The 72,089-nt window shown below is 34.1% G+C and overlaps 1 long non-coding RNA gene across 1 annotated transcript; it reads left to right on the forward strand.

Annotated features, from left to right (window-relative positions):
* The first annotated feature begins 25,165 nt into the window (after window positions 1–25,165).
* On the forward strand, window positions 25,166–39,809 carry LOC124887969. Its single transcript, XR_007045650.1, has 3 exons — window positions 25,166–25,331; window positions 26,746–26,803; window positions 37,466–39,809. It is a non-coding gene; the product is annotated as an uncharacterized LOC124887969 (long non-coding RNA).
* The last annotated feature ends 32,280 nt before the right edge of the window (window positions 39,810–72,089 follow it).

The raw sequence follows: 72,089 nt of genomic DNA on the forward strand, positions 1-72,089 counted from the left end.
GCATTGCACCATGCCTTCAAATGCCATTTCCTATCAAAATCTAGTCAATTGCGGAATTCAATTATTTAGTGAAAATTTGTGAAATACACCCTCACCGCGATGCGCCACTATCGTGGTGAGCCACTGGATTTAGACAATTGTGAAATATCCTTCCTCCACGATGCACTAAAATTCTACGTCGTACAAATTGATAATTAAGACTGCACCACAATGCGGTGGTATCGCGAACCTATACTGGAAAGTGACATCTGTTACTTCCTTCTTCTCCGCGATGCGCCATAATCACGAACCTTTACTGGATTTTGACCAGTGTCATTTTGTTGGTTGGTGCAATGCGGAATCTCTCCAAATGAGAATTCCTGACTTCCAGCTTGCCTTTTTTGAGCTATATTTTAATACCTTGTATTCCTTCCATCATTCCATATCATTACTTCATCTAATTGCATCTAATTCTTTAAGATTTTAGCCTGAAAGCACTAATTATATCCATTAGGCACGAAACAGAATTAAAGCTAAAATATACTTAAGAATTTATACAAAAGTTCTCAAAGCAAGTTTAAATCTGGGTGCATATTGGTGCTTTGAGCATATAAATATGCCCAAGATCAGTTAAGTATAGTTATTTGAAATGTAAAGTAGTTACTTGAAAATTTTAAGTATAGTGACTTGAGCAACAACAACATACTCAGAGTATTCCTATATAGTGGGGTCTGGGAGGGTAAAGTGTATACAGACCATACCACTACAAGTATAATGACTTGAAATGTGAATTAATTATTTGAAAATGGTTAAGTGTAGTGAGTTAAAATGTGTACTAGTGACTTAAAAATGGTTAAACGTAGTGACTTGAAATGTGAATTAGTTACTTGAAAATGGTCAAGTGTAGTGACTTGAAATGTGTACTTGTGAATTGAAAATGGTTAAGTGTAGTTACTTGAAAATGATTAAGTATAGTGACTTGAAATGTCAATTAGCTATTTGAAAATGGTTTGAGTGTAGTGACTTGAAATGTGTACTAGGGACTTGAAATGTGAGTAAGTTATTTGAAAATTATTAAGTGTAGTGACTTGAAAATGATTAAGTGTAGTTACTTGAAATTGCGAACTTGTGACTTGAAAATGGTTAAGTGTAGTTACTTGAAATTGTGAATTTGTGACTTGAAAATGGTTAAGTATAGTCACTTGAAATGTGTACTAATAACTTGAAAATAATAAAGTATAGTTACAAAATAAATATGTTTGGTTATATGAAAATACTCTGCTTTGAGAATTTTCTATTGAGTAAATCTTCTTCTATAATCCATTACAACATACCTTGATAATGTATAATCCATTGGAGTGTACCTTGTATAATCCATTTGACCGGGTACAAAGTTTTAAAAAATAAGAAAAGAGTTTTCTTCCCATTAAGTGTTAAATACGTGGCACCACTTGAACCCTTCCTCTTGTTCTCTTATTCTTCTAATTTAATCCTCCGTTATCTTAATAGAATACGTCATAACAATAGTCATAATAATCTGGAAAATCAACTTTGAGTTTATGATGTTTTATATGCTAATATATACATGTTTATATTTGTTGGTTGTTATGATTTTATTTGATACTATAATGTCAAATTTATCAAAAAAAATTAATGAGATGATTAAACCCCAGGTTGATGCTTCAAATGTTGATTTGTATACTCAGTTACCGAACGAGTGACACAAAAATAAAAGGATGAGAAAAGAATTGTACTCATTGATGAAAAATGTATACAAGAAATCATCTTCAAATTATGAACACCATCTCAAGAAGACAACCAACCTCATGAGGATGAAAGTGATGATGACTTTGACGACGTAAAGAAAGTGATTCTAATCCTGATAACATGGGTGAAAGTGATTCTGACCTAGATGGTTGGTAGTTTTATTGAGGATTTAAGTTTGGAATATTTTGTTTTGAACTATTTAAGAATCATACATTATTGATGTGGATGTTATAAATTATATTTTTTTGTTAGCTGTAATGATTTACATTAAACTTGTATTGAATGATGTTTTTGAGAATTATTGGAGGTTTTGAATTGAGTTTTTACTAATTGTGAAATGTTTCTAGTAATTTATGTGTGAATTATTACTTAGGAATTTCGATGGGGATGTACATGCTAAATATTCATAAAAAATTTCTTGAGAAAATTTGTTCCTGCGGATTTACTTGGGGCATTTCATACGAATTTTCTTGCGAAATAGTTTCATAAATATCCATAAAAAATTTTCTTTTTTTAATTATGAATTTTCACCTCTAAACTTCCTTTGAATTTACTTGGAAATCTTTGTGGGGCATAATTTGTGAAAATCCGTAGGTAAAATCCTTTTTTATGAAATTTTATGAAATAATTTATGAAAAATTTTGATAGTTAATCGCAAATAAATCTGTAAATAATGTACCTGCGGATTTATTTTTGCATTTAAATATACCTGCAGATTTATTTTCGCAGCTAAATCTACCTGCAAATTTATATCCGCAACTAAATTACCTAGAGATTTATAAATCCATAGGTAATAATTACCTACGAAGGTATTTCCTTTGGTTTCTAATTGGTAAGAAAATCCATAGGTAATTAAATTACTTGGGGATTTTACCACATTATTCCTATAAAAATCCTTAAGTAATAAGCACTTTTCTTGTAGTGCAGGGCATTGGTCAACCCAAATGACATAAAAAAAACTCAAAATGAATATACCAGGTACGGAATGCAGTCTTACGGATATCCACTACCCTAATCTTTAACTGATGATACCCGGATCAAAGATCAATCTTAGAGAAAAACTTAGCACCCTACAACTGATCAAATGAATCATCTATCCTTGGAAGAGGATACTTATTCTTTACCGTTACCTTGTTCAACTACCAATAATTTATACACATTTAAAGGAAACCATCCTTATTACGCATGAATAACATCGGTGCTCCCCGAGGAGACACATTCGTATGGATGAAACCTTTTTATAAGAGATCCTTGAGTTGTCTTTTAGTTCCATCAATTCATCTGAAGCCATTGTATACAAAAGAATAGAAATTGGGCAAGTGTCCGGAACAAGATCAATCCAAAACACAATGTCCTTATAAGAAGGAACACTAGGAAGGTCCTCAGGGAAGATCTTAGGAAATTCATTCACCATCGATACAGAATGCATAGAAGGACCCTCTAAGAGTTAGAATTTTTAACCTAGACTAGATAATAGAGACATCCTTTGGAGATTAATCTTTAAGCTCTAAGATAAGATATGAACTTCCCCTTAGGAGCTAGGGAACCATCCTCCACTCAATAACTGGCTCATTAGTGAATTGTAATACCCATAATATTCTAAACTCGATTTAGATCTTTGTTGTATACTTAAGGGGTCCAAATCTTGAAAAATTCACTAATTGTTAAGGACTTAGTTATTTTTAAGACCCCTAAACTTCAATGATTTCTATTTTGGTCTTCCCAACCTCGAGAAGTTGATTTTTGAGTTGGATCACGTTCGGAGGCATTAAAGGTATGTCTCGAGGAAGTTTTGGAATTTTTGGACGGGCGTAGGGCATTTTTGGAAAATAAAACTAGTGAGGCCATCGGGATAGGCCCGCATCATGGGGGATAGTCTGCTGGGATAAGGCTTATGTCGCCTGGGCTAGTCCACTAGGATAAGGCCCGTGTCGCCTGGTCCATTCCATCGAGATAGAGACTGCGTTGCCCGATATGTGTATGTTCAGTTTTTTAATTTAAATGTCCAAGGGTCATTTGAGTAATTTCCGTCAACCCCTATCTATCCTTAACACGATTTAGGGATCCTAAAAGGGAATTATTTTCTTTTTTCACTCAAATTTATCCCAAGAAAACCCATCTCCTTTCCCAAGAACAAATTCAAGCTCTTTTCTCAAGAAACCAGGAGTTCAAGCTTCCAATCTAAGAAATTAGTTATCAAGGTATATGGGATGTTCATCCATGGGTCCTTTTTACCCATGGAGTCCAAAAACCCTTTTTTGATTTAATTTATGAGTTTATACATGTTCACAATGAAATAAATCCATGAATCTCTTGTTAATTCAATGTCATGTAACGGTTACAAGTATTTTCAAGTGGAATGAGTCATATTATGTTTTAAGTGTTGCAATTCCTATGTTATGTTCAATTGATTACAAAATAAATTCCCAAATTATGAAGTTAACTATGTAATCATATTGTTCCTTATGCTTAAGATATTCTTATGTTCAAATTTATAATCCTCATATATTTGATGAAATGTCTATACTTTGAGTCTTTGAATCATGATTTCATACTACAGTGTTAAGCTTTAATATTGTATTTCATTATCATTCAGTGCTGGTGGGTTATGAACACCCGATACCTACGTGTTTTATATGCTTTTAGATCTTTCAAGGAATAACTCAGTAAAACCACAAGTCTTGTTATTTTCTCAGATATTTATGATCATGATGAGCACTCTTAGTTATTAGAAATAATGTTCAGTTAAACTTAGTAGAGTTCAGTACCAGTGTCAGTTCAATTGGGAGTAGGATTTAACACCAAGCAGATGCAGGGATGATGGCTTCCCTATTAGTTAGGCAGAGTCGTTAGTAACAGTCTCTGTATTCCAAACCTATATAGCCAGGATAGGATATGAGGGGTTACTCATCAGTTTAGGCTTGACTTTCTCTCAGGGGTCACCCATCAGTTTAGGCTTGACACCCTGGTCCTTCAGAATATCAGATTAGTGGATCCACAAAACCAATATTAGTAATTGTGGCATGGTACTGATACCCTTCCAACTGGGGTTACAGGCTAGACATTGATTAGATTAGATTGGAGTATGTCAGTTACATAATACCACTCATAATCTCAGTACAGTAATCAGTGTATTCAGTTCAGGTTTGCTTGACTAAGTGTACATATTTTTAGTTATTCAATTAAACAACTTTAAGTCTTTTAGATTACAGGATCTCAAAAACATATTTATACTTGGTCTTGCATTCTCATATATTATATGTTCATGCATTTATGCTCAGTTACTTCATGCATATTAGCTAATCCTCATCTCATATACCAATATATTCAAAGTACTTACTGCATACTTTTCTTTGTGCTACGTTGTCTTATAACATAGGTTCGAGCGTATAGTTTCCCGACTGCTCTTAGACAACTCAGTGTTACTTAGAAGAAATAGTAGCGAGTCATCATCCATAGAGGACATGATATTTTTATTTTAATTACTTTAGAATCTTCATATATTCAGCCAGTTGGAGTTAGTTGGGGGTCTATCCCATCGAATCTTTATGATGTTTAGAGGCTTTTAAACAATCAGTTAGTCAAGCGGTCGATCATTTTAAAGTTACTAGTTGTTATTAGATATTTCATACATATTTGGATTTGTATATCAGTATCTAGTTTTATAGTATCTTATAAGATTGCCTTCCATGCATGTATTATATAACAATCTTATTCAATGCTCACAATAGGTTCCGTCTCATGGGTTAGCTTATGGCCACTTGTAGTGGTAAGCACCATTGTCGTAATAGGGGTAGTCTCGGGTCATGACAAAACTTGGTATCAGATCCTAAGGTTTTCAAGTATCCTAGGGATTCTGAAAGTCAGGTTGAGTAGAGTCATGTACATGGGTTTGAAGTATGCCACACTTATGGACAAGAAGCTATGAAATATTTTAGGAAAGTTTCCCTTTCTTCAGTGTTCATGTCATATGAAAGAGCATAAGATCTATTTAAGATCTCTTTCTAACTCTTTCTTTATTTCATTTATAGACAATACCTCCTAAAAGAAATAATGGAAGAAGGAATGGGGATCAGCCCACACCACCACCTATTCAGGAAGATCCCCTGAATGAGAATATTTCTCATACCAAAATTTAGGGCCACTTTTTCAACCCTGGCCTATTTAGTAGCTGGTTAGAATAACCAGCATGTTGTTGCCCCAGTTAATCCAATGGCAAATACAGTTGTAGTTAGGATTCAAGATTTCACTCGAATGAATCCCCCTTTATTTTTGGGATCCAAGTCAGAGGAGGATCCATAAAAGTTTCTGGATATGGTGTGGAAAGTGATTGATATCATGGGTGTCATTTTGAGAGAGAGTGTAGAGTTAGATGTATATCAGTTGCAGGATGTACTTCACACTTGGTTTAAGTAGTTGAAGGATGATGTGGTGTTGATGAAGGGTCTATAGAGTGGGAGGAGTTTGCCATAAATTTCTTAGAAAGTTTATTTCTGTTAGAGTTGAGAGAAGCAAAGGTTTAGGATTTTATCAATTTAAGCAGGGTAATATGAGCATAAGGGAGTACCCACTTAAGTTCACTCAATTGGCAAGGTATGTTTCTTCTATGATGGAGGATAATAGGTCTAGAAGTAGTAAGTTTATGTTTGGTTTATCTAACAATATGGTTAAGGAGTGTAGGACTACCATATTGATTAAGGAGATGGACCTATCTAGGCTCATGGTTCACGCTCTGCAGATTAAGGAAGAGAAACATAAAAAGAGAGAGAGAGAGAGAGAATAATAAGGGCAAAATAGGTAGTTTTAAATTTTCTCAGCCAAGGTCAGAAGGTGGTAACCGTTTTCAGTTTCGTTAAAAGTTTTCAGCCCCAGCTCTATCTTCAACTAGTGTGCCAGTGCCTAAGTTCAGGCAAGATAGTCGGGATAGAGCACCAGGCTCTAAGTCCTAGGGTAGTATGAACAGTGGTCATACTAATCTGCTCTATAAGAAATACGGTAGAAATCATCAGAATGAGTGTAAGGCTGGTAGTGATGTGTGTTTTAGTTGTGTCAAGCCAAGCCACAAGGTTTGATAGTGTATGGTAGTCAATCAGAAGGGCAGAAGTGATCTCTAATAGGGCCAGTCTAATTTGTCATTAGCTCCAGTAAATCGCTCAACTCAGCAAAGGGCTATATCTAGTACAACCAGTGCACAGCGTCAGAACAGGTTATATGCACTCCAGGCTTAGCATGATAAGAAAAATTCTCCTGGTGTGGTTACAAGTATGTTATAGGTTTTTCATCATTGTGTTTATGCATTTTTAGATCCAAGAGCTTCACTTTCTTTTTAGACTCCTTATATAGCCATCAATTTTAGAGTCAGTCTTGAAACATTAGCAGAGCCTTTCTCAGTATCTACCCCAGTGGGTAAATTTATTACAACCAGATTGGTATACAAAAATTGCCCAATCATAGTATCTTAGAAAATTACCTCAGTTAATCTTGTAGAGTTAGAGATGATCAATTTCAATGTCATTCCCAACATGGATTGGCTCCACTCATTCTATGCCTTAGTTGATTACAAAAATAGAATTGTTCAATTTCAGTTTCCCAATGAACCGGTTATTGAATGGAAAGGTAGTAATTCAGTGCTTAGGGTTTAAATTATTTCATATCTTAGAGCAAGAAAGATGATATCTAAAGGGTGTGTTTACCATTTTGTCCAAGTCAAAGACTCAACTATTGAGACTTAGAGTCTTGAGTCAGTTCCTATAGTAAATGAATTTTGAGATATATTCCCTAAAGATCTTCCTGGAGTCCCTCCCAAGAGGGAATTTAGAATAGATCTTCTTTTAGATACCCAGCCTATCTCTATTCTACCTTACCGAATGGCTCTATATGAGCTTAAGGAATTAAAAGAACAATTAAGAGATATCTTAGCTAATGGTTTTATTAGGCCCAGTATTTCTCCATGGGGCACTCCAGTCTTATTCATATGTAAGAAAGACGGTTCTCTCAAAATATGGATTGACTATCATCAGTTGAACAAAGTTACAATCAAGAATAAGTATCCACTCCCCAAAATTTATGACTTGTTCAATCAACTTCAGGGTGTTAGTTATTTCTCTAAGATAGACCTTAGATCTGTCTATCATCAGCTTAGAGTCAGAGAGTGTGAAATTCTGAGGACAACCTTCAAAACTCGGTGTGGTCACTTTGAATTCCTAGTTATATATTTTGGACTAGCGAATACCCCTGAAGCTTTCATGGACTTGATGAACAGGGTGTTCAAATAGTAGTTGGACATGTTCTTCATAGTCTTCATTGATGATATCCTTGTCTATTTCCATAGTGAGAATGATCATGCAGACCCTTTGAGAATTATGTTGCAGACCCTTAGAGCTCATCAGTTGTTTTCCAAATTTAGTAATTACAAATTTTGGCTGAGGTCAGTAGCTTTTCTTAGCCATATTATTTCCAGTGATGGCATTATAGTCGACCCTCAAAAGACCGAAGTAGTGAAAAACTGGCCCAGACCCATCTCTCCATTAGATATCAGGAGTTTCTTAGGTTTGGTTGGCTACTATAGATGGTTTGTTGAAGGGTTTTCTTATATTTCATCCCCTATGTCTTGATTGACTAAAAATAAAGTCAAATTTTAGTGGTCAGATTCTTGTGAGAAGAGTTTTCAGGAGTTGAAGACTCAACTCACTTCTGCTCCAGTTTTGACTTTGCCAAATGATTCAGATGGGTTTGTAGTTACTGTAATACTTCCAGAGTTGGTCTTGGTTGTGTTTTTATGCAGAGAGGTAAGGACATAGCCTATGCCTCTAGACAACTTAAACCCTATGAAAAGAATTATCTTACTCATGATCTTGAGTTGGCAGCTATTGTTTTTTCCTTAAAAATTTGGAGACATTATCTTTATGGAGTCTATGTTGATGTGCTTACTGATCATAAGAGTTTACAACACATGTTCACGTAGAAATATCTAAATCTTCATCAGAGAAGGTGGCTTGAGTTGTTAAAAGATTATGATATAAGTGTGTTGTACCATCTGGGCAAGGCCAATATAGTGGTAGGTTATCTATGGGTAGTGTCTCTCATGTTGAGGGAGATATGAAGAAGTTAGTTAATGAGGTACAATATCTTTCTAGATTAGGTATTCGGTTGGTTGGTTCAGCTAAGGGTAGTATATGGGCTTAGAGTTATTCTGAATCTTCATTGGTTTGTTGAAGTGAAAGAAAAGCATAACAAGATCGTAGTTTTGTTAAGTTGAAGGAGGCAGCTACAGATAAGAAGGTAGAGGTTTTCTCCTAAGGGGGAGATAGTGTGCTTCGTTGTTAGGGTAGATTATGTGTTTTGTGTGTCGATGGTTTGAAGTAGTGGCTCTTAGTAGAAGTGCATGGTGCGTGGTATTCCGTCCACCCAGGAGGAACTATGATGTACCATGATTTGCGGCAAATCTATTAGTGGAGTGGTATGAATAAGGATATTGCAGGGTTCTTAACTAAGTGTCCAAATTGTCAGTAGGCCAAAGTTGAGCACCAAAGGCCTAATGGTACATTTCAAGAGTTTAACATCCCCACTTGGAAGTGGGAAGTGGTGAACATGGATTTTGGACAAGGTTTCCTTTTACGCGTCATCAACATGATTCAATATGGGTTATTTTCGATAGCATGACCAAATCAGCTCATTTTTTTGCCAATTCATACTTCGTAATCAGCTAAGGATTATGCTAGGATTTATATTTGGGATTTGGTTAAGTTACATGGGATTCTGTTGTCAATCTTATCAAATAGAGGTACTCAGTTTAACTCTCACTTTTAGAAGGCTTTTCAGAAGGGTCTTGGTACCTAAGTTTATCTCAGTACATCTTTTCATTCTCAGATAGATAGTCAGGTAGAGAGGACCATTCAGACTTTAGAGGTTATGCTGAGGGCATGAGTTATTGACTTTAAAGGTAGTTGGGATGACCACTTACCTTTGATTGAGTTTGCCTATAACAATAGTTATCAGTACAGTATTCAGATGGCTCCACTTGAGGCTCTTTATGGAAGGAGATATAGATCTCCTATTGGCTGGTTTGAGGTAGGTAAAGCTTCTTTGAAAGGGCCAGATTCAGTATTTGAAGCAATAGAGATAGTTCACTTGATATAGGAGAGGCTGAAGATAACCCAAAGTTGTCAGAAATCTTATGCAAATGTGAGAAGAAGGGATCTTGAGTTCAAGGTTGGTGATTTGATCTATTTAAAAATTTTTCCTATGAAGGGAGTAAAGAAATTTGGAAAAAAGGGGAAACTCAAACCCTACTATGTTAGCTCATATTGAATCTTGACTCATTTTGGGAAAGTATCTTATGAGCTAGAGATGCCTGTAGATTTGGCATCAGTACATTCGTTATTTTATGTTTCCTTATTACAGAAATTTATTGGTGATTCAGCTATAGTTATTCCTTTAGAAGATATGGACGTTAAGGATAGTCTTTCCTACAAAGAAGTCCCAATTCAGATCCTTGATCGATAGACTTGTAGGCTAAGGAATAAAGAAGTTCCCTTAGTTAAAGTTCTTTGACGGAATCAGTCTGTTGAGGGAGATACTTGGGAAGCAAAAGTAGATATGCGAACCAAGTATCCTTATCTCTTCTCCGCATACTCAGATTCAGCTTGAGGTAATGATTTTTCTTAGATTGACTCCTTTCTATTCTTAATTTCAGTTATGTAACCAATCTCATGTCATTGCATGTATTCACGAAATCAGTTTAGTTCATGTATCATGTTTCAGACTCAGTTATGTAATCATGTTTCAAGTTGTGCATGTTCAGTATATGATCTTAGTTTTCTCAGTGGTCTCAGTCTAACTAGTCTCATTCTAAGATGAATGTTCCCAAGGGAGATATATTATAATACCCCGTAATATTCTAAGCTCGATTCAACTCTTAGTTGCATGATTAAGGGGTTTAAATCTTGAAAAATTTTACCAAATGTTGAGGACTTAGTCATTTTTAAGATCCCTAAACTTTGATGATTTTTATTTTGGTCTTCCCGACCTCGAGACGTTGATTTTTGAGTTGGATCATGTTTAGGGTGTTAAAGATATGTCTCGGGGAAGTTTTAAAATTTTTAGACTGGTGTAGGGGCATATTTGGAAAACAAAACTAGTGAGTCCATCGGGATAGGCCCGCGCTACGGGGGCTATTTCGTCGAGATAAGGCCCGCATCGCTTGGCCTAGTTCACTGGAATAAGGCCCGCATTGCCTAGTCCATTCCGATGGGACAGAGCCCACGTTGCGTGGTATGTGTATGTTCAACTTTTTGATTTAAGTGCTCAAGGAGAATTTGAGTCATTTCCCTCAACCCAAATCCTTCCTTAACACGATTTGTGGCTTCCAAAAGGGCATTATTTTCCTCTTTCACTCAAATTGATCCCAAGAAAACCCTTCTTCTTTCCCAAGAACAAATTTAAGCTTTTTCCTCAAGAAATCAAGAGTTCAAGCATCCAATCCAAGAAATTTTCAAGAATTCAATTATTAAGGTATGTGGGATGTTTATCCATGGGTCCCTTTAACCCAAGGAACCCCAAAACCCTCTTTTGATTTAATTTATGAGTTTATACATGTTTAAGATGAAATAAATCCATGAATCTCTTGTTACTTCAATGTCAAGTGATGGTTACATGTGTTTTCAAGTGGAATGAGTCATATCATGTTTTAAGTGTGGCTATTCCCATTTTATGTTCAATTGATTTCGAAATAAATTCCCAAATTATGAAGTTAGCCATGTAATCATGTTGTTCCTCATGTTTAAAACATTCCTATGTTCAAATTTATGATCCTCACATGTTTGATGAAATGTCTATACTTTGAGTCTTGAATCATGATTTCATACTACAGTGTTAAGACTTAATATTGTATTTCATAATCATTCAGTGCTCGTGGGTTATGAACACCTAATACATACATGTTTTACATGTTTTTAGATCTTTCAAGTAATAACTCAGTGAAACCATGAGTCTTGTTATTTACTTAGATATTTATGATCATAATGAGCACTCTTAGTTGTTAGAAATAATGTTCAGTTAAACTTAGTTGAGTTCAGTACTAGTGTCAGTTCAGTTGGGAGTAGGATTTAGAACCAAGAAAATGCAGGGACGGAGACTTCCCCGTCAGTTAGGCAGAGTCAGAACCTATGTATCCAGTGTAGGATATGAGGGTTCACCTATCAGTTTAGGCTTGACTTCCTCTCAAGAGTCACCCGTCAGTTTAGACTTGACACCCTGGTCCTTCGGGACATTAGATTAGTGGATCCACACAGCCAGTGTTAGTACCTATGGCACGGTATTGACACCCTTCCAACTGGGCTACAAGTTGGACCCTGATTAGCTCAGATTAGGGCATGTCAGTTCTATGATATCTCCTACAGTCTCAGTATAGTAATCGGTGTATTCATTTCAGGTTTGCTTGACCAAATATATATATTTTTAGTTATTCAGTTATACAGCTTTCAGTCTTTTAAATTACAGGATCTCAGAAAAATGTTTATAATTAGTCTTGCATTCTCAGATATTACATGTTCATGTATTTATGCTCAGTTACTTCATGCATATCAGCCAGTCCTCATCTCATAGACTAGTACATTCAAATTACTGACTGTATACTTTTCTTTGTGCTATGTTGTCTTATAACATAGGTTCGGACACACAGTTCCGATAGCTCTTAGAAAGCTCAGCGTTACTCAGTAACAATAGTGGTGAGTCTTCATCCATCGAGAACATGATTTGTTTATTTTAGTTACTTCAGTATCTACATATGTTCATCTAGTTAAAGTTAGTTGGGGGTCTCTCTCATCAACTCCTCATGATGTTTAGAGGCTTTCAGACAATCAGTTAGTTAGCAGTCAGGCATTTCAGTGTTACTTGTTGTTATCAAATATTTCATACATATTTGTATTTGGATTTCAGTATCTAGTTTTACAGTATCTTATCAGCTTAATTTCTGTGCATGTATTGTATTACTATCTTGTTCAATGCTTACAACAGGTACCAGCTCATATTTAGCTTGTGGCCACTTGTAGTCGTAAGCACTGTTGTTGCGACCAGGGGTACCCTCGGGTCATGACAGGAATTTAAACAAAACCTTATGGGTCCAACAGTCTAGAGACGTATAGTATGAGTGCACCCAGTCCATCCCCAATATATCATCAAAATCAACCATATCTAACTCAAACAGATCTACCAGTGTGTCTTTACTATAAATAGATACCACACACAACCTATAGACTCTTCTAGCAATCACAGAGTCACCTACCAGGGTAGAAATAGAAAAAGTGTTTAAAATAGACTCAGGACCAAAACCAAAATGCATGGCCACAAATAAGGTCACATAAGAGAGAGAGAGAGGACCCCGAATCAAGTAAACAATATGTATCATGGGAAAAGCATTTCAATGTATCTATCATGACATTAGGCAATGCCTAAGACTCTTGACGGGTAGTGAGAGCATAGAGATGACTCCAACTAGTTCCTAAACTAGATGGTGCACCCTTCCATGCTGGAGATAAATAAGAGGCAACAGGAACCTTGTTTGCCCTAGAACCAACCTTACCAATAGGACAGTTCTTAATCATGTTCCCTAGCTGACCACGGCTGAAGCACTTATCCCTTCCTTCTTTACAATAACCCCAATGTAATATACCACAGAACCTACATGGAGGATATGATAGAGCTGGCTGGGCCCCACTAGCCTGAGATTAGGTATTTTGTGCCCTGAAGTTATCCCCACCTTGAAAACGCTTGTCACCTGGCGGCTTTAGGTAGGGATCACTAGTCGTCGAGTAATACCCAGAATTGCCTCACTTCTTCTTAGGCTACTTCCCATCATCCTGGTCGTTCTATTATTGGCCACCACCCTACTCAGATAACCTAAACTTCTTACCCTGCCTCTCTCCTATCTCAGTCTGCTTCTTCTTCTCTTTCTCTACCTGTTGCATATACACAACCCAAACTGGAGATATCCATATCCCTGATCAACAAGGTAGCCTTACACTCCAATAGTAAATCTCTGGACAACCCAGAAGAAAACTTCCTCATTCTAGCTCTCATGTTAGAAACCATCTCCAGAGCATACCGAGATAAATAGTTAAACTTCAAGGCATACACTTTGACTGATATCTTGCCTTGCTTCATATTAACAAACTCTTCCATCTTCGCTTCCCTCAACTCTTAAGGAAAGAAGCGGTCCAGGAAAGCACCAATGAAATCCTCCTATAGAGATGACTCATCATTGTCATCCCTTGACTATTCCTTGTACTACTAGTACGCCATATCTTTCAGCTGGTAGGTGGCAAACTCCACGCCTTCCATATTCATGAAATGCATAACACGAAAGATCTTTTCCATTTTATCTAGTAAACCTTATGTATCCTCATCCACCTTAACACCAGTAAAGGTTGGAGGGTTCAACCTCATGAACTGTCCAACCCTTGTGGCTTTAGAAGATGGAGTAACAGATGTACCACACTCAGCCTGAGAAGCTACCAACTACGCCAGCATATGAATAGACTAATGAAACTCAACATTCGTCAAGTTAGCCTGGAGAGCTAGAGAAGGACTGAAGGGAACCGATGGTACTCCATGAAGGCAATCAAGAACTGGACCCCTAGACTGGGTTTAGATCTCATGAGTAGAATGGGTCCCATCAACATTATCCTCAGGTAGATCATAAGAGTTTTCATGAGCTTTTCAAATCATCGAGAATGGATGATCTGAAAAGCGCACAAATAGGAATTAGAGAAGAATTTAGGACCTTAAACTTTACAGCTCGAAAATAGAACACATGAAACAGAAACATTCCTAAATGTCTCATAGCCTCTCCCTTATGAGTTTGACATGCTACACACCCTTAAAAGAGACTCTACTCAACACGGGTTTGTGGACTCCCAAGTGACCATAAACCTAAGGCTCTGATACTAATCTAATTTGACCCAAACCAGGGCCTAGTTGTGTCAGGCATCTCAAGTACGACCCAGACCAAAGACCGGCCCCAATACCCAACCATAACTGCCCTGTACCCTATATCGGATAAATACTAAAAATATAACAAGATAGAACAATTATAATAAAAAGGCATTTAATAAAGTTCATAACCATAACTATATAAACATCCAACTAAGCATCTAATCAGTGTCAGCCACAATACCAATACGAATGCCAAGGCTGACACCAATACCGATACTGCCTAATCCTATAGTAGTCACATAAATTTTATAACTAAAATCCAAGAATATCCAGTTGGGATATGCCCTCGACCATAGCCAAAACCAAAGTCCATGAAATAAATAAGAATATGAAAAGAAGTCCATAGAATGAAATAGAGTATTTTGGAGTATAGAAGCCCACCACTTCAGTTTGACACAAATATTGTCCTTGAATCCAAATCACAAAGCATGAGGAGTAGTATGGCCAGTTCTTGCATTACATGGGGATATAGCACCTGAAGATGAGTTAGTAGGTAAATGCTAGCATGTATTCAGGAATAAGCATAAAATAATGCCATTATTTAAAATTAAAGTAAATAAACATAAGCAACCACATACATACATATATATACCATATCGAGAAAGAAAACCAGGTTTAACATGCATTTAAAACCTTTAACTTGGGATTGAGTAGCTTGGTAGTCCTAAAACCACCCATGGGCTATATGGGTTCAACTCTACCTACTGAAAGTGCCCTGGTACGTGTTAGCCACACGAACTAGAGAAGAATATTTAGGTTGAACCCATATAGCCCATGTATCCACTTGTATCCACACTATACGACTAGTACCCTCCACTCATAACTTGATCAAAAAGTTAGACACCACATTCTATCCAACATATAACTCCAAGGCCCCAACTTATGATCAAACCGTACGACTAGTATGGTCCAGTCGTACCCTAGGTAGAATCTAAAAGGATTGACACTGGACAACATACGATTACACCATACCAATAGTACCCTATCCTCACGGATCTTAGTGAGACACTGGTACTTAGATCCAAGTCAAGTTACTAATTTTTAGATTAAGTGAAGGACCAAACCGACGAACCATCACCAAATCATACAACCCGTACCCACCAAGCCGTAACCACAATAGAAACCCAACCACCACACACTGAATAACTTATGAGTTGGCTCACATGACCCATACCCACACCATACGACACGTATGGTGAGTCATATGATTATCGGAAGGTTCAAGACTCAGGAAATTTTCAAGGTCCAAAACCTATTGTGTTTCATAGAAATAGCTAATTATTTATATATTAATTTTATTTTTTCATAAGATAATAAATATTTAAACTATATTTCTATGTTTTGAAGTTTTTAAAATATATTATATTTTTATTCCAACCTAGAAGTTCTCACCCATTTTTGCTTCTTGTTGACTCGAGCTCATAACCTTAGGGTTGAATGCGAGTGATGTTTACTATCTGAGCAACTCCTTCTTGTCTTTAAACTCACAACCTATATCCGTCATGTCTTTAGACTTCCTCTTTTCAAAAATTCATTTTTTGTCAAATTTGGAGCACACAATACTAGTAGAATCTCAATTATAGTTATGTTGCCGGCCATTTCTATAATCATGATTGTGCGAGATCATGATAGGATGTGTCATGTTTTTTTCTTTGTTCCTGCGTACGTGTGTGACGACTAGGATGTAGTAGCCAAATGTAACTTGTTTATCTCATTACCTTATGATTTGAACTCGATACTGTGATAGCCAGAACAACCCAGATAGTGGAGGGGGCGACAAATGTCGCCTTGAACAAGTAATTGTCTTTTTCAGCTAAGGGTAATTAATAGGTAAAGGAAGGGACATGGAAAGGTTCATTGTTCCACTACAAGGAAGTAGTACGAATCAAAGCAACAAAGGTGTTATTGTTGAGATTTTATCTCCATGGAGGGAGCCATAGAGCTTGATAGACAGATTGGATAGAATCATACAACATGATAAGGCCCAAGACCATCCCAAGGCACCTATATGGATTTAAATTATCGAGAACAAAGATGTATAGTTGAAAAGTCCTAAGGTTGAAACCACCAAAACTCATATATGATAATTTCTAGGGATCGTTAAAATATACTTAAAGCTTTACGAGCTCTAGGACATTCCACTATGAACTTCGTATTGCTAGGAATCTATAGACAGATGACATGGCTGATACATAATAATATGCGACATCATTGCCTAGATGAGATTCACGAAGTTATTTGTTGATTGCTACTTTCTTGATTGTAGAAAGCGTGAAACTTGATAAGGAGCTTAAGAAATTTCTTCGAATGATGGATGGTACCGATGTATGACCCCTAATTTTCTGTGGGAATTTATCACCGCTAAAAGAGTTGAAAATCTCGGAAAGCATGAGATAATAAGTGATTTTATTGGTTACTGATCCAGATGGAGGATCTCTATTTAGTTGAAATGTGTATCAAACTTGTCATATTTGAGTTGGGAATAGGGATACCCTAGTTGAGAGGATTATAATTGATATGATCTACTTTGACATGCTAATGGGTACAATGAAATAGTTTCTTTCCATGCCACCCTTGATTATAATACAAAGTAAAGTTGGATACACAATGAGACTAGTCCAGAAAAAAAAAAAAAAAAAATCTCAGGTGTCATAGAAAGGCATAGTTATATCAGTTATGTTGCCTCAACGGTTATAGAAGAATGGTTATTCGGATTCTCAGTAATGATAAAAGACAGAGAGACTAGACACCCAGTTTAGATATGCCGATAGTGAGAGACTTTTTTTCCCTAAGGACTTACATGACTATCCCTTGTATGAAGGATGCACTTTGGTATTGACTTGAAACCCTTCAGACAACTTCTAATAATACCCCACTATCTTATGAAGTAAATGAAGTTGAAGGAGCTAAAATACCAGTTGTAGGATCTATTTTTAAGAATTTTATATGACTCAGCATATTGTTTTAGGGTACATGTTATTGTAAAAAAAGAGAGAGAGAGAGAAGGAAAGATGGCACCCTAATAATGTGCGCGGACTACAAAAATTGAACTAGATATCTGTACATAGTAATATCCTTTGTCCTGATGATGTGTTTGATCAGTTATATGTAGTTGCCCATCGTTATTTGTAAAATGATCTTTAGATTAGATATTGTGAATCGGAAGGGAAACTATCCCTAAAAAGTCTTTAGAACATTGTAAAGGCATTATGAGTTCCTTGTCACCCTTTTGAACTGATTAATGTTTTAGGCGTTCAACGGATTCAATTAATGCGATGTCTAGATTATTTCAAAACAAATAGAGGTTATCATAGTGTTTATGGAGGATATTATGGTACATTTCTCATTGCTAGTATGAACATGGGAATCGCTTGAGGTTTGTGTTGCAAATACTGTAGAAACATCAACTTTATGTTAAGTTCTATTATTATGAATTTGGGCTAGACATAATAACATTCCTAAAGCATAAAGATGGAATTATTATGGTTCCTAAGAAAATAGCAGTAATTTAGAAAAAAAGGCAATGCCCAGTACTCTTATAAAGATTCGTAATTATTTTGGGTTAAGCAAGTTACTAGAAATGCTTCATTAAGGATTCTTTGAATTCTTTGAAACTGGAATGCCACTAACTATTTAACACTAACAAATGTAAAGTTTCAGTGGAGAGATGGGTGTGAGCGTAGTTTTAGAAACTTAAGACGTGTAACCTTCACATAGTGTTAGTTTTGCCATCAGGTTTTGGAAAATTCATGGTGTGCTGTGATATGAGAGGGATTAGAATGTGTTATCAGGTAGAATGGTCATATGATAGCATATATTTTTTGACAGTAGAATAAGCACAAGCATTTAGCTGTTCAACTTATAATTTTAAGATGGTTACAATGACATTTACTCTAAGGATTTAAAGGAACTACTTGAAAAAAAAGACCAATGAGAATTATGTAGACCCCAAGAGCCTGAAAATTTATGTTCCGACAGAACTTTTTGATCTTCTATTCTCTAATGGACGAAACTATCAATGATGATGTAGAATATTACTATCCGGTATCATTAGAAATGCATAAACATGGCGGTATGTGCACTAAAGGCAAAAACCATGGGGTTGTTTGCCACATATAGCTCTTACAAAAAGGCTTTTGGCTAGAGATATGCACAGACTAGACGTTCCAGGTATCCGATTTAGTGTAAAAAATTCAGATACAGTGTGATTTGTCTCCAAGTTAAATCTTCATACGTAGTGCCCAGAAAGACAACTCAATATGAAGATGTGTGTTGCGTAAATACTGAGAGAAGGTCCTAGTTAGTAAAAGTAAGGATATGATCATTGACAATGAGAGTGTTCTCTGACTAGATATCCGTCATGTTCAGCAGATGTAAATAGATTGTGACAACTTAATCTCAGAGAAATCTCACAGCTCTGTACATATACTAGACACCCTGAATCCATAAGATGTATTATGACCTGAGCAATTGTATTGGTAGAAATGTATGAAGAAAGATGTTACTAACTTCATTTCTAGTTGTTTGATTTGTCAACGTGTTAGATCTTAGTATCCACGACAAATATAACCACTACTAGTCTACAACAGTTTAAGATTCCAGAATAGAAACTGAAAACAGTATGATCGATTTTATGACTTAGCTATCACAAACACTTGTTATGACTCTATGAATAGTCGTTGACCAAAACAAAATCATCACACTTCTTGCCTATAAAGACTGCATATGGTGTAGTAAAATATGTACATAGATTTTATTAATGAAATTCGTCCGACTTCACAAAGTTGTAGTCTCCATCATCTATGACAGAGGATCAAAATTCACTTCACCCTTTGGAAAATCTTTTCACGAAGCATGGGCTACTCGGGTAGATCTTATTATTGTATTTCACCCGCCATATAAACGTTTTGAGTGCATTGTACGAATCTTACAAGATATGTTAAGCGTGTATTTTTGATACCATTAGCGGAATTTGACTACGGCAACAACTTTCAGCCAAGCATTCAGATGGCTCTATATAAAGCCTAGTAAGGTAGATAATGTCGTTCTCCCACCAAATGGTTCAAAGAAATCGAGGATAATGTATTAAATTTTGACTCTAGACATGGTAGCGGAAGTTGTGGACAAGGTCAAGTTAACCAAACAGAAGCTGATCACAGTTCAAGCAGATAAAAGCCTCATGCGAATAGGAGGAGAGACATAGTGTACATAGTTAGGGACAAAGTATTTCTATGTAAGATTCCCTATAAAAGTGTTAGGATCGAGAATCCCGGATAGTGTGGAATTAAACAAAGTAATCAACTAAAGATAATAACAAAGATGATAATAACGATAAGTAGAGAAAATAAAAGAGACATAAATTTAACGTGGTTCGGTCAACTTGACCTACGTCCACAACCAAAAGGAAGAGTAACTTTACTAAACACCAACAGAATAAAAGAGAGTACAAATACACAAAAGAGGAAAAATTTTCAAGAGAAGAAGGATAGATTGAACTTTAACGCAGGTATTGGCTTAGCTAGATGGGTTAGATAGTACAAAATTAGAGTAATTAAATATTCTTATATCCCAAATACCCAAGAGAATAATCTCACAAATATCACTCCAAAGAATGGTTCACTCAAAGTATTTTTCAACGCAACTCTCTCACAAATACTCTCTACAAAGAAGAAAACAAACACAACTAAATCTTATCAAATGTTGGTGTTCTTCTCAAAATGATGTGTTCATCAAAATGGAAGAACTCTCCCCTATTTTTATAGATGAAAATGAGCTTGTTGATGTCATCCATGATGTTAATGGAAGATGTAAATTTCAACATTTGCATGTGAATGGGAGAAATTTTTGAACAAAATCTTTTGGTAGAAACTTTGTTTGACAAATTCAAAAATAATCTTCCAAAAAAGTCATTGGTAACAACTTTGTTTGACTAATCCAAAAATAATCTTCCAATAATCTTTGATAGCAACTTTCTTTGACAAAACAAGTATCTATATCTATAATTTATTAAAAGTGTGAAGGCCCTTAGAAAAGGTGATTTGAACTTTTTGCCCTTCATTAAAAATGTATGTAATAGACAAAATAATCTTTTCATGTTTTTTCTCTAATTATAGTCATTTAATTATCATCCTATTAAAATTGACTAAACTTTTAATTCTTAAATCTTTCCTTATTTAAAGTATAAAAATTATAACTAAATGTTTTATTGGTTCCAACTATATTAACCAAAATATTGATAAAAATAAAATATATTAACATAATTGCCGGGTTGTTTCCTTGCTCCCCAATTATAGTAAAATAAAGTCAAATTTAAAGTAATGTGGAAAAGGACTTTGTCCTTTAAAATAAAATAAAAATAAAAAATCAAGTTGTGAAAATTGTTACCATAATTTAAATAATTTTTGTACCCACTTGTCACCATAATTTTATCTATATAAATAATTTTTATGCCCAATTGTTTGATGCAGTATTAGGATTAACCCTATTTTTTACTTATAGATTTAACTTTTACCTTTGAAGGAAGGGAAAAGAATTTAACATATTTGATTTTCAGTTTTCCAATAAAAAAAATTTATAGTTGGGTAATTTCTTTTTTAGGAAAAAAGGCTTGTAGTTCTATAAATTGAGGATCCTTTTCCTTTTAGGAGAAACTATTATGTCAATTAATTCCTTTTTGTTTATATCACTCGTATGTACATCAATAATTGACCAAACCAATTTAATATATTTTTAGCATAAACGTAATTGTTTGTTCTCTATATTATTTTACTTCATTTTCTTTGTTTTGATATTCAATTCCTTAGTTTTATTTTACGATTATTGAAGAATGATGTTTTATTTGGATGAATATTTATTTTACGTTTTGTGATATAATCGTTAATTGTGTTTAAATATAATCTGCATCTATTTTACGTCTTCTCTTCTTATTTTTAGAACTAGAATGAGATGAAGTTTTCGTCCATAATATTATCGACTTCAAAGAATGAAGATCTTTCTTATCAAGGAGGACCAATTAATACAAGGTTTTTTATTTTTCTTTTTTTTACTATAAAATGTAAGGAGGACCAATTAATACAAGGTTTTTTATTTTTTATTTTATAATATCAAAGTGATTTTATCAAATTGAATTCATTAAATAAAATTTACGCGCGAGGCACAAATAATATATTAAAAGAGTAAAGGGCCTTAGAAATGTTATTTGATCTTTTTGACCTTCACTAAAAGTCTTTGCTTTATACAAAAACGTTTTTTCATTATTAAGAGTTGTAAATTAATTAAATATATTTATGGTAAAACCTTTCTTTATTAGAAGTCATCAGAATTAATAACAGCTAATACTTTTTTCCTAAATCAACTAAATTTGATTTTAAGAAGAATTGAAAAATTTAGAAATAAATATAAAAGTATTAGAATAAGAAAATTTTAAAAAATATCAAATTTTAAAATTTTTAAGTAGGTAACCAGAATATAATCAATGATTATATAAATATTCGACTTTAAAAATAAGAAAAAATTTTAAATATAGAAAAAAAAACTGTAGCATAAATATGGTTTGAATTTATAAGTGTCTCTTAGCCTCTGACAGCAAGAAAAAATGTACTGCATGGCAAACGTAAACACGATGATTCATTAACTACTTCAAACTTCTGGTGGTAAAACATATATGTGCTTACAGTTTATGTTTAAATTATTATATTAAAGTGTGAAAAATCTTTAAAAAGTGATTTAAACTTTTACACTTCATTATAAATCTCCTCAATAGATAAAATTATTTAATTTTGAATAATTAAATATTACACATGCGAGGCACGTGCGATTTAACTAGTCAAAGAATAAACAAAGGCCACATTACAAATCTCCACCTTGGCCTGAGTTTGATTAATATAGTATATTTGTTTCACCTTCTTCACAAAGCCTCAAGGGGCTTTCAAAATTTCATGATGTCAAAATCAGATGAGTCTCCATCTGAAATTGAAACAATAGCAACACCTGTAATAGTAGATCCCAACAGTGCATACAACATCCCAGACTCGCGTGCCTTCATAACCATAAGACCACCTCGAGAGACTTCAAGAACTTCATCTTTACCTATGTATTGCACCCAAGAGATTTTAGAGTGCCCAAGGAGATGAGATTTTTCTTCAACTCACGAACACATCTAATATTTCTGAGAGTTCTTACAATACCATCATGCATTTTAATTCGGACGGTACTTTTTTCAACAATTTTGCAAGCAACATTGTTGCCTACCAAGACAACTCCACCTTCACTAGGATCATATGTAGAAAACAAGTCCTTATTAGGACACATATGAAATGAACAAGCCGAATCTAAAATCCACTCATTGTTAGAACAAGAAATATTTTTGGTTACTAAAAATTTTGCTCCTTCAATCTCATCAGCAGCAACACTTGCTTCAGCGGTGTCAAAATCCTCCTGGTTATTTTTCTTTACTTTTCCCTTATTTTGCAACTTAGGACAATCAAACTTGATGTGGCCTTTTTTATGACAATAATAACACACTGAATTACTAATCTGGACTTTTCATTAGGTCTACTCCTGACAAATAAAATGGACGCCTGATTTTCACTACCTTTCCTGGTAATATCTCTATCTATCTGATCTTTAGATTTCAACATAGATTTGATTTTTTTTATGAGAGATAGTTTCTTTCCCATAAAGTATAGTATCTCTAAAATGCTTAAAGAAAAGAGATAGGAAACATATTAGCAAAACAACTTGATCTTCTTCCTCAATCTTGACATCTATATTACTTAAATCCATAAGAATAGAATCAATGGTATCAAGATATGAGAGTATGGAAGTATTTTCATCCATACAAAATGTATAAGGCTTTTGCTTTAAGTAGAGTCTATTCTCTATCGTTTTTTTCATATACAGGCTTTTCAACTTTTCCCACATGCCTTTGGCAGTGGTTTCTGAAGCTACTTCATGTAATACATCATCAGAGAGATTTATTATAATACTAGATCTCGCCTTTTTATCAGGGCTATCAAACTCCTCATCTGTCATTTTTTCTGATAATTTTTCCTTTCCTTGCAGTGCGATATTTGAACCATCCTGAACTAGGATAGCTTCCATTTTCAACTGTCACATACCAAAGTTTGTACTTCAATTAAATTTCTCAACATAAATCTTTGTAATCATCATGGTGACTAGTAAGAAAAAGTCAGGATTAACCTGGTTCTAATACCAATTTGTTAGGATCGAGAATCCCAGATAGTGTGAAATTAAATAAAGTAATCAACTAAAGATAATAACAAGGATGATAATAACAATAAGTTGAGAAAATAAAGGAGACACAAATTTAATGTGGTTCGGTCAACTTAACCTATGTCCATAACCAAAATGAGGAGCAACTTTACTAAACACCAATCGAATAAAAGAGAGTACAAAAACACAAAGAGAGTACAAAATTAGAGTAATTAAATACTCTTATATCCCAAATACCCAAGAGAATAACCTCATAAATATCAATACAAAGAAAGGTTCACTCAAAGTATTTTCCAACACAATTCTCTCACAAATACTCTCTACAAAGAAGAAAATAAACACAACTAAATCTTATCAAATGTTGGTGTTCTTGTCAAAATGGTGTGTTTATCAAAGTGAAAGAACTCTTCCCTATTTATAGAGATGAAAATGGGATTGTTGATGTCATTCATGATGTTAATGGAAGATGTAAATTTTAACATTTGCATGTGAATAGGAGAAATTTACAATAAAATCTTTTGGTAGCAACTTTGTTTGACAAATCTAAAAATAATCTTCCCAAAAAGTCATTGGATGCAACTTTGTTTGACTAATCCAAAAATAATCTTCTAATAATATTTGGTAGCAACTTTATTTGACAAAGCAAGTGTGAATCAAAGAATAAACAAAGGCCATATTACAAAAGATGTGATACGATTTGAAAAAGAAAAAGAAAAAATCTGTGGAGGCAATAGCGCAATGTTTGACACTTTATCATGAAATGTATTCTATTATCTAGTGTTTGAAGTCTCCATTTTAGGAAAATATATGTTATACTACTTCACGTGGTTGAAGCACTTGCTATACAACTTGATGGGAATATTATTTGTGAGGAGGAGTCGATGGCTATTGTTGACAGAAAAATAAGAAAGTTACAAATCAAAATAAGTTGTGTTGGTGAAGGTAATGGAGCAATAACCTTTAAAGAAGCTAACTAAAAATCAAAAGATTATATATAAACCAAGTATGGTCATTTGTTCCATTTTATAGCATATATTTATCTTAAATTTGGGGATCAAATTTCTTAAGGCGGGGAGAATGTAATACCCTATATTAAAAGGGCATAGTAGTAAAAAGATAAATGAAAAGTCTATTAAACATAGCCTTGGGCTACAACCCACGATGAAAGTTAAAAGCTGCTCAGCAGCGTATACAACTTAAATAAAAAAATTAGGGGTATAAGGTGGGAGTTAAAAGCTGCTCAGCAATGTACATAACTCAAACAAAAAAATTAGGGGTTTAAGGAAGTACAATAAGCAAGCCAAAGAGGAAAAAGTGGGGAATAAAATTGAATAGAGAAACAAGAGGAGAAATATAAGGTAATTTTCTTACTCTTCTTACTCGATTTATTAGTCTGATTTTATGAGTTATGAGCACAATAAGTTATGAATTAACTTGATGAATTGGGATTAACGGTACTTGGTTAGATGACAAATAAAAGAATAGGAAGCTACTGAACTATCAAGATATATGAGTATTTTGGGTGGATATTTGGTATTTATTGATTTTGAGTTTCAGCTCTTCAATTATGATAGAGGATTTTCAGTTGGTGTCCAATTAAAGATGGTAATTAAGTTAATTGGCTGTCAATAAATCTTGAATTAGGACTGAGGTAATTGTAGAAAATTATCTGTTAAGGTTATAGGTAGCCTACTAGATGTTAGCTTAAGTGAAACTAAAACGTGGGTAATCATAATTATGTATCGTTTACTAGACTAAAAGGATTTTAAAAGTTGATGAGTAAATACAATCTGATTATTTGAAATTTTAAGTGAACCTCAAGCATTGGGTATTTCAATTTAGTCATGAGTTAGCCCAAATAAAGGAATTAACATAAGATCGATATGACGTGATTATAGATTGATCGAAGGAAGTCATATAGATTTGCTTAAGGCAACAAGTTTGTATTCCGATATATGTACTGTGAGTGGTAACCTTCTCATGATTTGTGCTTCTTAACTTGCATATTTTATACATGATTTTGATGAAACAAAAATTATTAAATGCTTTGAAAATTGTATATGGGGCAAGTCTTTTACTTGATATGATATTGAAATTGGGTAATTAAGATATTCATACGACATATTTACCGTTACTTGAGATATGATTACTGTGTTATGCAAATTCTTCACTTACATGAGAAATAGTATTTTGGACATGTCTTTTATTCAAGTTTACATGTAATATAATTTGATATGAACTTTAAAGCTATGTATTATTCTGAAAAATATTTTCATATGAATATCTATTGTTTACAAAGTATAAATGGGAGTAGACCTTTATTTGAATCCCGTAGCTAACAACGAAATTGTTAGACCTAGTGCACCTTGTATTTACTGATTACTGTTACAACCCTCGCTAGTGGAAAGGTGGAACTAGTATACTGTTACTGATCTCCCTCGAGTAGGGACTTACTGATGTGATATTTGACTCCTTTATGAGGGGTCCACTGTTATTGGTTAGTCTTAAAATATAATGCCACACTGATTGCACGATTCATTCTTGAAAACATCCCAAATACGTAATATTTGATATGATATGATGTTTATTGAATTTATCGCTGAACTATAAATTTATTTTATTTATATGAAACAAGTGATACTATTTATCATACTGTTTTCTGGAAGAACATATATTTCCTGATGTTTTTTGATTTGTCCCAAATAAAACGGTTGTGGTTAAGTGTTATTACTCACTGAGCTATCATCTCACTCCTCCCTATTATTTTTACAGAGAATACAAGTGACAGTGAGGATTTTATTAGCTAGAGAATACGAAGGACATATTCCTGGTGAGCCCCATATTTATTTGTGTGGGAAATAGTTTATTTCGTTGTTGTATTCTTTTTCTTGAAAATTCTTAGAGTTGCTCCATAGTCATGTCTTTAGAGTTTTTAATATTCTTTCATTATTTTGAATTTGTGGAGTATTTGACTTCCTCTCATAGTTTGGAGATGGATTTGATATTGTGATTTGGTAGTTTAGGTGTATTGTTGATGGTGTTGGTGCATTATTGGTGATATTGGTATGTTTTGGTTGTTGAATTGAGATAAGGAAAAATTTTTATAGGCCCCGAAACAGGAGAAAATCTATCTTATTTTTTGTGGAATTCTGACGAGGCTAGCTTTGGAGTCCTAACCTCCTTAGCATCGGTCACGATCTATTTTGGGCCGTGATAATATTACTATGTTTTGAAGTTTTTAAAATATATTATATTTTTATTCCAACCTAGAAGCTCCTATCCTTTTTTGCTCCTTGGTGACTTGAGCTCAGAACCTTAAGGTTGAATGTGAGTAATGTTTACTATCTAGGTAACTCCATGTTGTCTTTAAACTCACAACCTATATCTGTCTTGTGCTTGGACTCCCTTTTTTTCAAAAATTCATTTTTTGTCAAAATACACTTAAAACTTCAAAAAATAAAAAAATTGCTCTTACACGAATTCAATCCTGTTACACGAGCCAATTGAACATCCTTTATCGCTGAACTATGACAATCAATTGTTCATAGGGTGTTTAATATGCAACATATAACCAAAAAGTATATCTTTTTTATTTTATTTTCTTGATATGCTTTTTCAACGAAGAATGCTCAATTGACTACCATGACTGTAGTGTTGCTTCCCCCTTGCATCTTCCTTAGGGGTCGTTTGGTTGGGAATGTGGTTATATTGCGATTAGTTATGCTGGGATAAGTTATGATGGAATAAGTTATACTGGGATTAGTTATGTTGGGATTATTTTTTATTGAGTATTTGGTTTGTTATATTCAAAGTAATATGGATGGTATAATTTCTAAGATAAATTAATTGATTATCAAAATACCCTCCATCTTATTTAACTTATATATATATGTATGTATGTATATATATATATATATATATATATATATATATATATATTTCTCTTCAAGATTTAAATATTTATTCTTAAAATAGAACTTTCATTTTATTTAGCTTAATTTTTTTTGTGTGTGTGCATAGAAAATACTATTCTTATCTTTAATCCTTCATGATTTTCATATGGTTTTTCATCTATTATAAATTCTTCTTTGTTCATTTTATCTACTTGATAGTGTATAGATCATGTTGATATATGTATTCTAGATTATCTATTTGTGATTCTAAATATGATATTTCTTCCTTTTGTGCTTTTATTGATTTTTGGCATACTCCAACAATCATGTTATATTGTAGTATTTCTTTTCTTGTTTTTAATTCTCTTCATTTTTCAGATATTATTTGTTTTAGTTCTTTTTATTTTTCTGATTTTGTTATGTTATTCATCTGTACAATATATATAATATTTTGGTGGATACCGAAATTTGATTTTATCATAATTAACATAGCTTAACATAACTATGTTAAGGAATTTACCAATTGTTAGTCATCCAATATATGTAATATTTAATATGTTAGTCATCGAAAAATGTTATTACGTTATGAAATATATATGTTAATTATGACATATGTTAAGGAATGAATATATATGTTAATTACAAATAACTAAGGAATGCTATGACATAGCATTTCAAGAGCTATGTTAAGCTATGTTAAGTTACCCACACTATCCGCACCCCCTAACAATTGATATCAAAGCCTATTAATTAAAAGGTAATGAAATGAGGGTACGTATGAGTTATGACATGTTAGTTAAATATGTTAAGTTATTTAATGTGTTAGGTATGATATTTAATGTAATATTTAATATATTAGTCATCCAAAAATGTTATCTACGTTATGAAATATATATGTTAATTATGACATATGTTAAAATTATCTAATTATTACATATGTTGGTTAAATAAGTCATTATTAATTATGAACTATGTTATCTTATTAAATGTGTTGTTATTTATTTGTTAATTATGAGAAGACCATTAAAAAATATACAAGCTTTTAGAAAAGTTAAAAGAACTCTAAATAGTACTTATTCAGAATATAAGAAGTTAAATAAAGCAAAAGAAAACCCCCACAGATTAGTTTACTTAATTACCTTAATATCTAGCAATGAGGCAAAATTAATAATTCATTTAAAATCTAGAAAAATGAGATACACACCACCTAATTATGATAAAATCAGATTTCGGTATCCACCAAAATATTATAAATATTGTACAGATGAATAACATAACAAAATCACAAAAATATAAAGAACTAAAACAAATAATATCTGAAAAATGAAGAGAATTAAAAATAAGAAAAGAAAGACTACAATATAACATGATTGTTGGAGTATGCCAAAAATCAATAAAAGCACAAAATGAAGAAATATCATATTTAGAATCACAAATAGATAATCTAGAATACATATATCAACATGATCTATACACTATCAAGTAGATAAAATGAACAAAGAAGAATTTATAATAGATGAAAAAATATATGAAAATCATGAAGGATTAAAGATAAGAATAGTATTTTCTAATTTAGGAAGAAGATATAAGAAAATAGGTGAACATTTATACTTAATGTTAGAGAAAGAAGAATTAAAATTAAAAGATAAATTGACAGCTATGGTAAGAATAACAAGAGAAAATGAAGAAATAGACAAGAAAAAAGAAATAGATAAAATAAAACAACAGACTACTGAAGAAATACGAAAAATAGAAGAAACTAAATATAATATGATTGCTGAATTAGAAAAAGAACTGAAAATACTAAAAGATCTGTATGAAAAAAGACAGAAAGAAAAAGAAGAAAAGTATAAAGAGAAAAAATTATTAATTGAGATAAATCAATTTAAAGAAAAATTAGAAAACAAAGAATTAGAAACTAATGAAATAGAAATAAATACAATAGATGCAGAAGAAACAGATAATTATAATTCAAAAGATAGTGAAACATATACAGAAATCTTAACAAATATAGAAAAACTAGAAATAAATGAAAAACAAGAAGTAATTAATAAAGAAAACTTAGAAAATACAAACACAGAAATAAACACTCTTGATAAAAAGGACGATGAAAACATAATATCTAGTACATCAGAAATAAGAAAACCTACATATTATTATAAAAATAAGTTTAAAAATTATAACCTAAAGGATGAATATAACAAATGGACACCAAAACAAATAATTAATAAAAATTAAAACTTCTTAGACTTAGATTGTATAATAGATGTAGATAAAACGATACAATTATGGATAAGATATATAAAAAACTAATTATTAGAAAATGGTATAAATGCAACAGATACACCAGAATATACAGAAAGAACACTAATTGGAACAACAAAATTATGGTTTTTAAATTTAACCAAAGATAGTAAAAAGGTATTAAGAGCTGATAAAAAAATGGAAGGAACAACAGTAACTAAACTAACACCTATAGACATATTGAACAAATATGAAATAGCTATAAAAGATGAATTTAGCAGTATGGCAACTGAAGAAGATCAAAATAAAGAAAAAGATACAAATAGGAATTTACTGTTAAAACTAACAATATGTAACATGTGCTATATAGATGAATATACGTGTGCATTTAAAGAATACTACTATAAGGGAGCATACAATACCGAAGAAAGTAAAGAAGTAAGAAGATTATATTTTAGTAAATCACTTGAACCATTTAGTTCAAAAATAATAAAGAGTTGGGATGAAGCAAAAATAGTAGATACCTTAGGAGCAAGAATAAAATTTCTACAATAATGGTATAAAAATCTATGTGAAAAATACAGAGAAGAAATAAAAATGAAAAAAACATTAATAAGGAATTTAGCATGTTGCAAGGATAAAATAACACCCTAATTTGGATGTGAAGAAAAATATTATAAGAAAAGAAAAAGACATAGGAAATATAAGAAGTACAGAAAGTCAAAATATAAGTATAAGAAACCAAGAAAAATATATTATGTAAAAAATTATAAATATAAAAGACCATATAGGAGAAACAAATCTATAAAAGAATGTACTTGTTATAATTGTGGAAAACTAGGACATTTAGCTAGAGATTGTAAAATGCCTAAAGACCCCAAAAAGAAATAAATATTAGAAATAAAGACAAAAAATGCAAAATATATGGAAATAGATTATATAGATTACGAATTAGCAATTGACGATAGTATATATGAAATTTCGAAAAATGAAACAGATAATGAAATAAGTAAATCAGATGAATCAAATGACTGAAGAAGATATAAAAATAATAACAAAGGAAGAATATTTAAATGAAGAAGGAATAGATCAAAAATAATATTTGATAATAATATATTTGACGAGATAAAAAGAAAAGAATTAGATTTAAGTGTAGAAAAAATATTTAAAATACCAACAATAAAAAATATATTTAGTAGACGAAGAGAAGAATACTACGTAGTAAGCCAAAAGGAATATGTAATAAACTGTAGATATGCAAAAGGTAGAACTAGTATACCACTAGTAACAAAGAGAATAATTAATAAAGAAATAAATGATATAAAAAGTAAAGACCCAATAAAATACGTACACCTTGGAGGAACAGAAATATTAATTAAAGCATGTTTTAGAGAAGGAATAGATACACCAATAGAATTATATTTAGCAGATGATAGAATTATAAAACCTATAGAAAAAAATATAATAACTGCTATAAGAGGAAATTTAATATACCAAAAATTTAAATTTATAATAAGTGCGAATGATTCAGTAGCAATAATAGATAAAAACATAGATAAATCATTAGTATTATATTGAAAAATATCAGGAATAGAACTAACCCCAGGAAGTAAAATATTTACAGTAAGATGTAAAAATCTATATGTATTAACAACAAAATATAAAATAACGGGAAAAAATAAAATAAATAAAATACAAATAGAAAGTCCTTTTGAACAATTTGTAAAAATAATTGATAACAATGATTATAGTTACAAAGACATAGATATCGAAGAAGATTTAGAAACAATAAATGATATAATAAGTACAACAAAAAGAATAGCTTTTAAAAAACCAGAATCATCAGGATCATCGAAAAGAACAAATTATGAAATAAATTCAACAATTAATTTAACTCAATGTTAGATAATGGAAACAATAAATGAAAAAGAATATTTAATACTCCTAACTACAGGACAGGAAGAAAACTATATAGCAAAATATTTAGTAAAAAATAAAGAAATAAAATCTAACAGTAATATATGCCCAAATATATAGAGGCAAGGTAAGATGTCTGTCATGAAGTATGCCTTGAAATTTCATCAATTGTCTAGGTATGCTACGGAGTTGGTTTCTAGCATGAGGGCTAGAATGCATAAGTTTGCTTTGGGATTGTCTCATGAGTTGATCCATGAGAGTAAGGTTTCTTTGTTGATTATGGACATGGATATCTCTAGTTTGGTTATGTACATGCAACAAGTGGAGAAAGAGAAAAAAAGTAGGCTGAGTTTAGAGAGAGGTAGGGAAAAAAATTTAGGCCTTCTAAGAAAAGTGGTAGATATGGTGGTATGTGTCTAAAAAGGAAGTTGGGGAGCTCTAGTTCTTTCTCTACAGCTAGTTCTCCTTACCCAAATTCATTGGGTAATCATCAGTCTCAGTATAATGGTGGGTCCCAGGCGCAGGGTGCCAAATCTCAGGCTAGTGAGGCATAGTCGGCTCTATCCCACCCTCCATGTAGATTTTATAGGTGGTTGAACCACATGTTTTGTGAGAAAGGGAAGAATAAATATTTTTATTATGGTTAGATTGGTCAATACAACGTGACTATCATGTTAGAATGGCTTCTGAGGCTAATAAGGTTTTGATTGCCTCTTCATCTATTCCTATACCAAGGGTGCTTCTTCTGCATCTATTTCTTCTTCTGGCTCTGGCACTAGCTGTAATCATTTATATTTTCTTTTATTTTACCAGGATTTTGTTGCATCTCCCAATGTCATTACTGATATGTTGAAACTTTTCTCTCATGATAAATATTATTTACTTAATCCAGGGTCCTCTCTCTCTTATGTGACCCTATTTTTGGCTGTGCATTTTGGTTTTGGTTTAGAGTTTATTTTGATCCTTTTTCTGTTTCTACCCTTATTGGTGATTTTATTATTTGTAAGAGAGTCTATTGGGGGTTTGTGGTATCTTTTAGTGGTAGAGAAACTCTTGTGTATTTGCTAGAGTTAGATATGGTTGACTTGGTTGAATTCATGTTATGCTTCTTTAAATTGTCAGACCCTCAAGGTCATATTTAAATTCCCTAATGAGCTGGTCATTGTATGGGAAGGGTGTTCTATAGTTCTTATGGAGAGGTTTATCTCATATCTTAGATCTCGAAAGTTGATTCCAAAGGGTATTTGTATCATTTGGTCTGGGTTAAAGCTTTTAACTTGGAAGGTCCTTCTCTAGAATCTATTTCTATTGTTAATGAGTTTCTCGAGGTTTTCCTTGATAATCTTCCTGGTATTCCTCCCGATAGGGAAATTAATTTTAGGATTCATTTTATTTCGGATACTCGTCTTATTTCTATCCCTACTAATAGAATGGATACGACCAAGTTGAAAGAGTTTAAGGAGCAATTGAAGGATCTCTTAGATAAAAGTTTTATTTATCCTAGTGTATCTCCTTGTGGTGCTCCTGTGTTGTTCATGCGTAAGAAGGATTGTTCCCTTCAAATTTGTATTGATTAGCATCAGTTGAGTAAGTTAACCATAAAGAATATGTATCCTATTTAAAGGATAGACGACTTGTTTGATTAGTTTCAAGGTGCGAAGTATTTCTCTAAGATTGATCTTATGTCATGTTATCACTAGCTTAAGATTAGGGAAGTGGATGTTCCTAAGTCTGCCTTCAGGACCCGGTATGGTCACTATGAGTTTCTAGTTATGTATTTTGGGTTGACCAATGCTCCATCAATATTTATAGATTTGATGATTAAGGTCTTCCATCAGTTTTGAGATTTCTTCGTCATTGTCTTCATTGATGACATCTTGGTCTATTCTAAGAGTATGATGGATCATATCAATTACCTTCGTGTTGTCTTACAGACCTTGAAGGATCAATGTTTGTACGCTAAGTTCTCTAAGTTTGAGTTTTCATTGAAGGCTATGAGTTTTCTTGGTTATGTTATCTCCAGTGAGGGGATCATGATGGATCGACAAAAGGTTGCGGTGATTAAAAAGTTTTCTAGACCTACTACTCCAACAAATATTTAGTGTTTCTTGGGTTTAGCCAGTTACTATACGATATTTGTGGAAAATTTTTGGACTTAGTTGCCATTGACTAAGTTGACCCAGAAGAAGGTCAAGTTCTTGTGGTCGAATGCATGTGAGGGTTGTTTTGAGAAGTTGAAGGATAAGTTGACTTTAACTCTGATATTGACCCTGCCTGGAGGTAATGATGGTTTCGTAGTGTATTGTCATATTTTGCGTGTTGGGCTTGGTTGTGTATTGATACAACATGGTAGGGTGGTGGCCTATGCTTCTAGGAAGTTGATAGTTCATGAGAAGAACTACCCTACTCATGACTTAGAGTTGTTAGTTGTGGTATTTGCACTGATGATTTGACATTACTATATCTATGGTGTTCTTATTGATATCTTTTTTTATCACAAGATCCTACAGTATGTGTTTAATCAGAAAAAGTTAATTCTTAAGAAAATGAGGTGGCTTAAGCTGCTGATGAACTATGATATAATTCTTCACTACCATCCAGGTAAATCTAACGTAGTTGCTGATGCTTTGACAAGGTTATCCATATTGATTCTAGCTCATGCGGATGAGGATAAGTAGGAGTTGGTGAAAGATATTCACCATTTGGCTAATCTTGGAGTTTGTCTCATAGACTCTGAGAATGGTGGTGTGTTTGTGTATCAAATCAACAGAAGGTTGTTGACACTATGATTGTTAGAGATGGTATCTTGAGGTACCACGATAGATTATTTGTTCCCAACATTGATGGTTTTAGGGAAAGGATTTTTGCCAAAGCTCATGGATCTCGTTATGCTAGTCATCCTGGTTTGAAATCAGTGTGACCATTTTCCTTTGATTTAATTTTCTTATAATGATAGCTACCACTCTAGCATTGGTATGGCTTCTTTTGAGGCATTGTATTATAGGATATGCCGTTCTCCTATTGGTTGGTATGAAGTTGGTAAGGGTAAGTTGTTTGGCCCTAATTTGGTTCACCAAGCCTTAGAGAAGGTGAAGGTGATTCGTGATAGATTGAAAGCCGCTTAAAGTCACCAAAAGTCTTATGCAGACATGAGGTGTAGGGAGTTAGAGTTCAATATTGGTGATTAGGTGTTCTTAAAGGTATTTCCCATGAAGGGACTAATGTGGTTTGGTAAGAAGAAAAGTTAAGTCCTCGGTATGTTGGCTCATACTTGGTGTTGAAGAGGGTTGGAAATGTTTCTTATAAGTTAGAGTTACCTCCTAGTTTGAGCTCCTTTCATCTGGTTTTCCATGTCTTTAGGTTGAGAAAATCTGTGGGTGATCCATCATCGATTGTTTCTTTGGAAAGTTAGGTATCTCGGATTCCTTGTTTTAAGAAGTAGTCCCAATTGAGATATTGGATAGTCAAGTCTGTCAGTTGTGGACAAAGGATGTGGCTTCGGTAAAGGTTCCTTAAAGGAACCATAAGGTTGAAGAAGTTACTTGGGAAGTGGAATAGGTCATGAAGTCCAAGTATCCCATTTGTTCACTATCCCTGAAATTCTTGCGGAAGGTATATATCTCTCATCACATTTTTTTTCTAACTAAGTTAAAGGAAATATTGATTTCCTTACATCTTTATTTTCTAACTTGGTTTAAGGTTAGTTTGATGTGTAATAATGTGTTTAATCGTGCTTGTGCTTGCCTTACTAGTCATTTGAGAATGAATGATCCTAGTGGGAGAGAATTAAAACACCTTGGTTTTGGACCCTTAGAAAATTTCCTACATTTAGCATTCTGGATATCATACGACTTATGTATACTAGTCGTATGATGTGGTATAGTTTAGGGTCCTCCACTCGTATGTTGATCAGTGTGGTTTGGTTGGTCATAATTTCATCAAACATGGGTTCATAATGCATGCTGTTAAAATGGTTTCCAAAACCTATTTCAAATAAGTCTATCGAAAACAGCCTCTCTACTTCTTTAGAGGTAGTGGTATGGACTGCGTACATATTACCCTCCCCAGACCTTACTTTGTGGGAATACACTGGGCCTGTTGTTGTTGTTGTTGTTGTTGTATTTTAAATAAGTAATTATGTAATTTTAAAGCTTTTCTGTCCAAGATACGAGAAGGCATCATACTAGTCATACTTTGGGGTACTAGAAGTATGATGCCAAATGTATGATGTCTAATGTTTAGCCTAGCTAATTCTATTCTGCCTAGGGTATCGTTATAGGGTACTCTTAGTATGCAAGGGTATGAGCTGGCCCTTGTTGTCGTATGCTGGACAGTGAAGAGTTCTAAGTTGATTCCTAGGGTATGAGTGGTGTGTACCACTCATATATTAGGGTACGATTTGAGGGGTCATGGTCTTACCCTCTCGTACACATGTTTTTAGCTTTTGAGCTACGAATATTGTGGACATTTCCCACCCCATAACCCTTAAATTCCTATGCCATAACCCTTAAATTCCTATGTCTTAAAACATATTGTGGCCCCTTATAACATATTTTGAAAGATCAAAACACCTCAAAATTCTCTCTAAACTCTCTCAAGAAAATTGTAGCTAGGGTTATTCAAATGTGTTCATCTAGAGGCTCAAGATACAAGTTTTTTCTGTGAATCTTTGTGAGTAAGGCATGTGACTCTTCCCTCATTGTTATTTCATAAATGTTATGTGTTTTAAAGTGTGATTATGATTCTTGAATGGTGGTTTTGAAAACCAAAATTGAGGGTTTGTTGTATATGGTTGAATATTGTCTACTCCTTTTACAACTTGTGTTTATACATGATTTTAGAGATGGGTTTCACATGTGGGTGCTTGGTAATCATGGTTTAATAAATGGGTCATGGGTAACCCTAAACTTAATAGTTTTTACTTTGGTTTTGGTCATGATAATAAAAAGCTCTTAATGTGTTTGTGAAAATTCCAAAGAGAATAAACAAGTCATATGTTAAATGGTGTTTTGAACTAAGTCATTGTTCTACTAAACATGAATAATTGGAAAATGGTTTTTTGAAGGCCTTGTTGGACATGTAATGGTTTAAATAGTAATCTTGGTGGTTTAATGGACTAAAAGGCTTTTGAGTCCCTAACATTAATTTAATTTATGTCTTTGTAATACAATGGGTTTGAGTCCCTAAACTTTGAATTGAACAAGCATCGTTGTTAGATAATAGGTTCGAGTCCCTAATTCAAATGAATGATCAATTGATCGATAATAGTAATGGCATGTGTATGTTTGAAAGTAGTGTTGGTATGACGATACCAACGAAGTGTATTTGGTATGTAATTGACTTGATAGTTATGTATGTGAAATGATGGTTTTAAATTAGAATGTGTAGCCAGACCGTGAAAGTGAAGTCTGAAGGACTAACACTGGAAACCGAACTAGGCATTGCAGGTGTCTTATGACCGGGTGGTTCGAGTCCCCCGAATGAACATATGAAAGGGAGGTTCGAGTCCCCATTACTATATGTATTGGTGCTTAGGTCACCTTGATTATGCTGAGAGGTTTGAGTACCCCTATAGGCATGTACAGTTATGGATATTTTCTAGTTCGTGATGCTCTACGCATTGGGGGCCCTTCTAGCTAGGGGAGAGCTGGGCCCATATATCTCGTGGGTGCCTTGTTCTATGATGGTCATGCTACACAACCCAGGTTAATGATTTCACCATTCATGCTAACCTTGTTCCCTACATCGGCATGGTATATATATATGTATTGCATTGGTTATATGCATTGTTGGATTGTATTTGAAATTTTGGCATTATTTTATCCTTATCTTTGAGTTTCATGCTAGCCCTCCAACCGCTAATCATCTTTGATGCTGTATCCACACACGATTCAGGTGTTGGTCATACTATACCTCCTACTCAGTGATTGGACTCACGAGCAATTTGTGTTGACTTGAAGTGTTAAGCTTCCATATGTCGGAAGGATCTACTTATTATTTTGGTTTCTTATGTTTACTTTAATTTAGTCTTGAACATCGATTTTGGCATGGTCGTAGGCATGTCTTGATTGGATATTGTTTGGATTTCGGATAAGGCTTTGCGAGACTACTATAAGTTGGTATGGGCGGTGTCGGCAGTGGAGTTATCCTTGGCATTGGTATTGGTATTAGGGCTGATACCGTATGACTATATTAGATTTGTGATTATTCTATTTTTTTATGGTATGGATATGGACTTGGTTATTATTTTGGTTTTATTATGGACGTTAGTTATTAGAAAGGGTAGTGGGGTGATCTCCGGTCCTTATTTTGATATGCCCATTATGACTAGGGCTAGGCCCGATTCGTATTAGAGGGATTGTTGACTAAGTACAATGTATGCTTGACAACTTTCTTGTTCAAAAACCCCTTCCACATTTGTTACCTACTGACCTTCTCTCGCTCTATCTTGAGAACTATGATTCATCCCTTCTAATTTAAAACAATCTTTCCCCTAGCGAATGCGATAAGTATCAACTATGATGGGCTCCTTTTGAATTTTACTGCCACTTTAGTGGCTTCTCAAGAGAACCACCATCAAACTAGCTTTTTGGTGCCTTTTCTTCTCTCTAGACTAAAAGTCCCTTGTTATAAGTCCTTTGATAGTCATCCTTTATCCATATCTTACTCATAATGATTGTATATGTCTACCTATGTAGTGGCCTTAAATCTGTTCGCTTCTCTTTGAGCTTGAATTATGTCACTACACAGGACCATAGTGAATGCTTCTGCCGCCTAGTCATCTGGAGCCATTAGTTGCTCCATTCTCTCCCTCCATATTACCTTTTTATAAATCCTTCTTTGTCATAAAATAAGCCTTGATAAAGCTATTTGTTGACGTGTTAAAGAAGTTAATCAAAATTTCAAGGAGCAGAGAGCTTTAGACTAAAGATCCTCCTAAAAGAGTGTCTTTTAACCTTTTTTAGCATGACTGACTCGGTTTTTCCTTTGATCAAGTATTTTCCATTTATGATGGTTGTGAAGAATAACCTATGTTCTTGCAGTTCATTGTTTACATCATACTTAGTTATGCCAAGCATCTTAAATCTCTTTGAGATAGGCCTTCTTATGGTGTTGGCCATGTATGCTACTTTTGTGTAGCTCTTCGAATTAAATCTCTGTGTAGTGAAAATTTATTTTCTTCCATAATATCTCCACTATCATTGACAAGATCTTTGTCTCAGCCTCTGCTTTAATTGATTCCATATCGCCAATATGGTCGTCTAACTCTAGGTCCTGGTCTCTCCCTAGGTTCCTAATAGAGGTGGTCTAAATAAATCTATTTTTAGCTCATCTATGTTCTTATTCTGCATCTTGAACCACAACAACAACAACAAAAACATACCCAGTATATTCCCACCAAGGGGGGTCTAGGGAGGGTAAGTGTACCAAGGGGGTCTAAGGAGGCTGCTCTATGTCATTGTAATACCCCAAAGTTTCTTAACTAAAATGTCAAGTATTAGATTCTAAATTGAATGATGTTTATTCCATGAGGAATTTTTAAGATATTCACTTTTTGTCATATGGGAAATTAAATACTCTTTCCATTGATATAAAATTTCCCTTCCAGTAGGGGTCCGCGATAGTGGCGTGTCGCGCCAAATTTCCAGGTTGCAAGTGAAGTGGAAACGCGATGGCTCTGCATCACGCCATCCCTTAATTTCCCAGTCGTCAAATTCCAGTGACACGGCGTGATAGCACCGCGTCGCGCCAGGTTTCCAATTTGGCAAAATTTTACTGAAATTAAAAGACACGTCCAAGGTTAAAAGGGTCAATTTTCCACCCATATTTAAGCCCCTTAACATGAGATTCAGCTATTTGGAACCCAAAATATACTAGTTTCTCTCAATTTTCTCTCAAGAACAAGCTAGGGTTTCAATTAAGGATTCAATTTGAAGAAAGTATCTCCATCAATCTTCACTAAATCAAGAACTAAGGTATGTCATGTGTTGATTCGTAGGTCTCTTTCATGGGTCTCTCTCACCCAAGAAGCTCAAGAATCTCTTTTAAAAATCCAAGATTTAGGTATTTGTGAATGTTCATGATTCAAATTGAATTGAAATTCATGTTCATGATGTTTGTGGTTTTGATTCATGTTTTAAATTACATATTCCAATGATTGACCCTAGTATGTGATGATTTGCATAATAATCAAGATAACAAGTTGATTGATGTATCCTTGGTTATTACATGTGTTGATGATTGTATAACCAAAGCATGCTCCCCACATGTTTGATTAAATGCCTATGTGAAGGAAAAATGCCATACTAGTATGATATTATCAAATCCCCATTTATGTATAAGTTATGTATGTCAAGTGTTTGATGAAATATCTTAGTCAATGGATTATATATTATTGATGTTAGTCATGTATTCAAGAATGTTATGCCTTGTCAGTTTCCTTCCATCGAGTCCTGGGGGTGCTTGTACCCGACAATTTAGCTGTGTGCCTAGAGCCAGTGTTATGTTTTTATGATATCCTCAGTCAATTCATGATCCATAGAACTCAGTCAGCCATGTGACTCAGGAAAGCTCAGTAATACAGTAATCTCAGTACTATTCCACCAGCCAACGAAACTCAGTTAATTCAGTACAGTTTGGTTCAGTAATCCATGATTAGTGTCTATTTAGATAGGAGTAGAAATTAGCACCGAGTGAACCCAAGGATGGGAACACACACTGTCAGATGAGGGTGTGATTCTTAGAAGTCATCCTTGCATTCCAGAACTATGTAGCTAGCATAGGTTGAGACATCAACACTATCAGATGAGGGTTGTTGAGGTGGTTAAGCACTGTCAGATGAGGGCCCTACCATTCTCTTTTGGGGACACTGACTGATGAGGGTCACTTATAGCTTGTCTTTACCATTGGCGCGATATTGACACCCTTCTAATTGGGGTTACAGATTGGACCCCAACTCAACCATAATGGCATATTAGGGGCATGCTGGTTAGATAACTACTTTCCACAGTTTCAGTTACAGAATCAGGACTGTCAGGTACAGTCATTCGGTCTCATTAATAGAACTTAGATAGTTCTATAGAATTCAAGAATATCAGATAAAATCAACTCAGATATTGTACAGAGCTCAGCTAGTTCCATCAGATTCAGTACTGTCAGATCAGTCACTCATGTCATCAATTATATTAGTCATCATAGTTTAGTTATCAGTCATGTTAATTATTAGTAAATTCATGCTATCACGATCTCAGATATGGTTACTATGTATTCATGCATGTATTTTCACATTCATATTAGTCAATTAGCCAATATTATTCATGCATATGAACCCCATGAATTCAGACTACCTTCCATGCATACCAGTACATTCAAAGTACTGTCGCATTTGCACTATGGTATTTTATACCATAGGTTCCGAAGCACTAGCTCCAGATCATTAGTAGATTCCTGATATCACCAGTCAATTAGCAGTGAGTCCTCATCCTCTGAGGACATGATTATTACTTTATTATCTGATTGGTTAATTTATTCAGTAGTTAGAGTTAGTTGGGGACATGTCCCATCAACTCATTATTCAGACAGTTCAGTCAGTTAGAGGCTTTCCAGACTATCAAGTTTTAGACAGTTTATTCCAGTTGTTTTGGGTATTTCATACCCCATCCATATATTATGATTTATCAGATTTTGTGTTGCATTTTTGAACCTTATGGGCTTTCAGTTTATGTTTCCGCATTATACAGTATATTATGTAGTATACATGTACAGATATCAGTCATGGGTTAGGTTATGGTCCTTTGAGGTCATGAGCACCATGTAGCATTCTAGGTACCAGATTCATGGCATTACAGTCATGTCTAATCACTTCCCTCTAATATTTCTTTGGTCTACCTCTACCTCACTTGAAACCATCCTTAGCTAACCTCTCACAACTTCGTATTGGGGCATCCATGCTCTTCCACATCAAATGACAAAACTATCTCAACCTTGCTTCCCTTATCTTGGCTTCCACCAAAGCGACTCCCACATTATCTCAAATAACCTCATTTATAATCTATTTTTTCTATTACACCCATGCATCAACCGAAACATTCTCATCTCCACCACTTTCATCTTCTGAATGTTGGTCTTCTTAATAGGCCAACACTCCATTCCACACAACAAATCCGATCTAACCACCACTCTATAGAACCTGCCTTTAAGTTTGGGAGGTACTCTTTGGTCATATAAGATACTGGATACGAGCCTCAATTTCATCTACCCTACCCCAATCTGATGAGTAAAATCATCATCAATCTCTCTTTTCTCCTAAATCATCGACCCCAGATACTTGAAACTATCTCTCTTATTGATAGAATGAGTGTCAAACTTAACAACCATATCCAACTCATGATATGCCTCGCTGAACTTACACTCCAAATATTCCCTCTTGGACCTACTCAATATAAACCCTTTCGACTCAAGGGTTTGCCTCCGAACCTCCAACTTAGCATTAACTCTACTATGAGTTTCATCAATCAAGACTACATCATCTGCAAAAAGCAAAAAATAAGGCACCTCATCCTGAATGTACCGTGTCAAAACTTCCATCACCAAGACAAAAAGAAATTGACTAAGCATCGATCCTTGATGTAACTCCATCAAGATAAGAATGTACTCTGAGTCCCCTCCCCCCGTCCAAACCCGAATCTTGGCTCCATCATACATATCCTTAATTGCTATAACATAGACTATAGGTACACCTCTAGTCTCCAAAAACCTCCTAAGAACCTCCCTGGGAACTCTATCATAGGCTTTCTCTAAGTCGATACACACCATGTGCAAATCATTTTTTCTTTCTCTATACTGCTCTACTAGTCTTCTGACGAGGTGGATGGCTTCTATAGTCAAATGCCCTAGCATAAATCCGAATTGGTTTTCAGATATAATACCAATCCTCTACAACTTTAACTCTACCACCCTCTCCTAAACCTTCATAGTATGACTCAACAACTTGATACCCTTATAATTATTGCAATCCTAAATGTCGCCCTTATTATTATACAACAGAATCATCGTACTCCACCTCCAAGCTTCAGGCATCCTCGGCATCTTGAAAATTATGTTAAGCAATCGAGTCAACCACTACTTACTTGCCCCTCCTATGAACTTCCAAAACTGGATTCTCATCTAGCCCTGTCGCTCTACCCCTACGCATCCGATAAATAGCTCTTTTAACCTCTTCAACTTTAATGTGCCTATAATAGCCATAATCATGAAATATCTCAGAATGGTCCAACTTCCCCAACACAATGCTAGTATCCTTTCATTATTCAGGAGCTTATGAAAGTAAGATTGCCATCTCTTCCTAATATGACCCTCCTCCACCAAAATTTTTCCTTCCACATCCTTGATATACTTCACCAGATCCAGGTCTCGAGTTCTCCTCTCCCTAACCTTGGCAATCTTGTACATACTTTTTTATACCTATCTTTACTATCTAACGATGTGAACAAACTCTCAAAATCAGCATCCTTAGCCCTTGTGACCGCTAACTTTATATCTCGCTTAGAAATCTTATATTCCTCTCTATTCTTCCATTTATCTTCTTCGTCCTTACTCTCCGTCAAATTTGGATAACTCTCTTATTGGCCTCCACCTCCCTTTTCAACTTTTGGTTCCACGACTAGTCCCTTTGGTGCTTGCCCAAATGAACTCTCGATATTTCTAATACTTACCTAGATCTCTCCCTAATGTAGTTGACAGTCTCGTCCCACATACTATCTATTTACCCATTACTCCCCCAAGCCTTCCTCGCCCTCAACTTACCCCCTATATCCAATGCACTAGCAAAAGTCAACCTGCCCCATCTAATCTTTAATTGATCCTCTATACCTCTTATTTTTGCTCCTTTATGATCCCTAAGTCCATCACCAAAATCTTATGCTGGGTTAAAAGACTCTTACTCAGTGAGACCTTACAATTCTTACAAATACCTCTATCCCCCATTATAGGAAACACGAAGTCAATCTGAGTGTTGGCCACCAAACTATAGAAGGAAACCAAGTGAACCTCCTTCTTAGGAAAGTTCAAATTAATTACTACCAATCCAAATGCCCGAGCAAAATACAGAAGTGCAACTCCTTTGACATTCCTTACACCGAACCCAAGTCCTTTATGCATATCATCATAACCTTGTGAAGAAGACGCTATGTTCCCCTTGAAATTCCCTCTTATGAAAATCTTCTCATTACTAAGGGCACTCCTCACCATATCATCCAAATCCTCCCAAAATCTCTTCTTCTCTTCTTTATCCAAGCCTACATGGGGTGATTATACACTAAAAATATTCCAAGAAGAACCTCCAAAAACTAGCTTAATTGATATCATCCTATCATTAACCCTCTTAACCTCTACCACTTTCTTCCTAAGCTCATCATCTACTAAAATACCTACGCCATTTGTGTTTCACATGCTTCCTGAGTACCATAACTTATAGCCATCTACTACTCCCACTTTAGATCCTACCTATTTGGTTTCTTGGAGAGAAGCTATTTTAATTTGCCTTTTTCTAAGAATTTTCACTAACTCTAAAGACTTTTCCGATAAAGACCCTATGTTTCATGATCCTATTCTCAACCTATAGTCATCCTTAGCCTTTTTACCCTTCCTACCCCTACCTATATCCTGACTTGACCTCAACCCTGACCCATGCCTCGCTTGAAGGCATGACCCTAATCCAATATCATCAATCACAACCACCACAGACAACACCAACCAATAACACTAAGACCACAAAGCTTAGATAACAACCAAAAAAGTACTACTAAGTTCACACTTCAAAACTACTAATAACAACAAAAATCCAAAATACAAATAGGATTAACAAGTAAAACACTATTATGAAGTACAAATATCAACAAGTAAGTCGTCACCCACAATCCAGATAGTAAACCAAGATGCAAACAAAAAGGAATCAAAATAAGAATAGTAAGCAAAACAACTAGTAACAAACCCTAGAATCAAGAAAGTTGTACACACAACTAGAAAAGATGGAGTGAGTACACCTGATTAAAGCTGGGTTGAGTCTACTTACTTGATTGAGTCGCTGGATTCCAGATATTTATGGTAGAAATTAGTCATCAGAATATTATTGTTGTTACCTGAATAGTGTTGTTATTGCCAGAATCTGCATTTGTTGTACCTGCAAAAGGGTTATAAAGAAAGAAAAAAAAAGAGAAAGAACAAAAAAGAGGTGAAAAGATAGAGGTCACCGGAGTGAGATTGCCAGGACTGCACCGCTATTGATGGTGGTGCAAGAAATAGTCACCAGCCGAGAAGTATTCGCTGGGTAATCCAGCCATGAGAAAGTCTCCAACAAATCTGAGGCAGATTGACCTTTTAACTATAAATAGGAACTGAAAGCTTGACCTATCAAATTTTACTAACAAAGAAAGTAGTTATGCCAATACTTTTTTCAGGGAGCTTCTGCATCTTGAACTACTTTACCTATTTTTTTTACACCTTAATGAAATCTAGGAGGATGACCTTGAGCCATTCGAGATTGACCGTTGGGTCTCCCCTTCTATTTACCTCCACATCTCATGAGATAATATTGCATGCCCTTTTTGGGTGCTTATATTTTTCAAGTTTAAATCTATGAGATTTTTGTGGTTGCTTTGGTTAACAACCAATGTTTGGGTCCCGGGTGGCATCCTAACCTTGGTCACCATCTTTGAGTCTTTTCACCACCTATTCATCCTCAATAGCCATTCCTTGTCACATAAAAAGTACTAGTCGAATAAACGAAGAAAAACTCACACAAAATCGTTCTAGCCCCATGATAGGCATTAAACTCTTTACCACGACACTATATAGTTGAATTTTTATATGAGGTCAAGAGCAAACATATTAAATCTGACTCTTTTTATAATCTATTTACTAGAAAAATGATCATCTATAAAATAAAATACTAAATAGAAATGTAAAAAGGTAAAGTAAAGTAGTATTTTTGATCAAATCGGTGTACAAGGCCATTAATAACCTTAAGAAAGAAAATAAAGAGAAAACTAATGCTTGGAGAAAAAGTAAAAGTTGTATTGTGTTCCTTTGGGTCTGATTCCAAATACAAGCAAAAAGAAATCCCAATTTATAGATTACAATGAATGTTTTGTGGCCTAGCGGAAAATATTTCCTAAAGAACCTTATACAACTGTAGCTAATAATGTAACACTAGGTATTCTATCAATTGAAGGTGCCAACCATTATTCGTCACTCAGTACTGACACATACACTCTGCATCCGTGCACCTGACAGTCCTAATGCCTCTATCCCCTCTTCTTTTATTCCACATTATTCTAGCCCTTTAAATAGAGGAATTACCTCTGAATATAATTTCCCACAAAATAGCCTTAGGTGGAAGTTCTATCAATGATTCTATACTTAATCTTCCATCATAGAGTATTTTACCCTCGCTCTATTCTACAACCCTTTCGAATATTTTCCTAATACAATCTCTTATTTCACATCATATAACAAATAGACAAAGAACTGATATTGATTAGAAAATTTAATCCGATACCTTTTGTCGAGTACATTAAATCCAATTTTCATCTGTAATCTCGGCAAACAAAATTGGTTAAACATTTTATTTAAAATAGGTAGACCTTTTGTAGACATTCCACATCTTCTTTGGTTTCTCAGTTGTTTTAGATGGTGATGTTAGTAGTGGCGATAGATGATTAGATACATTTTCCAGTAGCTACATATTTGTTAGAGGTGGTTATAGATGGTTAAATTGGGAGGTGGCTAAATTTGATGCAACCAACATAAAGCTTCTATATATCAAGAATATTTGTTATTTTCTGAGATATATTTATTTGACATATCTGTTTCAGTAGTTTGATAATGGTGTTTAGCTTTTTCATGGTAGTGGAAATATGGAAATTACATTGTGGTTTAAGGATATTTCAAAGCCGATCGAACCTGTTTGGTTGTGGACTCTAGATTTATGTCTTCTCCAATTCTCTCAAATTTTTAAATCAATCTATGGTAAATCTGCAATCCTTATTTTTCATCTCAATCCAGTATCCCATTTCAAAAGGCTACTAAAAAACACAAAATCCAAACTTATGAAAGTCTCATTCTCTTTTGTACCAGACCCATAGATCACGCATACAACAACGCAACAACAAAAATCTATAAGTTTTGTTGGGTTTGAGACCTAATTTTTTATTTTTTTTGTTAACAGATTGGGTTTAATCGTTGATGGGTTAAAACAATATTAACAATGACTAGATTTAATTAGAGGTATATGAATTCTATGTAGGCACCACATAGATAACTTAATGTGGGAATATGGGGTTTTAGCGGATGGAGGGTAGACAAGGTGTCAAAGTAAGATGACAAGAGAAAATGTAGAAAGTATAACAAAAGATAAATTTAATCTTTCTTTGGAATTATCGAGGAAAATATGACTCTTTTCAAATAAAATGTTATAATATTTTTCAATTTTGTATAGTGAAATACACTATATAATTGTTATGTTATTACTAGAACAAGGAACATAGATTGACATTACTATTTTTATGAACATGTCTAACTTGCATATTTTACAATTTTGTATAGTGAAATATACTATATAATTGTTATGTTATTGCCAGAACAAGGAACGTAGACTGACATTATTGTTTTTCTTAACATTTCCAACTTGCACTTGCTTATCTTTATGACTCGAGGCATTCTCATAAGGGAAAATTGCCCCGCATATATGTAATTGTTTTTATTTATCTAACATAATAAGATTTTATATTTTATAGCAAATCTAGAAAAAGGACCTTTAGCGCTGGCCATTCTAATTTCACACTCTTTGCCGTAGAAGCCCGTGGGATTAGACAATGTCATAGCCAATTTTAAAAGATAAATTAAATAACATATTTTCAAATTTTCTAATTTAATCTAAAGTTTTTATAGACTTTTTACGGCAAGACACAAACTATGACAAGAGCCATTTTTAGAATACTAATTAACACAAGCTCAAACTAATGTACATTAAAAAAATCATAATGCGTTTAGAAATTAAAGAATAACCAAATTAATCTGCATATTTGTCACAACCCGAGCCTGGGACCTAGCCGAGACAAGCATCCTAAACCTTTAAGGCCCGAGAGACCCCATTAAAGGTCCAACCTACTAATAATATTTTCTGCTCTTGGTATAGACCCGCATGACTTTAAAATGCATCACTAGAGAGTAAGACTTGCTTACATATATATTCATCATGCCTCTTGTAATTTTTTAATGTGGGACTCGTTATCCTATGTTAGGGTATTGCATACACCCCCTTATGGACTCAACATCCCGTTAAGGTTTGCCCCACAAAATGCAATTTGCCTAGACTTAGTACAGAGGTTTGCCTCGCCTTATCAGGATTTTCCTAAACTTAGTTTGACATTTGCCCCACATTAACAGGGAGTACACAGGAGCAACTTTGATACCATTCTTGTCACAACCCAAGCTAAAGACTTGTTCATGACGGGCATCCCAAACGATTAAGGCCCGAGAGACCCTTGTCACGGCCCAACCCACTAGTGATATTATCCACTCTAGTTCTAGATCTGTATGACTTTAAAATGTATCACTAGGGAGTAAGACTTGTTTACTTATATACCCAGCATCCCTCTTGTGTTTTGCCAATGTGGAATTCCTTATCCTAAGTTTGGGTGTTACAATATTTGAATCACAAATTAAACTTTTTATAGTTAACGAAAGTTTATGTAGGGAACTTAAAACTTTTAATTTTTGACTTAAGTTTATAAAAATCATTTTTTATTCTTAATTAATTACCTACAAAACTTAATAATTGAGGTTCGAAAAGATATGTGACCAAAATAAATAAAAGAAGAAGAAAGAAGATGAAGTTCATGTGAAGATGAGAACTAGAGTGGAGAAGAGGAATTTTGGATCAAAATGGTGTTGAGTGAGGGATAAATTCAACAAATGGATTTGCTAGACTTCCATGACCAAAATGATGAAAATTCATGAATAGTGGAGAACCTTCAGTGTGTAATTTTCACGTTAAAAAATAGACGATCCATTAAATATATTTACACTGAAGATGCTCTAATAGTCATGAGCCTTCAGTGTATCTTTTACATTTTGAAGAAAGACTCATAATTTTGAATTAACCTCAATATTCATTTTACTATCCAAGAATCTAAAAAGGCTATCATTTTTTTAACTGATAGGACAATAGAAGACAATTTTTTTCCAAGCTAAAGACTCATTTGGATCAATGCATGTTCAAGCAAATTACGAATAGCCTTTAAGCAGAGAGTTTTCTTCATAAATGATTCTTGTATAACTTCAACATTATTTTTCTTTTTCTCTCTCTCTCTCTCTATATACCTTCAACATTATCTTTATGTTTCTATCTCTATATATATGAACATATTATACATTACCATATATATTACTAAATTCACAAAATTATTATACTTTACAGCTAATGCATTCTTTAATCTGAATTGGAGAAAAAAAGGTTAGTGATATTTTTTTAGTATATTGCTCTTCCGATTGAATAAATAATTAATCAATGATTAAAATTATTTTTACATGTCTAAAAATATCAAAGAAATGTCGTGTTAGAATTGCATTATATTGGGGCGGTGATGTAATATATGAATCTAATGTAGTTAGATATAATTGTGATGCTCATGCAGTTGTTAAACTTTCATTAAATAATGATTATAATTGGCTAGTTAGAAACTTTTATAGTAGAATAAGAACTAATATAAATGAGTTCAGACTTCTTATTTCTAGTAGATGACCATTTCAACTATTTAATGCTCCTTATTATGAAATTTTCATACTTAATAATGAGTTAAGATTTTATGCTGGCACCTATTACGGTGTGTTATATAATGAATCTTGATTTTTTGGAGATGTACATTAAAATAGAAGCATTAGATGTTGTTGGATCTTGAAAATCGATAGGTATGTCGTATGTCAAGTTGATAGGTGTTGAAGGTTATTGAGTAGATGAATAGGGTTGCACTTTATAGGAGAGTGTCAATTAAAATTTGAATTTATGAATTGTGCGGGTTGATATGGTGTGTGAGGTAAGTACAGATATGTGATGCATTCAGATTGATACAACACGAACTGACTACTTTCTGAGATAACACTTCACTTAGGAGCATTTTGGAAGTTTTCCTAAAGGTGCATTAACCAAGAAGAGCCTTTAAGGAGTGAAAAAAATTATCTCTTATTGTCCAGTCAGTTAAAAAAATGATAGCCATTTTAGATTATAAAATAGTTAAAATAATATTGAAAGTGCATTTAAAGTAATAAACCTTTTTTGAAAATGTAAAAGTGTAAAACCCCGCAAAATTTCTAAACTTAATTCATCCTTTTAGGCTTTTCAAGGGGTCTCAGACTTAGAAAATTCTAGCTAAGTTCCCAGACATAGTTTATTTTTGTCCTTCGAAAGTTGAAAATCTCATTTTGTGACCTTAATGTCCCTTAATGGTCCATATTTTTATTAATTCATGATCAGGAAGGTCAATAAGTGTTCCCAGACAAGTTTTGGATTTTTTGGAACTCGTTTAGACCATAATTGGTGTCCCAAAATAGTGGACCCATGGGATCTTAGTGCGCTGCATTTCCTATCACGTTGGTTAACATTGTTGCAGGATGCCAGAGTCAAAACTACTGAGGCTTAGCGCGATCATGGTGCGATGCGGCAGATATCGCATCAATGCCATCGACGCACCACGGCGCCAATCGTGTCTATGCCCAGTTTTCAGTCTTGAAATATCCACATCTTTAAGGGCAAAAGTATCAATTTCCAATCACTATATAAGACTATAACACAAGATTCAGCTATGTTTTCACCAAAATATAGTTGTTTCTCTCAAATTCCCTCAAGAACAAGTCTAGGGTTTTCAATTAAAGGTCCTAATGTAAGAGATTCCACCATTAATCTTTAAGAAACTTCTTTCTAAGGTATGTAAAGTGTTGATTCATGGGTTTCTTTAACCCATGAAGCTCAAAAAACCTTCCTTTTAAATATGGATTTTGAATTCCATGTTATGAATTAAATCATATCCATGTTTATGTTGTTGTATGATTACCAAGATGAAATCTTTAATACATATAATGAAGTTATGTTAGCATGTGGTTGGAATTCTTATATTTGAAGTGAATAATGTTACCATGATGTATTATTTTAATGTTCATGCCTAAGCCTCAAGTTATACATGCAAGGTATTTGCAAAAATGCCTAAGAGAAAAAGAATTATGCTCTATGACTCAATTGTGACCAAATTGATGAATCCATGCTGTACCCTTATGTTCACAATGATCTCCATGTTATTGTTATGCATCGTAATGGTTTGGTGGAATGCTCATGAGATTAGACTTATGAAATTATGACATATTTATATGTATTCCTGTTCATGTGTAAACTTATGACATATAAATACTTCATGAAAATCCCCAACGTTTGTACTATGGTTGACTATGGTCATGTGTTCAAGAAGTGTCATGTCTTGTCAATGTTATGCTATCGAGTCCTGGGGGAACTTGTACCCGATAATTTAGCTGTGTGCCTATAGCCAGTGTTAGTTTCAAGATAACCTCAGTCACACCATGATAAGTAGTATTCTCAGTTAGTTTTAGAACTCAGTAGAATTCAGCATGTTACATGACTCAGGAAAACTCAGTAATCTCATGAACTCAGTAGAATTCAGCATGTTACATGACTCAGGAAAACTCAGTAATCTCATGAACTCAGTCAGTTAATAGAATTTAAAAATATTTTGTCAGTCCACAGAATTCAGTGAACTCAGTCCAGTTCATCTCAGTATGATCAGTTTAGTGTCTATTCAATTGGGAGTAGGATTCATCACCGAGTGAACCTAAGGATGAGGGCATACACTACCATAGAGGGTGTGATCCTTAAAAGAAATTCTTATATTCTAGAACTATGTAGCCATCTTTGGTTGAGACATCAACAATGATAGTTGAGGGTTGATGAGGTGGATTAACACTTCCAGTTGAGGTTCCTACCATTCTTATTTGGGGATACCACCAGATAAGGGTAACTCACAACTTATCCTTACCAGTGGCGTCGTATTGACACCCTTCCAACTGGGGTTACAGATTGGACCCCAAATCTATATAGAAAAGGGGCATGTCAGTTAGATGACTACTTTTCACAGTCTCAGTCTCAGTCTCAGTCTCAGTAAAAGAACTTAGATAGTTCTTCAGATTCAGGACTGTCAGATAGAGTTAATTAGTTCCGCATGGAACTTAACTAGTTCCATCAAAATCAAGATTGTCAGACACAATCACTCAGTTAATAGTATATCAGTTATACCAAACTCATGTTATCAGTGTTCATACTCAGTAGTCAGTGTTATCACGATCTCATTTATAGTTATGTATTCATGTATGTATTCTCACGTTCATGTTATTCAGTCAGTTAGTATTGTTCATGCATATGAACACCATGCATTCAACCTACCTCACTTTGCATACCAGTACATTCAGATGTACTAACGCTTGCTTTTCTTTTGCGCTATGGTGATTTATACCATAGGTTCGGATGCTCAAGTTCTCGATCGCACTTAGTTATAGATTTAGCTAGCAGTAGTAGATTTTCAATGAGTCCTCTATATTCAAGAATAGCATGATTATATCATTACTTCATTATTTCAGTTTTAGTAGATGGAGTTAGTTGGGGACATGTCCTATCAACTCCATAGTTTTCAGATAGTTTAGAGGCTTGCAGACTAGCATGTTCAGATAGTTATTTTAGTTGTTTTGGTATTGATATACCGTATCTCCAAATGTTGTGTTTTAATAAACTTTTGAAACTTTTGGCTTTTTAGCCTTTTATTCCGCATTTATATAGTAGGTTATGCATGCTAGTTACAAATATTAGTCATGGGTTAGCTTATGGTCCTTCGGAGTTATGAGCACCGTGTGGCGTTCCGGGTACTAGATTCGGGGTGTTATAAAAAGATACAATGAAGGCTCATGAATACTAGACCATCTTCAGTGTAAATATATTTAACGAATCATCTGTTTTTAAATGTGAAATTGTACAGTGAAAGTGCTCCATTATTCATGCATTTTCACCAATGATCTTGAAAAATCTAAAAAATTCATTTATTAAATTTGTCCCTTATTTAACATCATTTTGATTCAAAAAAGTGAGATAGGCAGTGGGAAAGTAAAAGAAACAAGGACCAAAAAAAGAGGTAAAAGAAATATTGAGGTGGGTTCAAATATAAAATTTGATCCTTTTTGGAAAATATTTGAGTTTGTTTTGAACTGACCTTCAATCCTAGTTCTTTAAAGTTTAAAATTACAATCAAATTATATTAAATTTTTATTATAATTGTATGCTCTGTTAATATGAAAAACTATATTTAAGTTTACATTTGTGTTTTAGTTGTATTATATTTGTATGAAAGTTGTATAGAATGTTGTTGTAGTTGTATACATTTTTTTGAAACCAATAATAGATATTTCATACAGATTTTATACGATTTTTATATACTAAAATTTTGAGTAAAATTTCAATTCTTGAGTGAGAAAATACATATTTCATATCGATTTTATGCAATTTTCATACATGAAAATAGTGAGTAAAATTATTAAGTCTCGCAAGATATACATATATCATATCGACTTTATATAATTTTCATACACAAAAAATGTCAGCAAAATTCTATGGTTTAAGCGAGATATACATATTTCTTACTAATATCATATAGTTTTCATGCACAACTTTTAGCAACGATTTTTGTAATGAGCAAGTTCTGCAAGTCCGAGCAATATTTCTTATATATTTTTTAAGAACTACTATTATGTTTCATTAGATGAAAACAATTGCTACATTTTATATATACATATAAATATGTTTGCATTTATGTATGTATGTATATGTGTGTGTATGTATGTAATTCAACCTTTTCAAAATTGATCCATTTGAGTGAATAGGGATGGTAAAAATCTTTGAGGTTAATTGGTATGAGAGATAAGGAACAATAATCTTGGAATAAAATATAGGATATTTTTATAATCCCTCTAGGTCATTTTATTCGTTTTCCATATTTTGAGATTTTCTATAGTCGCTCCAAGTCATTTATGACATACTGATATCAATGGTTTTTTTTGGATAGTTTGTTTGGGTCTTAAGCTATTTTTCCTATTTTGAAGCTTTTGAAGTTGAGAAATTAGTCTTCAATCTAATATTCTAGTAAATTGTCTTGGATTAAAATTTTGATTGTTTCATTAGATCTCTAATATGAATTTTAGGCTATGGGACCTTTGGTTCAAGTCACAAGGCTTTTGGGCTCATTTTGGGCTCTAGGGTGAAATTTGATTAAAATGTGAAAAATGGCTGTGGAGCTCAGATTCGGTCGATATGACCTTCATTGAGAATTTTGATAATTCAAATGATTACGAAATATTATTACTGATAGGGTAGCGTATCTTGTTTGCATTCATGATGTTTCAAATGAATTTTAAGGACAAGTTCGGGGAATTTCCAACTTAGGAAAATTTTTTTGTACATCTCATGCAAATGGTATTGCTTTTGTGACATTTTGAGCCACTTTAGTGGTACCTGGAAACATTTGCATACATCGTTTTTGTGACATTTTGGCTGCTTTAATGATACTTAGTAGCATTCACATATGCCGCTTTAGGTTTATTTTAGTCCACTTTAGCGGTATCTATTAACATTATATAAATACTCTTTCTTTGTAATTTAAAATCATTTTGAACAAGACCCTTCAACCATTTTAGACCCTTAGAGCTATAAAATTGTGGGGATTCCATTGAGCTAAGATAAGATTTGGTTTAAGTTCATTGAGTATTTTCCTTGTTTATTCGTTGAAATATTTTCTTAATTCCATCAAAAGTTTTGGTTTTGGGTTTTAGGTTTCTTGGACTTTGGGAGCTGATTTGAACTTCAATTAAGACCTCAATCGTGCTAAATTTATAGGCATACTATCCAGGTACTTTGAGGGACCTAGTGATTTGACTTTGCCTAAAGGCACTGATGGGTTTGTGCTCTACTGTGATATGTCCCATATTGGACTTGGTTGTGTTCTGATACATCATGGAAATATGAAAACTTATGCCTCTAGAAAGTTAAAACTGCATGAGATGAATTAACCAACTCATGACTTGGAACTGTTAGTTGTGGTGTTTGCATTGAAAATCTAGCATAAGTATTTGTATAGGGTGCATATGGATATCTTTTTTGATTAGAAGAGCCTACAATAAGTGTTTACTTATAAAGAGCTTAACCTCAGGTAAAGGATATGGCTTGAGCTTCTTAAGCATTATGACATGAGTCTTCACTACTACCCAAGTAAACCTAACGTGGTTGCTTATGGTCTTAGAAGGTTATCCATAGGAAGAGGAGAAGTAGGAGGTTGTACAAGACAGTCACTGTCTGGCTAACCTTGGAGTTCACCACTTAGACTCAGAGGATAGTGGCATGTTAGCGCAGGAAGTGGCATGGTTGTCTCTTGGTGCTGAGGTCAAGGAGTAACAGATGTTAGATCCTATCTTGATAAGGATTAAGGGTTATGTAGGTAAGCAAAAGGTTATGGCCTTTGAGAATAGTGATGATAGTACCCTACAGTACCAAATAAGATTGTGTGTTCTTAATATAGATGGTTTGCAAGAGAGGATTTGGGAAGAGGTGCATGAGTCATACTCTGTTTTTTATCCTTGTTCAATGAAAATGTATCACCAGCCCAAGGATATGTATTGGTGGAGCTATATGAACCAGGATATGGCTAATTTTATGGCCAAGTGCATGGTGTGCCATCAAGTAAAAGTTGAGAACATGAGACCCAGAGGATTGTATCAAGAGATTGAGTTTCCTAAATAGAAGTGGGAACTTATCAACTTGGATTTAGTTACCGGTCTTCCTTTGTCTTGGAATCAGTTTAATTTGGTTTGGGTCATCGTGGATAGGGTGACAAAGTTGAATCACTTTTTTCTAGTAAGAAGTAACTTCTCAGTTGAGGATTATACAAGGTTGTACCTCCAAGATATTGTAAAGTTGCCTAGGGTTCCTATTTCTATTATCTCTGATAGTGGCACAGACTTTTCATCGCACTTTTGGCGGTCATTTTAGAGAAGGTTGGGGACTAAGGTGTGTATGGGTACTGCTTTTCACCCACAGCCGGATGGGTAAGTAGAAAGGACTATTCAGATGTTGGAGGATATGCTCTGTTCTTGTGTGATTGACTATTGTTATAGTTGGGTTGAGAACTTACCTTTTGTAGAGTTTGCATAAAATAATAACTACAACTCTAGCATTAGGATGGCTCCATTTGAAGTGTTATATGGTAGGAGGTGTAGTTATCCTATTGGGTAGTTTGAGCTTGGCGAGGCAGATATGTTTGGTCCAAACTTGGTTCAATAAGCTACAGAGAAGGTGAAGGTGATTTGAGATAGACTTAATGTTTCCAAAAGTTTCCAAAAGTCCTATACAGATGTGAGCTGAAGAGACTTGGAGTTTGAGGCTGGGGATAGTGTGTTCTTGAAGGTGTCTCTATAAAGGGAGTAATGTAGTTTTGGAAGAAGAGGAAACCTAGTCCCCAATATTTTGGTTCGTCTATTATTTTGAGGAGGGTTGACAATATTGCGTATGAGTTAGTATGGCCTTCTAGTTTGAGATCCATTTACCCGGTATATCCTTTTTTTATACTAAGGAAGTATATAGGTGATTCATAAAAAATTATGGAAGTCAAGGACATTGGCATTTTAGATTCCCTATCTTATGAAGAGATCTCGATTGAGATCTTGGATCACCAAGTTTGCTAGTTGTGGACCAAGGATGTTGCCTCGGTAAATGTTCTATGGAGGATCCACAAGGTGGAAGAGGTTACATAAGAAGCAGAAAAGGATACGAGGTGCAAGTATCCGTTCCTGTTTTCTACTCCAAAAATTCATGCGGAAGGTATGTGTTCTTAATAACGTCTTTGTGTTAAAACTTTGTTAAAGGAATAATTGATTCCTTTATATCTCTATTTTATATCTTAAAGGTAAGCATTGGTATGTTTGGGGGTTTGATCGTGCTTGTACTTTCTAGTCCATTATTGAAGGATGAATGATCCAAGTGGGGGAGAATTGGAACACCCTGGGTTTTGTCCCTTGAAAATGTCCCAAATATTGAACCTTCTAATCATCATACGACTCACTATATGTGTTGTATGGTGTGGGTACGGGTCAGGTAACCCAATTCATAAGTTGTCTAGTGTATGGTAGTTGGTTTTCTATTGTGGTTACGACTTTGTATGGGTCATATGGTTTGTTATAGTTTGTTGGGTTGGTCTTTCACTTAATCTTAAAATTAGTAACTTGAATTGACTTTGAGTACAGTGGCTCACTAAGAGCCGTTAGGATAGGGTACTAGTGGTAAGGTGTAAACATATGTTATCCAGTGTCAAGCCTTTTGGATTCTACCTAGGGTACGATCGGACCATACAAGTCATATGGTCTAGTCATGAGTTGGGGCCTTAGAGTTGTATGTTGGAAAAAATATGGTGTCTAACTATTTGATCAAGGTTTGAGTGGAAGTTACCACTCGTATGATATGGGTATAGGTGAGAGGTTCAAACTGTACCCATCTGTGGGATTTTTAGAGTTTAAGTTTTGGGTATTCTGGACGTTTCCCCGAATAACTCCTTTTAGTTCCATGACCTAAAACATCTTTTGGGGCTTCATTAACCTCCTATTATCAATCAAATACACTAAAAAACACTCTCAATATCTCTCAAGATCTTGGTTTAAGAAGAGGCTAGGATGTTTTCAAATCAATCAATTAAGGCTCTTAAGGGTGGTTTCTCTTCGTCTTTTTTGTTGACAAAGACATGTTACTCCTCCCTCATTATAAGTTCAAACTAAAAGAATATTTCACTTAAGTGTTTTCATGGCACTATTATGGGTTGGTGTTGTTTTGAAATATGTTTTGGTGGCTTTGGTTACTAATTGATGGATGATATTTTCCTTAGTGGCCATGGTTTAATTATAAATGGTTTTAGTTAATTGGAAATGATGGGGCCTAGTTTTGTTTATTAGTTTATTGAAACACCCTGGGTTTTGTCAGTTGAAAATTTCTTTAGTCTTGAACCTTTTAATCATTATAAGACCGACCAATTGTATGGTAAGGTATGGTTACGGGTCTGGTGACCCCATTCATAGGTTATCCAGTGTGTGGTGGTTGGGTTTCTATTGTGGATACAACTTGGTGGGGGTGGTTTGTATGGTTTGCAACTATTTGTTCAGTTGGTCCTTCACATAATTTGAAACTTAGTAACTTGACTTGGCTCTGAGTACGAGTGGCTCACTAAGAGCCGTGAGGATAGGGTTCGAGTGTTAAGGTGTAATCTTATGTTATCCAATGTCAGTTTCTTTGGATTCTACCTAGGGTAGATTAGACCATACTAGTAATATGGTCTGGTCATTAGTGGGGGCCTTGGAGTCGTATGTTGGACAAATATGGTGTCATATATTCTAATCAAGGTACAAGTAAAATGTACCATTCGTATTATGTGGGTACGAGTGAGGGATCCAAACCGCACTCACCTGCGAGATATTTACAGTTTAAGTTGGGGGTATTCTGGACATTTACCTAATAACTTCTTTTGACCCTAGGGCCTAAAACATCTTTTGGGGCTATATTAACCTCCTATTCTAAATTAAACACTCTAAAAAACACTCTCAATCTCTCTCAAGCTCTTGATTCAAGATGAAGGTAGGGTATCTTCAAAGCAATCAAATTAGGGATTTTAAGGGTAGTTTCTCTCCGTATTACTTGTTGTCTAAGGCATGTTACTCCTACCTCATTGTAAGTTCAAACTAAAAGTGTGTTCCACTTAAGAGTTTTCATGGCACTATTATGGGTTTGTGTTGGTGGCTTTGGTTACTAATGGTTGGATAATGTTTTCCCATGTTTTATTTATGGTTTTTTATGTTATTATGTTGGTTTAAACATGTGGTTGCATTGTATGGTTAATTAGTTCTTTGTTTATTTTTTGGAAACTATATGCACTCAATATGTTTGTTAAAATACCAATGAGAATATTTTTGTAACATAGTTTGACTTTTATTGAAAACTTTGGATTACATAAGATAGTAATGGAACCTAAATTGATTTAAATGTTTTAAATGGATTGGGAAGGCCTTGGTGGCCATGCCTTTGGTTTAATTAGAAATCTTGTGGTGTACATGGGAATCCCCTAATACTTCGATAATGACATTGCTTACAAGCTATAGTTTGTGTGACGATACCATTTCATAATGCCTTGGTAGTTAACTTCAGGATTTGGTGGATTAGTTATATGCTAAAGTACTTAATTGGGTAATACTAGCCAGTTGTGATAGCTAACCGTGAAGGTGTGAGTCCAAAGAAAGGACCCTATGGATGGACCCTGTAGACTCATGTTTGCCTACATGAGGGTTAGTCATAGTGATAATATAATTGTGGGGTACACAAGAATCCCTAAATTTTATACTTGTATATATGTAGCATGGAGAGTGATGGGTACACGGGAATCCTCGGCACCTATGTTATCTCTGCTTCATGCGGCTACATGCATTAGGGCCCATTTAGGGGGTAACAGTGGACCCATATAGACCATGGGTGGTTTTAGGATGGTCAAGCTACACAAACCAGGATAAAGATTTAAATACATACTAAACCCGATTCCCTTTCCCTCTATAATATATATATATGTTTGAATGTGATTGCATTCAGATATTTACTTTGGTTTTCAATAATGGCATTATTTTATCCTTATTTTTGAGTGCATGGTAGCGTTCATCCGCTAAACCTTCTTTGGGCACTATATCCCCACGCGATGCAGGAAATGGCCATACTACTCCTCCTTCTCAGTGACTTGGATTTTGGGTCCATATTTATGTTAGAATAAAGTGGTGAGCTTCCCTATTTTACTCTAGAAGACTACATTTCATGTAATGGATATCCTTTCATACTTTTGGTTAATTCTTGGACTTTGATTTTGGGTATAGACGGGGGCATATCCCAATCAAATATTTCTTGTTTTTGGTTAGAGGATTTGTGTGACTACTATAGGTATGGTCTATGTCAGAATTGGTGTTAGCCTTGGCACTGGTATTTGTATTGGGGATAACACCGGTTGGATATTTGGATGGTTATGATTATGGATTTTATTATTGTCTTTGATTATTTATACTTCTGTCTTGTTATATGTTCAAAATTCATCCGACATAGGGTGTTGGGTGGTTATGGTTGGATTTTGGGGTGATCTTCAGTCCCAGTTGGACTTGAGGCACCGACACGAATAGGCCCTGGTTCAGGTAGCGTCAGATTAGTATCAAAGTGCTAGGTTCATAGTCACTTTGCAGACCACAAAGGTGTGTCGAGTAGAGTCTGTTTTAAGGGTGTGTAGTGCACCATACTCATTAGGGAGATGCTATGAAGCATTTAGGAGTGTTTCTCTTTCTTGTGTTCTATTTTTGAGCTGTAGAGTCTAAAGTTCTGAATTCTCCTCTAATTCTTGTTTTATTGATTTTTATATCATTCCTACTCGACTATCTAAAGTTCACAGAAACTCTTCTATCCTACTTGAGGACAATGGTGATGAGACCCGTTCTACTTATTGGGTCCAAACCGAAACTAGTGGTCCAGTTACTGATTGCCCTCTCGGAGTTCCACTAGTTGCTTCTAGTCCCCTCGAGCTCCTCGTGCAAGTTAAATCATTGTATTTCTTACTTTCCTGTAAGGTTTTAGTTTCTCAATGCTTTATTGTTTTATTGCCTGTGTCTGACTCTAAGGGATCTGGTCCCTCATAGTGTGGTGCAACCCCCATACGTTCCAACAATTAGAATCAGTGCCACAATGCCCTACAAAGTTAACACCTAGAGTGATTGGGTTATCATGACTTCTCCACCTATTTTGGAGGAAGGGCAATCTACCACTAGATCAATTAGGTTTAATGGGTAGCTCTATGGGTGGTGGAAAACAAGGATGTATGACTTCATTATGGATGATGACATTATGCTGATTAATGTAATACTGGATGGTCCTTATGTGCCACTTAAAGAGGTCAAGGAATGAGATAAGACTTGAATGATTGTTTAAAGTAGGAGAGAGTATGATTATGAAGATAGAAGGAAAGTTGAGAAGAATTATAAGGCCAAGAAACTTCTAGTTTGTGGCATAGGACTTGATGAATACAATAGGATATCTGCATATAAAAATGATAAACAAATATGGGATTGCTTAAAGGCTACTCATGAAGGAAGCACTGATGTGAAGGATTCAAAAGTTGATATGCCAACTACTTAGTATGAAACCTTCACCATGAAATAAAGAGAAACTATCCATGAGATGCACACAAGATTCACTTCAATGACCAATGAGTTGCACTGCTTAGGAGAAGTAATTCCTTTATATAAGCAGGTGAGAAAAATTCTGGAAGTTCTTTCTAAATCTTGGAAAAGAAAAACGGATGCTATCATTGAGGCAAGAAAACTAAAAACTCTCACAATGGATGAACTTATTAGTAATTTGAAGACTCATGAGCTCAAGAAGCAACAAGGGTAAGACAAGAAGGAAGAGAAAAGTCTCTGGCTTTAAAGGCTACAAAATCTTATTCAAGTGAAGAAGACACAAATGTTACCTATTTGGCAAAAAGAATTGTTAAAGCAATGAAGAAAAGTGGTCAGTTTCATTGAAGAGGAAGTAGTAGGAAAAAGAAAACCATTGTGGATGTTTGTCACAAATGTGGAAGTCCCAAGCATTTTATTAAGGATTGTCCAATGCATAAAATGGATTACCAGGAATATCTCAGGACTGGAGGTAAGAAAGGAAAGAAAAAGGACCAGGTCCTTGTAAAGCCAAGAAGAAAGGCTGCAACTAAATTTGTAGTTAAGTAGGACTTAACTGTCTGGAGGGATTCTTTTATTGAATCTGAGGAAGATGGAAAGCATGAAGATATTTACATATTGATAGTAGAGGATGAGAAATTGAATTACTATTCCTTATTTTCTCTCATGGAAAACACTGAAGATGAAGAAAACAATGAGGTAACTCCTTCCGACATTACAGAAAACTTATAAAACTACTCTTCTAGAAAGATAAAAAAGTTTGCTAATGTGTTGATTTATGCTAAGTGTGAACTGACTGCTGAGAAAACTACTCTAGAAGAGAAGATAGAGAATTAGGAGCTTGAATTAATTGCTTTAACTCTCCAGATATTTGAAATTGAGAAACAATTTACTAAGTTAAAATCTGAAAATCTTAGACTAGCGAGTCAACTGGAGAAAGTGAATGATATTGATGACAAAGGGAAGAAAGAATCTTCAAGGCTTCAAATCTAGCTTGAAGAAAAATTAAGGAATTCTAAAAAGCATCTCACGACTGCACTCCATAATAATGAAGAGTTAGAAAGGGACCTGGTCCGTCTGAGAGAAGAACTTAATAAATCTCTACAATAGACCATATCCTTGATGATACTTTTTAATTTAACTAGTCAAAGAGTAAATAATAGTAAAGTTATTGGATATCAATACAAAGACCAATCCCTTTGGTCTCAAGGAAAGGTTGTTCAAGATGTTAGAAACAATGTCCACAAACAGCTATGCACTCATTGTGGAAAAGATGGGCATATAAAAGAAAATTGTTAAAGTTGGATTAGAGCTAGAATGAACAATGTTTGACATATCCAACAAGGGAATACCTATCCTAAAGGTTCCAAACCTTTGAAAAATATGAGGAAGCTCTCATTACCTAGATGGTATAAGAAAGAGTTGATCACATCTTTTTCTTACTATTAGGAACTCAAACTCAAATGGGTTCCCAAATCTAACCAACGACTTTTCTTGTAGGTGGGAGAGAGGGATTACAGTCAAAATTGGTTCATTTAAAAATATTTGATTGGAAGGTTTGATTGTCTTCTCTCCTCAAGACAGTTCATGGTGGAGGTGTCTTATTTGAAAAGGGCATTAAGGTTAAATTCTCATTTGATGGAAGTACTGTGTCAAGATTGAAGTCTAGAAGAGTTATTCTCAAAGTCAAGAAAATTAGAAATACGCTGGGACATGCTGAAATAGTTGGTTTCAAAGGACATGGTTCGTGGGATGCCAAAGAAGAAATTTCTAGACAGCAAGTCCAATGTAGAGGAGAACAAAAGTAATGGTTGTCATTTTGGATGACTTCTCCAGGTTCACCTGAAAATATTCTTGAGAACCAAGGATGAAATCTATGAGGCTCTGGTTACTTTTGCTAAGAAATTTTAAAATAAAGTTAAATTTTAAGATTGTTGAATTCAGATATAATTAGGGAACAAAATTTGTGAACTTTGTATGTTGAAGAGAATGTGGATGTGGTCCTTGATGAGTCAGAGAAGATGATGACTCAGGGTGATTATGATGATTCTGACATTGAAGAATCTTTTTATGTTCAAAGGAATGATATTGATAAAGATGATCATCAAGGACAGATTGATGCAGAAGGGAATTATGAAAGTGATAGTGATCCAAGATCTCAATCACAAACCCCTTCTCCAGTTGAAAGAATATTTATAAGGATCCAATAAAGTTCTTCAGGGACCTGGCACCTATAAAACTCATCTTAAAAGGCCAAACTGGAGGGACATATCTTCTCAACCCCTTGAACATCTAACTTTGCCTCTGGAAACTAGAATCTAAACAAGATCTCAAATCATAAGTTTCATGACATTCTCAACTTTATTTTCTCAAATTAAGCTCAAATATATGAAAGAAGATCATAAAAATACTGACTGGATTAAAGTAATAAAGGAGGAGATTCAACAATATTAAATGAATTTAATTTTAGGACCTGCTCCCATGACCTATTGAAAGAACAATTTTGTAATGAAGTCGTGTACTGAAACTAAAAAATTGAGGCTAAAATTGATCAAATCAATTTAGCCTACTAAATACATTAGTCTTTCTTCATAAAATTGGCTATCATCAGGAGAAACATATCCTTTCTAAAGTAGGTACATATTTGTCTAACTCTGCACTATACCTATATAGGTATACATCCATGTGAGAAACTTTAGAAGAGGATAGATATTAATTACACAAATTTGACGATTCTCTCAAGAAAGAGAGGGAGCTGATCCCATCTCTTAAGTTAGTACAAAATCAGTGTACTTTGATAAACTTAAAATTCTATCTAAAAAGCCACGTGTCTTTTTTCATGTGAGCAAAAGCGGTCAATTCATAGCAATGTTAAGTCACACCCATTAAAATCAGATGTGTCATTTCAAAAAGGCACCATTTAAATGACAACAATCACCTTCCTTAATTACTAAATCAAATCATTTTTATGTTGATCTATTCCAAAATTAGTTCAATTCATCTTCTGTAATAATTTTTCATATATAAAATAAACTGGTCCCTTTCACTTTCTCTCATAAAGTCTTAAAATGGTAGACATTCCCACTTACCTCTGATAAAGATTCTAAAGTTGATAAAGCTCCTGAAAATCAATCAGAACAATCCCAAATAGAATCTTTTGAGCCTTTAACACCCAAAACCATATAAGATTTCTCCTTAAGTACTCAATAAGAACCTGTTTCAACTCTTCCTTATGAACCCTCTCCATAAATTCTAAAACTCTTAAATGAGTCTGTCCTTAATAAAATATCCTCAACTATCAAAATTTCTACAGAATCGACCTTTGTAAAGGATCTAAATAAGGGTTTTGGCTCTCTGATTGAACAAAAAATTTCTCAATCCAAAATTCCTCCTTCCTTAGAAGAACTAAAATGACCTGAAGACTCTAAAATCCCCATTTATTCTTAAGAACTAGAAAATATAAAATTCTCAGAAACCCTACAAGTACTTATTTCCCCTACTCTCTCGAATTCAAACAATATATTTTCCCAACCGTGTGATGAATAAATACCTATAAAGAGGTTTAATCGGTCTAGAAGTGTAAATTAGGTAGCTAAAACTTTTCTTTTGATTGCATATGATCTCAAGGAAATCTTTTTCAGTCCATAAGAACAAATAGTAGGTGAAAAAGATAATGTAACAAAGGATAGAGAATTTGTGCTACCTCCAAATTAGGAGGATGAGGATGAACCACATCTGAGGTGGCCTGTGAAAAAACAAAGAGGCAGTAAAGGAAAGAAGAAAGTTATTAATTCTGGTATAAATATTGATAGATCCTATTCTACCAGCGGATTTGAAAAAAAGCTGTTAACTAGTGCAATGAAGGCTAGGAAGTCTTCTACTACTAAGAGAAGAATACTTAAGAAAGTTGCTATATTGGTGAAGGAGAACGTTGAAATTGTAGATGTTAGAGAGGATGAGAACATTAATCCTAATGTTGCTGTGGAAACTAAGAAAAGAAGATATAAAATTCATGTCTTAGAAAGGGCCAGGTCCTCTAGTTCAAATTTTTATAGTCTTGCAGGAAGAAAAAAGAAGCACATTGCTGTTAAAATAAAGTCTTTAAGGGAACTGGTCCCAAGAAGAAAGAAACAGTAAAAAAAATAAGCAGTGATTCCAAAAGAAGAAGAAAGGAGAAAGAAAAGAAGGATAGGTCTAGAGAGCAAAGGAATGAGATTTGAAAAACTCATAAAGTGTTGTTTGGGATAGTGTTTAATCTCAGTATTTATAAGAATCCTAGAATGGATGAATTTGTAGAATATGTTAAATAGCAGAGATGGTTACACCTCCTATAGGAACAAACCTCCATGGTTTTTGATGTGGAAGTAATAGAATTATATTACACAATGGATTTCTCAGAGGATGTGTTAAGCTTGATTGCCTAAGTTCAAGGAAAATAGATCAAATTGGATGAAGAGATACTAGGGAAAATCCTAGATGTGCCAATTATATGGGTGAGGACTGTTGTATGATCAATGCTTCTAAGGTAGTAGGAACATCAATAACTGGTGTGTGAAAGAAATTTCTCACAAGTGTGTTCTAATTAGTGTTTGAATTTGTGAATAAGGTCCTTTTGCGTAGGTGTGAGAAAATGACCACTATATCTATTGTTGATCTATTCTAATAGATAGTCTGAGAAAATTTGAGTGGATAAGTCTGCCTACTCTAATGATAGAGCACATGAATAAAGTAACTGTTGAGAAGGAAGAAAGTCATGGGATGCTGTATGGGTACTTCTTAAATAATGTATTTGATCACTTTAGAGAGATTGGGTCTAAATGGACTCCAGGAACAGTCAAACAAAAGTTTAGTCTAACAATATTTGTGGAAAATGAGTGCATAAAAAGAAAAGTGGGAAGTTTTCCTAAGTTTCAGAGCTATTAGTTGCTCAGGAGAATCTAATCAAGGAAATATAGGAGATTAGGATTAAGTTGGCTACTAAGGATGTTGAGATAGTGCACTTGAAGATACAAAATCATAAGTTATCCTTAGAGGGACTTGGTTCTATAGAGGAACTTAGAGCAGAAAATGATAAGGTCTAAATCAAGGTTGTAGAACTCACTTAGGAGGTTCAAGGTCTAAATTCCAAAGTTAAATACCTCACTAAGAAATTGCTAAATGCTTATACTGCAGAGAGTTCTAGAATGGAGATGGTAATGAATTCCTTCTCCCCTAAACCCCCTCTACCTATGTCCTATCATCACTATATCACTATGTCATATTTGGGTCAATTTTAAGTTCTTGTGACTATTGTGGCTTTTGAAGATAGTTGTTTTATGTTTATTTTGGTATGACTATACTGGTACTTCTATTACTTAATAATAAATGAACCCTCTATTTATGTATCTCATCTATTTCTTCTTTAAAGCTGTTCTTCATGTTAGTGTTGCCCCAATGGACATGAGTTTACTAACTTGTTCTTTTTTTGTTACCCCAATGGACATGAGTTTACTAACTTGTTCTTTTTTTGTTACCCCAATGGACATGAGTTTACTAACTTGTTCTTTTTTAACTCTTGGTTTACTATTATCACTTTTCAATTATGCTAAAAAAAGAAATACTAAATGCATGTGGTAGGGACCAAGTGTGTGTGTTACATAATATGTTAGGGACCAAGTACAAGATGTTGAAAAACTGATGTGTTGAATGGCCTATTGATAGGGGTAGAATGATTGTAAATCATGAAGGTAGATTGATAACACAAGTACCAGATGTTGAAATGCAGATATATTAAATGGCCTATTGACCAAGGGAAGAATAATTGTAAAGCCTGAAGGCAAATTGATAGGGAGAAATATTGTGATAGATGGAACAATAAACTAAATCAATATTGAATGCAAGTAGAATGACAGGGGGAATATTGAAACTGAATTAGTTGACTTTTTTATGTCAATTATCAACAAGGAACTATTTCCAATAAGTTGCATAATATATTGACATGGGTAAGCAAGGTGCATAGTGATAGGGGGAATATTTATCGGCAGTAATGGTGATCGCTCTAATTAAATATGATGAATTAACATTGATACTCAAGGTCTTTGGTTGGTTTGTCATCATCAAAAATGGGGAAAATTGCTATATATTTTTTAATGATGATTAGCTAACAACAAGGGACTAGGTTCTTGGATCTTCATAAATCCAGTACAGGTGTCACAAGCCTACACAATTTTCTTCTAGTGTATCGAATTGCACCAGTGAGCTTGTACCTATCAAGATACCTAGCCCAATTAGATTTCTACCCTAATCACTATTCAACTATAAAATGAAAAGAATGCTTCTCAATTGGTGAGTTCTTGTAAATCAAAATAAAGATGAGGGAAATAGGAGAAAACTCAACTTTACAATATTGCTCAAGTTCTTAATTTCTTTATGTACTAAAAGAGTGAATGTTCTATAGTAAATTCGTGGTCTATAATTGAATTACTTATGTTATAAGAGTAATGCTCCTTTTCTTGTATTCTTGAGAGTGCTTAGGTAGAGTTAGCTGAGTTTGATATTTATTAGTGTTAATCAGTATTAAGGTGAGTTTTTAGCAGAGTTGTCAAGGTGGGCTTGTAGTAGAGTTATTACAAATAGGAGAAACCTAAAGTTAGGTTCAAATTAAGTCTGTAATCAAGAGTTTGATTATAGTAGATTGTTGAGCGCTTGTAAGGGCAAGGCATGGTTTTTCCTTCCTTGAGCAAGGAGGTTCCCTTGTCAAATCACTGTATTCTTTACTTTATTACAAGATTTTAGTTTCTCAGTTCTTTACTATTGCCTGTGTCTGACTTTAAGGGACATGATCCCTCATAGTGTAGTGCAAACTCCTTACGTTCCCAAACTTATATACTCTTAATGATTTTTGGATTAGATTAGCTATCCATAGTGTAGTTTCAGGGTAGTATCCATGATAAGGTTGGAATTCCTCAATTAACTCTTTTTAGTATGATGATTTACCTCACATACTTTTACTTTCTCTCTCTCTATATATATATCTATGTTGGTGGTCTGATCCCTTGGTTATGACTCTGTTATATTCTAGGTTAGTGTACCTTGCTATAGAGAGGTTGTGAATTCTAGTTATAGATGCTTGTATGGTTATGCTCTATTTCTGTGTATAATGTTCATGACATACATGCCTTCACATGTGCATATTCATGCATTATGGTATGATTTCACGAATAAAATATTTATTTTTACTATTATTATCAAAAAGGGGTTTACTCTTATTTTCCTCTTTTAAGTTGATTTAAAATGGAAACTGAACCACCTTTATTGTTGGATGATGGATTTTAAGACTAAAAATATACCATTTTTACTAATTTATTTTTGGAATTAACTAAATTAATTATAGCTCTTTTAATTATTGGTTTTATGTTTATTTTAAAAATATTTATCCTAGATTCCAGTTACTAATTTTGACCATGAAACATTTGTAGAGGTTTTACCTGCACAATGATTTTTAAAAAGAAAAAAATGTAGATAATCTTAGTCCCAGTTTGATTCTGGGAACATGTTATTCTAATAGTTACTTTCAGGTTCATTCCATAAGGTATTTATTATGGATTATTTCTTGGATGTCACAATTTGGGATTTAACAGTGTATATGAATATTCCAAGCCCTATATGGATCACTCCATCTATCCGTGCCAGATGAGAGGTATTCCCCATGGGTCCTTTCTTTATGAGCCATAAGACTAGAGGTGATGTATACACTATGGTTGGGAATGTCACACATTTTATTTTGTGGCTTATAGTTTTTTGTAGAACTTATCTATTCCTATGCATTTACTGTTGCTTGTTTGTTTGTTGTATATATATGTCGTGCTTATAAGTACTGATTATGTTATTGTTTGTTATTTATACCTATTGTACTTATGAGGGCATATTGGGTTATTACTTTCAGTTATAGTTATACCTATTGTTTGTACTTTCTAGGCTTATGGGGGCTTTCTTAGATTATGGTTGATCATTTTTGTATAGCTTATGTCAGTTTAGTTGATGACATTTTCTCATGGCTCAGGTATGTCTTGTGGACTCTCTTTTAGTTTCTTTATATCTCATGTTAGTTTAGGCTTGTTTTATTCTTAACTGGTTAGGTACCCTGTGTTTATATTATTGTTATCTCCATTTATTGACTTAATTCTGGTTGTGCTAGACTATTAGGCTATCTACTATAGATTCATACTTTCTGTTTGATTACCTTATTTAGATTTCATCTTCTTCTAGATTACTTACATTGTTCATTATCTCCTTTCATGTTTTTATATTTTAATTTATCTAATAAAATCAGTTGACCTATAATGCCTATTGGGCGCTTTGTGTTTTGGTACTTATATTACACTTTTCCATCTTTTCCTCCTAAAGTAGATTCGAGTACGATTTGTTACCACTGTCATTTTCTTCATGTTGATCTATCTTGGATCGATGATTTCTGGTGAGCTCCTGATGCTTGGAGTTGTTCAATCTCTGTCTATTTTTATTGGACTAGTTTTTATCTTGTATTTCAGATATGGTTCTGCTACACTGTAGTTTCTTAGTACTTCTGTTATTCTTTAACAACTCTTGAATTTTCCGATACCTAGTCTTGGGGGTATTTTTTTATATTCTAGTTCTTTCTCTCCCATTATTTATGTATGTTTGAGTCTTATTTCTTATATTTGTTTCTTTATTTAGTCTTGGTATCCCATGCTTCTCGTTTCCTCTTATTATACCATTACCCATCGTTTTGGATTATGTATTTGTCTTACATACTAGTGGGTTTTGGTAGGAGACATCATAAATGGGAACTTTGGGTCATGATATTATGTTATTGTGCATTTCGTTAGGGATATTATTTATTCTCAAAATTCTTTATCCCACTATCGTTACTACATAAAATGGGATAGTATCCCATAAATATGATGACTGCCGAGTATAGGAACTTGTATTTAATTCTACTTTATACATTTTTTGGTGCAGATCCTAGTACGAGGGGACTCCATAGATAGTGATAGTTCATCTGGGAGACATTTCGAAGGTGTGGTTGTATCCTTTGTTCAGGGTTCTTCTTGGCTTCATCTATATTAAAACTATATTGTTTTATACTAAGAAAATTTTTATATTTATTTGATATTTAATATTTACAGTCGCTCTTGTACATGTGAGATATGAATTTTGGGACTGTGTATTCATTTTCGTTTAAGCTTTCTTATTGGTACTGTTGATAACTCTTTGAGTTCATATTTTCATTATCATGTTTATCATTAAGTATGGTTTAGTCTGTTATTTCATTTATTTTAATTTTCAAAAAATTTGATTCAAGAATTACCTACCACAGTCGGGTTGGGGTAGGGGCCATCACAACCCATGAGTTTTTGAATTATGACAAATTGATATTAGAGTGCTAGGTTTATCGATCTCATGAGTACAAGAGAAAATATCAACTAGAGTCTCACAGGTCAATAATTTAATGTCGATGCCTATCTTTGGCGAGATATGGGATGTCATATCCCCTTTTCATTTATTAAAAATGTGATTTTGAAGTTCAAAAGGGTTTTTCAAATACGAAAGTGACTAAAGGTTGTATGAAAAAGCAATTTGGACTAGAAATTAGAGTCTCCACTGGACATTGACTTTCGCTATGCCAAGTCACCCAGAAAATCCTTTCCAAAAATATTTGACAGTTAAAATTGATCCACAAACAGAGATTTCAGCTAAGGAATTATGGTCACTGAGAGAAAATTATGAGGCACCCCTCATTCTCATGGTTTGAACATGGTCGTATTGTTGAATAGTATTGGCTAATTCAATATAAATGAAAAAATTCACAGAAGCACATAAGGCAAACAAACTCACAAAAGTTTAAAACTAAAATACAATCTATTCCTTTTGATGCAACCCAAAAATAAACAAAAAATCAGAAAACAAACTACGAACCTAAACTAACCCTAAACTATCCTCCACCCAATATCCTAAGATTTGATCATGAAAAGTCTTTGATACAGAATATCATCGGCCATTCTCTACCAAATGGATATATGTATAAATTCAGGGCATGTCATAGTGAATCAATACAGTATTGATTTAAAAATGATAAAGTAGAAGCCATACAAGCATATCCATCAAAATATAATCAAATGCTGAACCTCAAATTTTCCTGGCCCAACCTACAATTTGCATACAAATGCCCATATTAAACATGCTATTAATAATTGAACAAATCCGTGTGAGTGCAATAATGAATTGACCAAAAAAACAAATGGAACTACAAGTTAATTGATTTTAAGCCTTAATCCCCAAATCTAACTAAACAATAACCAATTTTAAATTATTAATCAATCCTTACTCCTTTTAATTTTCCCAAATTCAAATCTAGCATTAACAATATACATCCACCAATGAAACATAATTTGTGTGTCCAAAAATAACCCACTCACGAGTTCAACCATCAACAACCAAAACACAAAATAAATCCAAAATATGATTCAACTCTCAAAGTTATAAAAATTATGACTTAGAGATAAGGACAAGAAATGTTATCTCTCAAAGCATGCCTTTGATAACTTTGAACAAAAATAAAGAGCCGTAATCAGGAACCTTGATGTGCCATGGTTTCGTTGCACTTTCGATGCTCAAAATAAAAAAATATGAAAGAACATAGGTTTGTTTTTGTAT

Source organism: Capsicum annuum, chromosome 10 (assembly GCF_002878395.1).
Source record: "Capsicum annuum cultivar UCD-10X-F1 chromosome 10, UCD10Xv1.1, whole genome shotgun sequence".
Lineage (NCBI taxonomy): Eukaryota > Viridiplantae > Streptophyta > Magnoliopsida > Solanales > Solanaceae > Capsicum > Capsicum annuum.